We start from the raw sequence: 60948 nt of genomic DNA, 5'->3' as shown, positions 1-60948 counted from the left end.
GCCTGGGACTGACAAAGGCCCCCCAGGTGCACTGGCCCAGCTCACATCACCCTCTGGTTGACCTGTCCCCAGCGAATGATGAACAAGCAGACCTCAAGGTTACAATTGGGAGCTGCTACCTGTTCCCGCTGGGAGCTGGACTGATCACGTGGGCCTAGTGGACCGCGGTGCCCAGTTGGGTCCTCTGTCCCTGATCAGGTGGGTCTAGTGGACCGCGGTGCCCAGTTGGGTCCTCTGTCCCTGATCAGGTGGGCCTAGTGGACCGCGGTGCCCAGTTGGGTCTCTGTCCCTGATCACGTGGGCCTAGTGGACCGCGGTGCCCAGTTGGGTCTCTGTCCCTGATCACGTGGGCCTAGTGGACCGCGGTGCCCAGTTGGGTCTCTGTCCCTGATCACGTGGGCCTAGTGGACCGTGGTGCCCAGTTGGGTCTCTGTCCCTGATCACGTGGGCCTAGTGGACCGCGGTGCCCAGTTGGGTCTCTGTTCCTGCCTGCGGCCACCCCTGGAGATGTGCGGCCGCACACAGGGCTGGGCGGACCCTCCCCTTTGGGACAACCTGCATAGGTGGCTGGCCCTCTCCCGTCTGTTACCCAACATCCCGCAGAGAGAGACAACATGATGTCCAGTCCCTTCCTAGTTTCGCATGAGATTGAGCTCGAGTTTTGTAACAGGTGTGGAGGGCGCTGCAGATGAACCGACGTAGCATTGCAACCCTTTAGGTCACCTACGCAGCGATGGGGCGGCGGGCTTCTCCGGCCGCCGCGGTGGCTGCTGGGAGTGGGTGTAGAGCCGAAGCCACGGGGTTCCAGGGCGAGGGGGCCGCAGCCGCGTCTGGGTGGGGCTGACGTTGGCGCCCTGAGGCCCGGCGAGGCCAGGGACCGGGCGCACAGTCGCGGGGTCCGCAGGGCCGGGGCCGAGGGAGAGGCACCGCCAGCGGGCGCGGGGGGCGCGGGGGGCGCGGGGGGCGCGGGGGGCGCGGGGGGCGCGGGGGCGCGGGGGCGCGGGGGGCGCGGGGGGCGCGGGGGGCGCGGGGGGCGCGGGGGGCGCGGGGGGCGCGGGGCTGGCGGGGCGGGCGGAGCTACGGGGCCCACGGCGATTGGTGCTCAGCCCTCCACGTCAGCCAATGGGAAGCGAGGGCGTCCCGGGGGCGGGGCGGACGCCGCACCTTAAAGTCCGTGACGCGCCGCGCCGAGCGCTGCCGCCGAGACGTAGCCGCTGGTTCCGGAGCCGGAGGCGCCGCCAGGTATCCGCGCGGGCGGGGGGCCGGGGGCAGCGGGTCTGGGTCCCCGCGGCGGCGGGCGAGGCCGAGGGGCGCGGGCGGCTCCGGGCCGGGTCCTGGGAGCGGAGGGCGCGCTGGGCCTCCGCGGGCGGCAGGCTCCGCCTCTGCACCCGGCGCGGCGTCACGGGCCCGGCGGCCGCGGGCGAGGGGGAGGCGGGAGGCGGGGAGGCTGTGGATGTGGCACCTTCGCCTTCCAGGGCGGGCGGAGCCGGCGGCACCGAGCCCCGACGTGTCTGCGCGCCCGGGTTCCCGGAAAGGAGGCGTTGGGGCGCCGCGGGCACCTTGAGCTGCGGGCACCCAGGGCCCCGGGCACCCTGGGCGGCAGGCACCCTGGGCCGCGGGCACCCTGGGCTCCGGAGGTTGGCCTGGGGGTGCATCTGGACGCGGCGGGGAAGTGCTGGTGGCCGTGGCTTTCGTTGCGGGCGCCCTCCCTCCACCTTTGTGGGGATCAGACCCAGCGGGAGTGGAGGCGCCTGCAGGTGGGCTGGGTGGGCCGGTGCCCAAAGGGCTCCACCGAGGCCTCCTTTTCTGGCCCTTCCCCGCCGCGCCGGGCGACCTGCCCTCCCCCCCTTCCTCCGGCATCGCCGACCATCGTGGGGTTCCGTTTACCTGTTGGGTAAGTGTGATAAGTTAGGGGGTTAAGAAGGAGTGACTTTGGGGCGAAGTGGCTTTAGTTTGAGACACTCCTCCCCTCCAGGCTCTGCAGGCGCAGGGCGGGCTCCTTATCTTATCCGCTGGGAGTGACCGTTAGAAGGGAATGAAAGACTTCCTTCATCCGAACCCCCAGGCCCTGCCGAGAAGCCAGTGCCTGACCATGAACAAGATCCAAGTGTTTTTGGTGAAAAACAAGACTTCAATAAAAAAAGTTTCTTGTTTGGGGTTTACCGTTTTTCATGATGTTTGAGATGAATGATGCATCCTCTACCCTCCAAAACCCAGTGATCTTTAAGTAAAAATTCTTAATAAGGCATTTCCCCCGTACTTTGCCTTTTTTACAGCTACTTGTGTGCACAAACCCTTGACTGAGTTCGTGAGGATGGGCTGAATCTCATACATTACAAAAATATATATATTTTTTATTGATTTTTTTAGAGAGGTAGGCAGAGATAGAAACATCCATGAGAAACATCATCGTTCTGCTGCCTCCTGCACGCCCCCTACTGGGGATCCAGTGAGCAACCCGGGCATGTGCCTGGGCATTGAACCTGCGACCTCGCGGTTCCTGGGCCCACACTCTACCACTGAGCCACACAGGCTGGCTGGATCCCATCCACTCGGGATGGTGATGAAGGGCTGGGTTGGGGGGTGTGCGGAGGGAGTTGTCTGCCCGAGCCAGTCTTTTCCAATAGTTTCTGCTTCGGCTGCTGGCCAGTGACGCACTTGAGTTGAACGGCCGCCAGGTTATGTAAAAACCCAGCACTCCCACTGGCAGAGCTGGAGAAGGACTGTGTTTGTTGTGAATGGTCACCTCAAGAAAAGTAAATATTTGACAAGTGGAGTAAACCAAATTTATTCAAGTCGGATATTTTGAGGGGTTTTTTTTTTTTTGAATTTACACTGTTTTTTTCCTGAGTGAATTTTAAAAAATATTTCCTAGTGTATGCTACATTAACTTCAAAATGCAGCCTTTAATGGAAGTTCTATTTTAGGTATGTTCTAATGTGAATAGGATGGATTAGACAGGAGAGAGTAATTTAGTAGCTTGAAGAAGGTTTTGTTAATTATGTAGATTGCTGAAAACATTCGGTGTTAACATTTGCTGTCAAGAGCAATTTTTTTTCTCTTCTTCAGGACCTGAGCGTGGTTAAATGCAGGACAATAGCCTGGCATGTTCACACGTATACACATGAAGGTCCTTAAAGCTAATGGAGTGAATTTAAAAAAGAAATATATATATATATATTAATACAAATATTTTTTTAGAGAGAGGAAGGGAAAGGGGGAGAGGGAGACGGAGAAAGGCATGGATCAGCTGCCTCCTGCACGCTCCCAGGGATCCAGCCCGCAGCTCCAGCGCGTGCCCTGCCGGACCGAACTGGTGACCTTTCAGTGCATAGGATGACACCCAGCCAACTGAGCCACACCCGCCAGGGCTGAAGTGAACTCTTTAAATTTTATTTTTTTGTCTTTTTTTTTTTTTTAGTGAACTCTTGATGGAAAGAGTAGGATGCTAGTCTCCCCTTAGAGCTGCCCCAGCGTGCTCAGGGATGGCTTAGTCCCGTGGTCGGCAAACTGGGGCTCGTGAGCCACATGCGGTTCTTTGGCCCCTTGAGTGTGGCTCTTCCTCAGCCTTAGGAGTCCCCTAATGAAGTTAATAACAATGTACCTACCCGTATAGTTTAAGTTTAAAAAATTGGGCTCTCGAAAGAAATTTCAGTCGTCGCCCTGTTGATATTGGCTCTGTTGATAATGAGTTTGCCGACCACTGGCCTAGTCTCTTCAGGGCCGATCTCGCTTCCTGCTGCTGCCCGAACTCCTCGGGAGCCCCACGCCTGCGTGTGCTGGGACTGACAGTTATATTTTGTGTAACTGTTTGATACACCGTTTGACAGGCAATGCTCACGGAATGCCCAAACTAGGCTGCTTCTGGGGCTGCAGAGAGAATGTTCGGCAAGGTTATTGTCCTTTTAAGGAGCCTCGTAGGATTCATTGGGGGGGGGGGGGGGGGCAGGGCCTGTGACAGAAGTTTGTGCAAGGTGACCTGGGAGTCTCCAGGAGGGTTTAGGGGGTGAGTTCTGTGGAGAGGGTGAAAAAACTCATCTGGGTAGTATTTCTGCGTAGATAAAACTAATGGTTATCTCCAAAGAATGGAATTGCTGGTAATTGTGTTTCTAATTTTTTAATCAGTAGAGACATCGTACTCTTATTTAAAAAAAATCTCTAGTTTAAAAATAGAAGCCAAGGCACTGTTGATACTTATATTGTGGAGGTTGTGCTGGGTTTGGCACTTGATCGTTATCGCATTTAATCCTCAGCAATGACCTGAGGCTTCAGCCTCCTTCTACCCCTGAGGACAGGGAAGGCGCAGGCTCTCTACAGGGCTCCCTGGAAGAGGAGATTATTGATGCTGACTATTTTAAGTCCATCTCAATTCTGTTATAATGTTTTTTTAAAAAATATATTTTTATTGATTTTAGAGAGAGAGAGAACATTGGTGAGAGGGAAACTTTGATCCAGCTGCTTCCTGCACGCCCCCTACTGGGGATGCCGCCCACAGCTGGTTTCCGAGCCCTGACTGGGAAGGGATCTGATGACCTGTGGGTGCATGGCACGTGCTCAGCCACCTGAGCCACCGGCCGGAGCAGGCTAATGTAGGGGGGACCTTCTCCTCAGTCACGCTTACAATTCTGCATTTTATTTCAGGGATTATTGGACCCAGCAGACCGTCCCTGGATCCAGGCTGAACAATCTGCATTTCCATCTGAACCACAGGAAGAAAGGGTAGCTGGTGAGTGTGGCGGCTAATTCCTGACCTCGCTGGGTTACGGGGTGTGCCCAGTGAGAGGGGAGCGAGTCAGGGTCCACGCGTAAGTTTTGCTAATTTGGCCGCTCACTGAGGGCTGGACGGTCGTGTCCCCACATAAGCGCCTCTGAAAGGCTGCTCAGCCTGCGAGGCCGGCACCAACCCTTTCGTCTGCTGGTGCTTCCACGTGGCTGACCCGGCAGAGTGGGTTCTTGTCCCTGATGTCCTCTCAGCACCGACGACTTAAAGCGGGTGCGTGTTTATCACAGAACTGCCAGGCGGCTCAGAGGGCGTGATTGAGCAGTACCGGCCCCGCATTGCTTCTCTCACTCTTCGCACTCCAGCCCGTAGCACAGTGTGTCCATCCCACCCCTGGCGCTTGTCAGGTGTGACTCAGTATTTATATCCTGCTCCCTTGTTTACCTTCAGGCTTCCCGCCACTGAGTTTTAGAGAGAGTAGAAGGGAGGAAGTTGGTGGGGTGGGGGGAGTGGGGAGGGGGGAGAGAGAGAAACATTGATGTGAGAGAGACACATCGATCAGTTGCCCCCCGCACACTCCCTGACCAGCCGGGCATGGAACCTGCCACCCAGGTACGTGCCCTTGACTGGGAATCCCAACCTCGACCCTTTGGTGCTCAGGCCGGCGCTCTAACCATTGAGCCACGGCCAGGGCTCGCTCACTTCTTGGTTTCTCGGTAGACTGGCAGATGCTCAGTAACACTTGGTGAGTCAGCACACCCGACTCGGGGAGACTCTTACCTCGTGCCTTCTCTTCCTTCGGCAGGCCGGTGGGATCCTGCTCCACGGACACGATGCTTTCCAAGCTAGCTCGTCTGCAGACTGTGGCGGGGCTTTGCCGGGGCGCCCACACGCCAGTGGCTTCTGCTACATAAGTGGCGACTAAGAAGATGGTCCAAGGCCGTGTATCGTCTGATGACGATTTTGAACAGGAAGCCAAGTATGGCGCTCACAACTACCACCCCTTACCGGTCGCCCTGGAGAGAGGGAAAGGCACGTTTTGAATTCATCCAGAATCGCTCCTTTTTCGCTATGAAATCTTGTGTAGAAATTGCTCTTACATTTTCTCAGTGTGCATCTTCCCAGAGTCCTTTAACTTCTCGATTGCAGACGAGGTTAAAGGTTTATTGGGTGTCTCGGCGCTCGCTGGGCTAGGTGCTGTGGGACACAAAGATGAACTCGGTCGTCTTTGTGGGATGCTCTGGCCAGCAGAAGGGAAGGTACTAAGTAAAGCACTAGGACGGCTGCCGCTGTCCCTTTCCCTTGTTGCTGGGCATGATTTTACACTTAATGGAAGGAAAGTTGCCACAGTCGGAGGAAGAATTTTCTTCTGCCAAGCTTTCTGTCACTGCTGCCCTCCCCGCAGAGTACCTGGGAGTTCTGGTTTCTCTCCGTCCTTGCCAACACTGGTTCCCCTTTTTTAAAAATTATAACCATCTCACTGGTGTGAAATACTACTGTTCTGCTTGCTTAAAAAATATGTTTTTATTGATTGTTAGAGAGGGAGGGAGAGGGAGAGAGATAGAAACATCAGTGGTGAGAGAATCATCGACTGGCTGCCTCCTGCACGCCCCCTACTGGGGATTGAGCCCGCAACCCCAGCAGGTGCCGTGACTGGGAATCGAACCAGTGACCTCCTGGTTCATGGGCTGATGCTCAAGCCCTGAGCCCGCCGGCCGGCCCGCTGCTGTGGTTTGGTCCCGCTTCTCTAGCGATTTCGAAGTTGAGCATCTGTCATGAGCTCTTGGTCGCTTGCATGTGTGTGTGTCGTTGACTCTGGAGAAATGTCCAGGTTCCCTGCCCATGTTTTCATTGGGTTGTATGTCTTTTTGTTGAGTTATAAGCGTGCTGGGTACTAGCTCCTCGTAAGAGAAATGATTTGGAAATACTTTCCCCATCCTGTTGGTACAGTCAGCTAGTCAAGACTGTTTGTTATCTTCCGCCTTGAAATTCTCACTTTAAGCTGCAAGCTCCCGTTTTGTAGGAGTAAAGCGTTGAGTTTATGAAACGCCTTTATGTTACGCTGTTCTTGTTCAATGTCAACCTGAAGCTGGACAGATAAAATAGGATTTGTTATAAAGCAGCGTCTGTTACACTTGAACTAAACATGCCTTAGCCACAGTGCTGGCAGTTTTAATTTCCCGCCTCTGTGTGATTTTCTAAAATCTTTCGTGTTTTATATTCTGCGCTTTGTGATTTCTCTAAAGTGACGTCCCTGTCACCTCAGGCATCTACCTGTGGGATGTGGAAGGCAGGAAGTACTTTGATTTCCTGAGCGCGTACAGCGCCGTCAACCAAGGGCACTGCCACCCCAAGATCGTGGACGCCCTGAAGAGCCAGGCGGAGAAGCTGACGCTGACATCACGGGCCTCCTACAACAACGTGCTGGGCGAGTACGAGGAGTACGTCACGAAGCTCTTCAACTACCACAAGGTTCTCCCCATGAACACAGGTGAGGGCTCGTGTTCTGTGTTAGCCAAGAAGACAGTCGTATGTTCTGATCATCTAAACCAGTGGTTCTCAACCTTCTGGCCCTTTAAATACAGTTCCTCATGTTGTGACCCAACCATAACATTATTTTCGTTGCTACTTCATAACTGTCATGTTGCTACTGTTATGAATCATCATGTAAATATCTGATATGCAGGATGGTCTTAGGCGACCCCTGTGAAAGGGTCGTTCAACCTCCAAAGGGGTCGCGACCCACAGGTTGAGAACCGCTGGTCTAAAGCATTTACTAACGGGACGCTTTCTCTCGTAGGAGTGGAGGCCGGAGAGACCGCTTGCAAGCTCGCGCGGCGGTGGGGCTACACCGTGAAGGGCATCCCCAAGTACAAGGCCAAGATCGTGTTTGCAGGTGCGTGCCCTCCGCGTTCTGCGCTTCGCACACACACTGCTGTTTGCCATTGGACTCGCTGGTGAGAGGCTGAGATGTGTTCATACAGGACAGGATACAGTGTTTGTTGACTGTTTCATTAAAATGTTCTTTTCTTGGGTTTATTTCCAAATAGTTGTTCACATGTGATTTTTCTTTCCTGAGTAACTTCCTACTCCTCTCCCTTGGGTGAGGACTTATGATTGATTTCTCATCTGCGGGCTCGATCCCCTAGCAGCCAATCAATGATTCTCTCTCCTCATTGATGGTTCTCTCTCTCCCTCTCTCTTCCTCTTTGAAATCAATAAAAAATATAAAGTGACACATCACCATTTAAACAAAGTGGGAGACCCCCCAAGGCTCTCTCTCACTCTGCCTTGTTTTCTTCCTTCCTTGCATTTCCCCAGTGGAGGGAGCTCACGCACGCGCTGTATGTTGCGGTGTTTCTCGCCGCTAGAGCGTGAGTCACGGTCTCCATTCTGTCTCTCTAAACCCCCAGAGCAGCCACGCAGGCGGCCCCTCTCCCTTCCCCATGAGCTGCGTGAGGGCGGGATGTTCCTGTGCAGGGGCACGTGGCTGTTGCCGGGCACAGGTTCTACCAGGAAGTCACGGTGACAGTGCACCGCCTGGGGCGTGTGCCGTCCATCCTGCAGAACAGCCAGCCTGTGGCCTGGACGCCGAGAGGAAAACTGGGAACCTCGTGGAGGCTGTTCTCACACACCGTTCCCACAGACGTGCGGGGGCTGGGAAGTCGCCGAAGGCCTCCTTGGGGTGGGGTAGTTGAGGAGAGGAGGCCCGCGGGCTGCATTGCGCCGGGAGTCAGAGAAGTGCCCACAGGGCATTCGCAGGGACCCTGGTGTCCCGTGAGCCATGGGGTTCCATACCAGGTTTTGTAACAGGTGGAAGCTCTCAAAGCAAAGCCTTGGTTTTCAAAACTCCAACTTCCTAAGGCATTTTGGGGGGCTGCTCTTTAAATTGGGTGATTGACGTAATCACTGTTTCTCCTCTAGCTGGAAACTTTTGGGGCAGGGCTCTGTGTGCCATCTCCAGCTCCACGGACCCCAGCAGCGACGACGGCTTTGGCCCCTTCATGCCGGGGTTTGAGATCATTCCCTACAATGACCTGCCTGCTCTCGAGGTACCGGCCGGCGTCCGTGCTGTCTCGCACAGTAAATGGGTTTAGACTCGGGGAGTGTGTGAGTGACACATGGACACGTGACTAAGGAAACCGGTCTCATTACGCCAGGCCAGGACTCGGACTCTCTGTGATGGTCCGTAGTGTCCAGTGTGGGGACACCGAGGTCCGGGGTCTAACCGACAGCCAGCCACCCGCTTTAGGTGTGTCCTGTGTGAGCGCAGCCTGGAGAGTATCCGCTTAGTTACTAGGTAAAACCACCCAGTTTCCAGCCAGCGTTTTAAAATGACGAGTGGAGGACTTGTGAAATGAAAAGATGCACTGAAAATGGCTTTAAAAAGGCCATTTTCTCTAATTTTAGTTACATTTTACTATATATTAGAAAATGTAGGCTAGAATAGTTTAAAGCTGAAGTATTTGAGTTTTTGGTAATTGAATATCAGAAACGTTATAGTTTGAAGTCAGAATATAATTTAGTGCGAAAATGTAATTTGTATACTTCAGAGGTCCTCAAACTACGGCCTGCGGGCCACATGCAAATACAAATATTGTATTTGTTCCCGTTTTGTTTTTTTACTTCAAAATAAGATATGTGCAGTGTGCATAGGAATTTGTTCATAGTTTTTTTTTTAAACTATAGTCCGGCCCTCCAACGGTCTGAGGGACAGTGAACTGGCCCCCAGTTTAAAGAGTTTGAGGACCCCTGGCATACTTACTCTCTACAGGAAAGTGTATGTGTGCACTGTGTGATTTCCGATGTTGAAATGGGAGGAAAGGAAGTGGCTAACGTGTGCTTACATGTTGTTTGCAGCGCGCTCTTCAGGATCCAAACGTTGCTGCGTTCATGGTCGAACCCATTCAGGGCGAGGCGGGCGTCATTGTCCCCGACCCAGGCTACCTGATGGGTGTGCGCGAGCTCTGCACCAGGCACCAGGTGGGCGCCCCTGCCTCACCCCCTTTCCCACCTCCCCCTTTCTCACCTTACCTGCCTGCATCGCAGGGTTCAGCTGACGGGGGATACGTGCAGAGATTGCCTGACTTTCCCGCTAGTGGGAGACGTCCTTTCTGGAGCTTCAGAGCTCTGAGCGGCCTGCATGAGCCACTGGTACTGGCTGTGGGAACCGGCGGACCCTGGGCCGCGGAGCTGCAGCATCCCCCTCACCCCCCCGCCCTCCCCCTTCCAGCACTTGCCCCGCTTCCTCCCAACCTTTGTCCTCTGTGCCAGCATTCACATTCTCTCCGCCTCTCCCCCCAAACTAGTAAATATTTAATAGGAAGTCGATGTTTAATAAATGCTGGTGGAATAAACAAGTGAATTAATTGTTTCTAGAGATTAGTTCTATTCAGAAACCCCTGCAAAGGCCTTACCTGGCGTTAGTTCCTCTCCTGCCTGTGGGACCGAGCAGACCGGCCTCTGGGCTTGTGTCCTGACTGGGAATGGAACCGGCAACCTTTCCGCACACAGGACAGTGCCCAGCCCACTGAGCGACACTGGCCAGGGCTCATAGCACACTGTTGACATTGCATGGCTGATGACAGCATTTTCACAAAGCTCATCTGTGTGGGGAAAAGGGAAATGAAATTGATGATTAACGTCGGTGTGTGGTTTTCCGATAGGTGCTGTTTATTGCGGATGAGATCCAGACGGGACTGGCCAGGACTGGTCGATGGCTGGCGGTCGGCCATGAAAACGTCAGGCCTGACCTCGTCCTCCTGGGCAAGGCCCTTTCCGGTGGCCTGTACCCCGTAAGTGCTCCCTCGGCTCACGGATGCCATGACAGCAGCCGATGGTGACGACGGTGCTGTCTCCCTGTGGTCGGGTTCACGTGGAGCCGTCGGTCCCCTAGAATCCAGTCAGCTCCATGGGCGGCCCCCGGTTAATTTAACTGCAGAACCGGCGGCCTGGGCTTGGCTCCGGCGTCGGCTTTGGATGGACATTGTGCTGCAGAAGCGTTCCTGGCCCCGTGCTCCTCGTGGTCAGAAACAGCGTTACCGGTTGTTGAACGCCACGACCGCGTCATGTAGAGAGGAGAGAGGCCTGCTCCTGGGTGTCTGTCCCTCACAGCCCGCAGTCTCTGGGTGGGAGGGCGCGAAGGCGCACAGGGTAGTGGGAGCACTGCTTCCTAAGCAGTGAGAGAGCGCCCCCGCCCCCCAGAGTGGAAAGACTCTCACTCAGTCACTGCAGAAGCAGCTGGCGTCTTGGTCCCAGTGCTGCTGTGTTGTGCTGTGGACGTGTGCCAGGTGCAGGTTGACGTGTGCCAGGTGCTGGGTGGCGCCGAGGGCGTGCGGGCTTGTCCCACAGTGAAGGTGGTGGACGGGCAGTCAGTCCTGTTGCTGAAGCTCACATCCGCTTCCCTGTGGGCTCGGGAATGCCTGTTCCCGGCGTGCAGGCCCCCGAGTGTGCGTGGGGAGCGGTTGGGCAGCACTGGTTCTCTCTCCCAGGTGTCGGCGGTGCTGTGTGACGACGAGATCATGCTGACCATCAAGCCCGGGGAGCACGGCTCCACGTACGGGGGCAACCCCCTGGGCAGCCGCGTGGCCATCGCCGCCCTCGAGGTAAAGCCTGACGCAGCGCACGCCCAGCCCTTGGGTCGGGTCACGGTGACTGTGAGCTGTTGGTGTCATGAGAAATGTAGGAAGTCGACGCGTGTCACAGCCCGGGAGCGGGGAGCTTTCGGGGCCAGGCTCAGAGACGGCCTCCCGTGGGCATCGCCGCCCGCAGTGCCCGGGCGGTGTCCTGTGGGCACTGGGGGCCCTCCCAGAACCCGTCAGGCCTCTGGCTTCGTGCGCCTCGTGCTTTTAAGTGTGTATTTGAACACTCAGATTTATTACATAAAATTATATAATCCCTAAGGTGGACTTTTTAGAGAAAAAAAGTGAAACTCTATTGCAGTTAAAAAACTAAACTGTGTTTAGTCCATTGGTTTATTCAACGAATAAGAAAGTACGTTAGTTGTATTCAGCACATCTTAACCCGCATTTTGCCATAATATCAGGTCGGTGATGGGTGTGTGACGAAGGCCGGGGTCTGTCTGCCGCACATGTTCAGTTAGGAGGCGGCTGGGCTGGGCCGGGGACTGTCAGCCTTTACCGCCTCCTGCGTGTGCCCCGTGCCCTCCGCGGAGCGGCTGACGCCACGGGGGGGATTTCCCCGCAGGTTCTGGAAGAAGAGAACCTCGTGGAGAACGCGGACCGCATGGGCGCCTTCCTGCGGAATGAGCTCATGAAGCTGCCCTCGGACATCGTGACCGCCGTGCGCGGGAAGGGGCTGCTCAACGCCATCGTCATCCGGGAAACCAAAGGTGGGGCGTGCAGGGCGGCACTGGCTCGGGCGGGCGCTCTTCCCTTTTAGTTTTCACGAATCCTCACCCAGGGTATTAGAGTGGGAGGGAGGCGGGAGGAGGCGGGAAAGGGAGGGAGAGACATCTGTGAGAGACGTCTCCTGGCTGCAACCCAGGGACGTGCCCTTGACCAGGTCAGACCCAGGACCCTTCGGTGCGAGGGCCAACGCTCTAGCCTCTGAGCACGCGGCCGGGCGGAAGGCACTGTCTTCACAGGAAGAGCCAACACGGCATTTTATCTGGCGTCTGGGTTCCTCTGAGACGGCTGCCCGGCCGCCTGGTGCCCGGCTCTTTAGGCTGAGGGTCACCTGATTCATGCACAGGTCTTTCCTGCGCGAAGGCACATTGACGTCACCTGTCCTGCTTTTGTGCTTTAAGACACTGGTTATTCTGCCCTCGGCCAGTGGGGCGGTGCTGGGAGACTGGCGCTCTTTTCTGTTAGGTCTTCGTAGCACACTTTCCCTAAGTTGCCTCTTGCCGTCCTTTCCTGTCCGCTGTGACCTCCCCGCAGAGGCTGCCCGGACGGGCGGTGGGTGACATGAGTGAGGAGGAGGATGAAGCAGCTGGCTGCCCCTGACTGCTGTTTGTCTGATAAAGCCTGTGGCCCCGGAGCTCCTGGCTGGGTTTCCTTGTGATAACGCTTTCGGTGCTCTCAGCCTTGCCTGCCTTTCAGAACCACCTGGGGCTTTATAAACGTCAGTCCGAGCCGCGCCCCCGCCCGCAGGCTGAGGTGATGGGTCTGGGTCCCAGGCCTGAGCGAGGGGGGTTGATGCCAGGCTCTCGGATGATGAGCCTCGCCCACAAGCCTTTAGGGCGTGGTGGTCGCTGGGTTTGGGGCTTTGCTCACCCTGTGCCCGTTACAGTCGGTGTCTCACCTCGTTCTTTCTGTGCTGGTTTCTCGTGTAATTAGTACAGCCGTCCCCGCACAGGGTTTTTTTTTCTTTTTCTTCATGAAAAACCAACAAGAACCATATGTCTGGTTCGGCCACTCAAGCCTAGTTCTGCGCTGGCCGACAGGTAGCTCTTTTAAGAGCAGGACCGAGCGTGCAGCCGCGCCGTCTTGCTGGAGGGGACGGGAGCCGTTTGCGGCCGCACTTGCCCAGGCACCTGCAGCGAGGGCTGAAGCCTTTCCCACTGACCAGACGCTGTGGGCCTTTCTCCTTAGATTACGATGCTTGGAAGGTGTGCCTGCGCCTTCGAGATAATGGACTTCTGGCCAAGCCCACCCACGGCGACATCATCAGGTCCCGCCTCCGCTGGTCATCAAGGAGGACGAGGTCCAGGAGGCCGTGGAGATCATCAACAAGACCATCCTGTCTTTCTGAGGGGCCTGCTTCCCTGGGGGCGGGGCCTGCTTCCCTGGGGGCGGAGCCAGCTGGGCTGGCAGCTCGGCCGCATCCTCATAACAGCCCCTGTGTTGCTGCTCTCAGCGCGGGCACATTCCACTCCCCTGTGTCTTCAATGACCTTTTTAAATATGTTCTTTTCAGTTCATACGTGCTAGAGCGGCATTTATAATCACGCAGGTGGCTGTGTAAGAGAACGTGAGGGAGTCTGTTTGATCACCTGTGTGTGCTGAGGCGAAATGCTCTCTCTGTATGTAGGCAGCCTTTTTGGCAAGTCCCGTGTGGTTTTTACAGGTTTTTATCATTTCCTCGCTGGTGTAAATATATTGTATTTCAAAACGTTATATGGAGTTTTACATAGAAGACTGCTTTAACCTTATCAAGTTGAATCATAATCACTGAATTTTAGGAAGGATGAAATGGTTAAGCTTATATAAAGTACTAGGTTTAAAGAAACTTTACATTAGCCAACACCAAGACATGTCATTATTTTGAATTGAGAACTAATGTTCAACATTCCCAAATTACATTTTCAATGTTGGTATAATTAGTAAAAAAAAAAAAATACTCATTTTCAGTTTTTCTTTAAATTTAAAATAAAGCTGATATTTAAAGTGTCCGTTTTGTGGGCAGCGTGCAGCGTACGGTGTGTGGCCACCTGCACTCGGGTCCTTTGGGAATGTGCTCTGCTTGCTGTAACTTCCTGTCGCTAAGCAGTTCTGTTTCTGTGGTCTCTGCAAGAACAGACACTGAAAAGCGTCTCTCGTGACCCCCGCCCCTCGCGGCCATCGCCTTTTCTGTGGGTGCGCCCACGGGGGTGCTATGACTGCGTATGGGGGCACATTGGGACCAGGCCCAGCTTTTCACTCTTGAATAAAGCTGTGGCCGCTGTTCTCTGCGTCTGTGCCGCGGTTGGGTGCGTCTGTGGACAGGGTCCTCGAGGTGGGCTGCTGTGTCAGGGGGACTTGCTCCCTGCCACCCTTGGGTCCTGAGTCACCTCGGCAGCACGGAGCTCCTGGCTAAATGTGTGAGCCGGTGGTGGCAGGAGGGTCTGGGTGAGGGTTTCTGGTTGGATGTCTGCCGGGGCTAGACATTTTATAAGACACATGACACGGAATGTCAGGTACCATTTCACAGATGAGGAAACCGAGGCTCAGAGAGAAAGAAACTTGCCTTAGGTCATTGAAACGGTAAGTAGTGAGCCGGTTTGGCATGGCTCAGTGGTTGAGCATCATCCCATGAACCAGGAGGTTAGGGTTTTATTCCCAGTCAGGGCATATGCCCGGATTGTGGGCTGGATCCCCAGTAAGAGGCGTGCAGGAGGCAGCTGGTCCGGTGAACTAGAAAGTGGTGGGGCCCTGGGCCACAGTGAGCTGGACAAGGCTTGCCGGGCGGGGGGAGAGGGAGGCCGGAGGCAGCCCAGGGGTGGGGCTGGGGGGCTGCTCCTTTGTCTTGAACTTGGCTGAGAAGCTCGGGTGTGTAAAGCTTTACAGTTCTGTTCTAACTTGGGGCTGGATTCTTGACGACACCACCAGGAGCCATTCACATGAAGGATGTGACACGCGGAGGAGCCGCTTAGTCGGTTCAGGGGCACTTTACAATGTATTTCAGTGCTTGGCCGTCTGAGGCAGGTGCAATGGCTCGGGAGTTGTACTAGCTCCCAGCCTTCCTTTGATTAACTTGCAAATAAGATTTCTCCCCCGCAACCCCCTGTGCCTGGTCCAGTCCCTCAAATCGTTCACGAAACAGCTGGGCTTTATGATTTGCATCACGATACTGGGCGCAGAGCAGAGGTGGGGGCAAGGCCGAGCTGGGCAAAGCCGCCTGCTCGGTGGGACCCCAGCTCCGGCTCCCGCGTAAATGCAGTGGAGGCCCTGGTGGCTCCTGGTCTTGGCCTTTCCCAAGGCGGGTGGGGAAGACCTTCCTCCCTGAGATGGAAAGGGAGCCCCCAATCTCTTCTACCTCCTTAAAAAATTATTTTAAAATACTGGAATTATTGATTCAATATTTAAATTATTAATTTCAGAGAGGAAGGGAGAGGGAGACAGAAACCTCAATGATGAGAGAGAATCACTGATCAGCTGCCTCCTGCACCCCCCCACCCCCCTTCCTGCATGGAGCCCACAACCCGGGCCTGTGTCCTGACTGGGAATGGAACCCTGACCTCCTGGTTCATAGGTCGATGCCCAACCCCTGAGCCACGCCGGCCACTATCTCTTAAAGAGTGGCCCCCAGCGGCTGATTTGGTCTCTGGAGGGGGGGGGGGGGTCTCTGTCTGACTCCGGTGAGCCTGGCCCCAGGCAGGGAGCACGGAGCTCCGGGGGCTCAGCATCCTGGGAGCCCTTACAGGAGCGGCCCAGGGCCCCGAGGAGGCTTCCCAGAGAGACAGCGGGAAAGCCGCCATCGGTGCCGGAGGTTCCCCTTCCCCACTCGGGCTTTCAGATCCTCTTGTGACTCAGTTTCCCCTAAAATCCGCTCCTCACAACTGGGAGGCCCCATTTCTGTGGAGGGGCTCTGGGTGAATGGCAGGGCTGTGGCCAGTTGTCCCTCACCCCTAAGATCCAGCACCCGGGGTAACCCAGCCAACCCTGGGCCAGAACCCCTGGCAGGCGCAGAGCCCAGCACTTTGGGACGGCAGGGGGCGCTGTCCGCAAAGCTTTGCTCCGGGACCCAGCGCGGCAGCGCCTGCGCCAGGGCTGTCGGTGCAGGAGGTGCAGGAGGTGCAGGGTCCCGGCGGCCCGCCCAGCCTGGCACTGCCCCGGGAATGTGTTTTGTACAAGGTGCTGCTGCTGATGATAATAAACAACTCATAAATGTGCTCCTTGCAGGAAACTGGGAAATGTCAAAGCAAACGCCCACGGCCGCTCCCGCAGCCCTGCACCCGCCTGCAGCCCACAGTCGGTGCTGGCAGACCCAGGCCCCGCAGGGCAGACAGAGCGCTCTGTCTCCAGGTGGGAGCTGAGGTTGGCCCGCAGAGCCCACTGCCCAGACAGCCCAGTCTGTGGGGTGGAGGCAACAGCAGTGACCGGAGGCCTCCAGCCCGAGTGGTCGCTGGGGTGGTAAGCAGGCCCCCAGCCCGTTCCGGGGGGGGGGGGGGGAGGTGGTGTCCCCCTGGCCCGTGCCCTGCCTGTGCCCCAGCCCCAGCCCACCCGGGGGTCGCCCTCTCTGGAGAGCACCAGCTGGCTGGCCCTTTGGCACAGCCTGGGCTCTGGCGGTGGGAAGGGCCTTGGCCGGCCGGGTCTGGCGGAGCAGCCCTGGAGCCTTCTTTAGCTCCTCTGTCTCAGGCTGGGGAGCACTGGGTCCTTGGGGAGCACTGGGGTGTGGGCAGCGCTGGGCTGCAGGAGCGAGGCCCATTGGTCAGCAGGCTCCCTCCGGCCCGGCTGGCTGGCTGCCCTCCCACCTCCAGAGCAGGCGGTTTGGTGGGCACACCCCCTGCGGGCAGCCAGCCCGGACCCTCTGCGGCCTGGCCCCGCCCTTTTCCAGCCACTTTTCCCAGGAAAACGCAGGCCCACACCCTCCTGGGCTCTGATGGCGGCTTTGAAGGTGGGCGCTGGGGCCGAGTCAGAACTGCCCGCGAGTAAACAGCTGAGGACCCAGCTCTGCCGGGCGGGCGGGCGGGAGGCTGACGCTACAAAGGGACACTGTGAGGCCCCAGCAGAAGGGACCATTCAGCTCTCCCGGGCGGGACTCGCCTGCTAATTAGGTGGGGAGGACCCTAGTGGGTGGGCTGCTGGGGGGTCGGGTTGGCCAGGGGCGCTGTGCCCCGTGGGGAGGAGCCGCTGGTCCGACCAGCTAGACCCAGGGCCCAAGGCCAGCCCCGCCGACCCGCTAGCTGCTCCAGACCGTGAGGGAGCCGGTGAGGACGGCCTGTCCCTCCTGGGTGCCCCCTGAGTGGACAGAGCCTGGCACTGGGTGGGGCTTTGCCTCTGCCAGACCCTGCCTGTGTCTCCAGCTGGCTGCCCCTCTGCATCCTGCTGCCCGGGATTGGGGTGCAGGCACTGAGAAGGGGACCCCTCAGCTCTGGGGTGGCTGGGGGCCCAGGGGCGGGGCACACCCCACAAGCAGGCTGTGCCTTTCCTCAGGGCACTGGGCCCCGTGGTGAGAAAGGGCGTGAAAAGGCGGATCTGTCATTTCCCCTCACCGCTGTCATTGTCCCCATTCGCAGGTGAGAGAAACGGAGGCTCCTAGAGGGTACCTGGCTCAGCGGAGGCCACACTCCCCACCCGCGGGGTGGTCGGCCCTGGGCACGCGATGCTGTGGGAACCTCCCAGGGGTTCGATGGCGCGTCCCTGTTCCAGCCCTGGGCCAGTGTCCCCGCACAGAGGGGGCCCCTTTCCCGGAAGTGCCGGGCCCACCCAGGGCCTGTCCATCAGCACCTCTGGGGGACTGTCCCTGGCCAGTGATGGGCCGACCACTGGCCCCGGTGCAGCCCAGCCCCCCTGTCCCCCCCCTCGCTGCACTGCCCATTGCGGGTCCCTCAGGGAGGCTCCCCTCCCCTGCACAGGGACTCCTGGGGAATCACCGCGGAGGAAGGGAGCCCATTGTCTCTCTCAGGGGCCGGAAGCGTGTGCGGCGACAGCGGAGAGCGAGAGGCCCGCTTAGCGAGGGGAGGGTCCCCGAGCAAGTCCGTTTGGAGGGAAAGCGGGCCGTGTGTCCCTGGAGGCCGGCAGGCTTCTCCCGCTCCGGCTGTGGACAGAGAAGCTGGCTGGGGTGAGGCGGCTGAGCCAGGAAGGCCCCGGGTGTCCGGGTGTCCGAGGGGCCGGGGCGGTGGAGTCAGACGAGAGGCCATGGAGAGGAAGGTGACGGCCTCACCGTCGGAGCCCTTACCCTGGAAACCAGGCTGCACTTCAGAGCGGGGAGACTGAAGAGCAGCAGGGCCGCGACCTTGAGCTGTGCGCCCCTCATCAGGCCTGCGGGGTCTCAGAGACCCCTGGGCTGGCTGGGGGTGAGCTGCGGGCACCGGGTTGCAGGCTCGATTCCGGCCATGGTCGGGGCTCATGTGGGAGGCAACCTGTCCATGTCCCTCTCACATCGATGTCTCTCTCTCTCCCCCTCCCTTCCACTTTCTCTAAAAATCAATAAAATATATCCTCAGGTGGGGATTAACAAAAAAAGATAATAATAAAAATAGTGAACAGATATGTTTTACTGATTTCAGAGAGAAGAAAGGAGAGGGAGAGAGGGATAGACACATCAATGATGAGAGAGAATCATGGATCAGCTGCGGCTCCCTCATTTCCTCAGCACCCCGGCCCCTCCTGCCCGCATCTTGGACCATCCACAGGCCCCTGCAAGGAAAGGTGAGGGTCCATTTCAGAAACTGACCAGCACGGCCAATTCCCGCAGAGTGTGTAGCACCCCGCGCCCCGCACTCGCCAGCCTGGGGCCTGGGCTGTGCGGGACCTGACCCAGTTCCTGTGACCCGGGGGGAGGTTGAGGGTGAGAAGCAGCCCAGGGCGTGGGGCGGCCTCCTGAGACCCCACGAGGCCCTGGGACAGGTTATGCTCCTAGTGGACGGTGGCTGCGTACAAATGAAACAGGAACCTCTCAGCTTCGTGAGACGGAACAAAGCACCACGTGTCTGCCCGGCCAGGATCGCTCCCACGTGTGCTTGGCTCACGCCCCGTGGACCTGCGTGGCCATCCTCGTGGGCAGGAGCCACACCTCCAACCCATCACCAGGAAGCACACAGGCCGTTGGAGACAACTGGGTGGCCTGTGGGAGCCAGAGATATTCCCAGGGTCCTTTGCTGCTGGGGCAGTCCTCAGAGGCCTGGCCCATGGTTCTGTGCCCACTGGGCTCCGTGCAGACGCTGATGCTGAGGACCTTGTGGGCCCAGGATGCTTGTCGCGATGCTGTGTGGCCCCCTGGGTCCGTGGGGGGGGGGGGGTCCTTCCTGGGCTGAGCTGCATGGTAAGGAGGTGGGGGAGGGCCCAGCTCGGCACCGGGGGGAGGAGTGAGTGCGGCCCTCAGTTCTGCCCGCCCTGTGCCCGTCATCACGGGGCCCTTGTCCTAACTGCCCACCTCTTTGCCCCATTGTCTGGGCAGCGTCCCCCGAAGCTGAGTGCTGTCCAGAGGTTGGCCCGGCCCATGAACACTTGTAAACTCACTGGGGACAAGAGGACTTTATGTTGGTGGCGACTCCAGCCCAGGCCATTAGGTCGGTCCCGACAGAGGCGGGCCCGGGTGGCTGAGCTCACAGGCTTTGTGCAAGTCCCCACTTAGGGTGCCGGCAGGCCTGAGCTCCCGAGGCTGAGCTGGGCTCCCGCTGTGCGCTGCTTACTACCTGCTGCCCTTTCCCACGTTCCCCTGTGCCTCTTCGTGCTGGTGTTTGGAGTGACCTTCTCCCACGGGGCCTGCTTTCTCTCCGCTCCGTGAACTGCTTGGGATATGTCTGGGTTTGTATATTGTGTCATTAGATTACTAGAGGCCCAGTGCACGGAATTCGTGCAAGAGTAGGCCTTCCTTCCCCCGGCTGCCGGCACCAACTTTCCTCTGGCACCCGGGACCCGGGCTTCCCTCGGCCCTGGCTTCGTCCGGAAGGATGTCTGGTCTAATTAGCATATTACCCTTTTATTATTATAGATATTATATTATACTAGTGGCCTGGACCGGTCCACGAAATTCGTGCACATTAAAAGGGAATTAATTAGAGGAAATATTTTAATATTGTTATTTGCCCTTTCTCTATAATAGAAGTGTCAGAGATGAAAGAAAATTAGTAAAAATGTATATGAAAATCTCCCTCCTATCAGAATCTGGGGCATACCGCAGGACCCAGAGTCAAGTCCCCGCCCACCCGCATGTGCCTCAAAATCGTACGAGACCCAGACCCGGCCGGCCCCACCCCCGTCAAGCCCCGCTGGGTGGGGGACACAGCCTCAGGTCCCCTGGCCCCGGTGCGAGGGTGCGAGGGTGTGAGGGCGTGAGGCTGTGACGACCATTTGCATATTAGCTCTTTATTATATAGGATTACATCACATTATATTGTATTTTATATATCATATATAGTAACATCATGTGATAGCATATACATTATTTTTCATTTTTGTGTTCTTATCTTTATGGACAATCTGAAGACTTTCCAAATACCATTGATAGTTGCATTTAAAGAGTGTAACATAGATTGGCTCCCCTACCGGGGACTGAGCCGGAAACCCAGCCTCAATCAAACCAGCAACCTTTGGGTGCGAGGGGCGATGCCCACCCACGGAGCCACGCCAGCCAGCCCCGGCTTTCCCTGTTTCTGTTTGCTGTCTTCACAACCTGGACTGAGAGCCTGCATTGCTTTTGTTGTGAAAGGAAGTGAAAATCCAGGGCACGTGCTTGCCTTCCCCTTCGCCTTGTTCCTTCCTCTCCGGGTGACGCGTGGCCTGGAGGCGCTGCCGCCTGGCAGCTCCCGTCTGCGTCTGCGCAGAGAAGCCGGACGCTCGGGGCTCCCCTCCCCTCGGGGCTCCCCTCCCCTCGGGAGCAGCCTGTCCTCGGCTGGAGGAGCTCAGTGTTAGGATTTCAGGAACCTGTTTTTTTTTTAACTTTCTTTTTATTTTCTCTCTATATTTGTATTGATTTCAGAGAGGAAGGGAGATGGGGGAGAGAGAAACATCAACGATGAGAGAGAATCATGGACCGGCTGCCTCCTGCATGCTCCCTACTGGGGGTAGAGCCTGCAACCCGGGCCTGTGCCCTGATCGGGAATCGAACCCTGACCTTCTGGTTCATAGGTCAGCTACTGAGCCACCCGGCTGGGCTCAGGACCTGTGTGGCAGGTAGACCCGGCTCTCTCCACTGCTCCCCCCCCTCCCAGGGGAACTCCGGGTCGCTGAGCGTGCTCTCTGCGTGGGACCCTGGATAGCACCTCGGAGGCTGGGGCTGTGATGAGACGCCACGGCGCCGGCCTGACAGGCAGACAGGCAGCGGGATGGTAGGGGGGCAGACGAGGAAGAAGGTCAAGGACAGATCTTGAGGGAGCCCCAATATTTAAGGGCACGGGGGAGGCTGAGAAGGATGGGGAGGAGCAGCTGGTGGGGGAAGGAGATGCAGGAGGCGCAGGCCCTGGGGGTCTTGCGGGCGAGCTCCCAGCTCAGGGTGAGCGCCAGGGCTCTGACCCCCTTTCAAGGAGGTGCGTGCTCCCCACCTCTGGGCTCTGCAGCCGCCCTGAGCCCTGAGCCCTCGCATCTCTGCTCAGCCCCAGAGGCCCAGGCCCGAGCACAGGTCTCCCGTCTCTCCCGTCCCGCATGGCTCTGAGCAGTCAGAACGGACAGGCGACGATGATGCATTTGTCTCCCCCACATGCATCGCCTGTAGGGACCCTGGGGCGGGCAGGCTTTCTTGATATTTTGGGGGACACTTAGGGTCAAGAGGAGGGCGGGAGAGTGGCGGGGTCAGCTGGGGCGGGGTGGCAGGTAATGACAGAGCAGGGGGAGCTGGTGGGCGGGGCTGTGGGGTGCAGTCAGCTTGGCCACAGCTGCTGACAGCTGTGTGGGCTGCACTGGCCACAGGCCGACGGGCCTGGGACACGGGGCCAGCTGTGCATGGCCTGGCCTCTTTCCTTGCCGAGGTGGTGGTGTCCTTGCCGGTGACCCGGGTCATCACCTGGGCCTCCTCCCTGCCCTGGGTCGCCGGGGCCCAGGGCCATTTTACCGTGGCCTGGCTGCACGCAGCTGCCAGCGACCCCCGTGCCGCCTGAGCCCCGAGGGGGCCTTCGGGGATGCATGTGGGCACGTGGGTGTGGCCCGAGCCGCCGGGGGCGCCCGCAGCAGCTGTGGCCTGCAGCACGCCGCTCTCGGGAACCTGCCGCCCAGAGGTGCTGGCTGAGCGTGCCCAGAGAAACATACATGTTGGGAAAGTAAACAATTCGATGGGGACGGAACCCCCGGCCAAGCCTGGGAGAGCGGCCGTTCCCGGCCCAGGAATGTCAGCGTCTGGAGGCCGTCCAAGGTCAGGGCCACATGCAAATGCCAAGCGAGCTGCAGGCACAGCCTTGACCCGCACTCCCACGGGAACGGCGGCGTGTGGTCACGGAGGCGTTTCGTGGCGGGGCGGGAATGACACTGCAGAGAGCGCTGCCTTCGGTCCCCAGGCCCCGGCGTTGGGACTGGAGGCTTTTAAGATGTTTCTCTTCATCTTGGTTCTGGCAGTTTGATTGTTTTGTCCGGGTTTGGTGGCTTCACGTTTATCCTGCTCGGAGTCAGCTAGGCATGTTGGGCCTGTGAGTTTGTAATTTCCATTCGACTTGGGAAATTCAGTCATTACTTCTCTAAACGGTCCTGTTTCCTCTCCCCGCGACTCCGGTCACACGCGTTAGGCTCCTGGGTCTGATTTCCCACCCTTTTCTCTTGGCGCTTCATTTTAGATCGTTTCTCCGGTTGTGTCTTCAAGGGGATGAATTGGTTTTTCCTGCAGTGTTTAGTCGGTGCCGCTCTTCCCATTTATTTACACGTGTGTGTGTGTGTGTGTGTGTGTGTGTGTGTCTCTGGGAGTTTGTTTCCTTTTTACATCTTCCATGTCTCTCTTTGTCATGTTCTTATTTTCCTTTGCATACTCAAGTACACCAAGCATATTTATGACAGTTTTTTAAAAATCTTATTTTAAAATGAATGTGCAGCGAGATAAACGATTGTGTGGTGTACAGTGTAGGAATTTAACGCGGGGACAGATCTGTGCAACCAGCACCTTGATCAGAATGCAGGCGTTTCATCGCCCCCTGCACCCCAACGCCTTCCCAACATTGCACTCGGGGCTCTGACCCCACCCACGCCTGCCCCCCCCCCCCCGCGCCTGGCCCCGCCCCACGCCTGGCCCCGCCCCGCGCCTGGCTCTGCCTGGGGGGCAGCACGACCTCTAGTCACACCCGCGGGCACCGCTGCGGGCCGGTCACGTGCGGGACCGTGAGCGATGGCAGTTTGCACAGGTTGCCGCTCGGACAAGCCGGGGCCCATCACGTCCCGGGAGCAGCTGCCCGGCCTGTGTGGGTGATTACAGGGCGTCTGGGGCCCCAGCAGCTGCGAAGGCTCTGGCTGGGAGCTTCCCAGCTGGCCTGTCTCTCCAGCCGCCATCACTCAGCCGGCACTGGGGAACCCTCGCCAGCTTCCGGGGCCGCATGCAGCGAGCCAGGCACCCGCCATGTCTCCTCCTCCTGCGGCCCTAACAGGTGGACGTCCGCTCTCCTGTGAAAGATGAGGACGTTAAGGATGAGCAGGAGGCCTCCCAGGACCCGGCAGGAGCGAAACCTGCGCGTCCCGCTGGCAAACCCTGTGACCCCAAGGAATCAGGGGTGAAAGCCCTTCACACCAGCCCCCGCCTCTCCCCCAGCCTCAGGCAGCCGCTCCTCGCACACCTGAGCTCCGGGGGCAGCGCTGAGGCCCCGGGAGCGCAGGGCAATGCCTGTTGCCAGGGCCCCTGCCGTGGGGGCAGAGGACAGGAGCGGCCACGATCCCCCTCCTCCCCACGTTCAGCCTCTGCCCCGTTCCTGTGGGAGCCCTCACGCTCCCGACTTCTAATTGCAGGAAGCGCTTGGCCTGTTTTCCAATATATCCGTGGACCACCCCGCGTGCATTCTCTCCTGTCTTCTGCTCACCCCACCTCGGCGAGATCACCCCCGCGGCTGTGCTCAGCAATCGTGCATTATGGGTAACCTTGCTACGGTTCAGGACATGCCTGTCCTAAAAAATTATTGGCTGTTTATTGGAAATCCCAGTCCCCCGGGATGTCCTGTATTGTATCTGGCAGCCCCATTGCCTTCTCCTGCTAGTGGCCATTAGTAGTGTCCCTCGTGGGGCGATTACAGTGAAGCTACTGTGAATATTGGAGTGAGTGTCCTCTGGTGGACATATGGACTAATTTCTTTTGGGCGTTTACCTGGCAGTGGGGTTTCTGGGTCAGAGGAAGTGGTGTGTCCGGGTGGTCTGTCTGCCAAATGGCGCTCCAAGTGGTGTCCATCTCCCCTCCAGCCAGTCGCTGCGCGCCCGGTGCCGGGAATGCCCTGCCTTTCCCACTGCAGGCATCCGAGTGGGCGTGTTGTGCTTCAGTCTCACTGTGTTTTTGGTTTTGTTTTTTAAAATATATTTTAATTGATTTCAGAGAGAGAATGGGAGAGGGGGAGAGAGATAGAAGCATCCATGATGAGAGGGAATCACGGATCGGCTGCCTCCTGCACGTCCCCCATTGGGGATCGAGCCCACAACACGGGCCTGTGCCCTTGACTGGAATCGAACCTGGGACGTTTCAGTTGGCAGGCTGATGCTCTATCCACTGAGCACACCAGGCAGGTAGTCTCACTGTGGTTTCAATTTACAAATCCCCGAGGACCTGTGAAGCTAGGCACCTTCTCTCCTGCACGGCGCCTGCCGTGTCTCTGCCTTGGAGTTGCCTTTTCTCGCCTGCCGCCCTCTGTGAAGTTGGGGTGTCTGCCCTTCCTTATCACACAGCAGGTACTTCTCATACGGTTGGGACACAAGTGGCGTGTTGGATACATGTCAGCTGTCGTCCGGGGAGTTTTGGGGAGCAGCTGAGAGGCGTTCTGGCTGGTGTGGGTCTTGCGGCGACGTAGGAGTGGGTGGAGGAGGAGTTAGTGAGAACTGCTTGGATAGGGCACTGGACTTCCCAAAAGGCCTTGGAGGGCCCAGGGGAAGACCAGACTGGGCTTTTCTGAACGTCTCACTCGTCCTGAGACGGGCCACTTGGGGCCTTCGGTGAATTCCGACCTGGCCATGAGGCTGCAGGTGGATGTCCCTGTGTGGAGTTTATCATGGGCCGTGGGAATTTAGCCCCGGAAGGTGGGAAGCACTTTCAAGGAATTTGCAAATGTTCCCGCACAGACTCTGTCCGGCGATGGCACACCGAGGGCAGAGTCATCCCTACGAGAACAGAGCCTTATTTTTCATCGAGGGAGGAATCCCCCAGAACACACACCTGCGGAGAATGGGGTGTTCTCGGCTTGGACCCCGTGGCATTGCGAAGGTGCGCTGAACTCGGAAACAAAGGCTGCGCGCTGATGCCGTGTTGGGCAGTTCCCGCTGGAGGAGCCGAGAAAAGGCGCTGGCATCGTCAGTGCCGCCACAGAGCGCTACGGTCCCAGGCGCAATTGATGACTTCCTCTCTCTCGGATGCAGCGAATACATTAATTTGATTGCTATGCAGATGACGTTCGTTAATTTGCTTTTATAATTAATTTAGTGCTGAGAGCTGCTTCGGGTGGGATTTCATGGGAGGAGAGAACGACTCCAGGCAGAAGGTGACACTTGAAGGATTTTAAAGCGAAGAAAGTCTGATGGGAACAGCGGTTTCTGGAGGAAAGTGTGATGGGAACAGCGGTTTCTGGAGGAAAGTCTGATGGGAACAGCGGTTTCTGGAGGAAAGTGTGATGGGAACAGCGGTTTTCTGGAGGAAAGTCTGATGGGAACAGCGGTTTCTGGAGGAAAGTCTGGTGGGAACAGCGGTTTCTGGAGGAAAGTCTGGTGGGAACAGCGGTTTTCTGGAGGAAAGTCTGGTGGGAACAGCGGTTTCTGGAGGAAAGTCTGGTGGGAACAGCGGTTTCTGGAGGAAAGTGTGATGGGAACAGTGGTTTCTGGAGGAAAGTCTGGTGGGAACAGCGGTTTCTGGAGGAAAGTCTGGTGGGAACAGCGGTTTCTGGAGGAAATTCTGGGTGGGTAACAGCGGTTTCTGGAGGAAAGTCTGGTGGGAACAGCGGTTTTCTGGAGGAAAGTCTGGTGGGAACAGCGGGTTTCTGGAGGAAAGTCTGATGGGAACAGCGGTTTCTGGAGGAAAGTCTGATGGGAACGGCGGTTTCTGGAGGAAAGTCTGGTGGGAACAGCGGTTTCTGGAGGAAAGTGTGATGGGAACAGCGGTTTCTGGAGGAAAGTCTGGTGGGAACGGCGGTTTCTGGAGGAAAGTCTGGTGGGAACGGCGGTTTCTGGAGGAAAGTCTGGTGGGAACGGCGGTTTCTGGAGGAAAGTCTGGTGGGAACAGCGGTTTCTGGAGGACCGTGTGGTGACCGTGAGCACAGCCGGGGCCGGGGGCCGGGTCTGGACGCGCGTCTCCGGTGCGGCTGCATTTCCCCGGGTGCCTGGTGCGTGGCCCACGCCCGTGGTGTAGGGATGGAGGTTCAGTGGTTCGGTGGGGCCCGCGGGGCTCCCTTGAGGAGAAGCAGGCGGACGCCAGGCTCAGATGAGGGAGCGCGAGTCTAGAGACCGAGAACCCGGAGCGAGGCGGCTCCAAGGTCCCAGGAAGGCTGGGCACCTGCGGGGAGGCGGGACCACAGGGGCGGCTGCACACCTGACCCACATGCCCGGAGGGAGGGGGGCCCACACTCCTGCCTGGGGAGGAGCCAGCCTGGCCGCTTCTACCGGGAATTGGGCCAGTAGCTCCCCCCTCCGCCCTCCACAAGCAATAAAAACGTATTTTAAAAATAGGAGCTCCATCGGAAGATTCTCACCCAAGAAGACATTCGGAAGCCCCTGGAGGCTTTCAGTAGCGGCTTTGTTATATAACGGGCTCTGTTCCTCCTTATCCTTTAGGGGTAAATTCCAGTCTTTGTAACCGGCAGCTTTGTTTTCAATGACTGTGATTCTTTCAAAGCTTCAAACCGGAAAGCCGGGTGTCGGACAGTTTGCTCCAGGACCGCCAATATTTTGAACAACATCCATGCGAAATGTAGAGGACTCGTCTACAAAGAAGCTCAGCGTCGTCGTGGTGGGACTCTGACTTCAAAAGCTCAGCCTCTGCTGAAACCTGGCAGAGGCCGGGCAGCAGGGAGGAAGCGAAGCGTGCTGCTTGTTTTTTGTTTCCGTTTTTCGTCAGCTCTGCCACAAAATGTTGGCAACGACAGCTTTCAGTGGTTCTCAACCTTCCTAAGGCCGCCACCCTTTAATACAGTTCCTCATGCTGTGACCCAACCATAACATTATTTTCGTTGCTACTTCCTGTCATGTTGTTACTGTTATGAATCGTCATGTAAATATCTGATCTGCAGGATGGTCTTAGGCGACCCCTGTGAAAGGGTCGTTCGACCGCCAGCCACAGGGGTCGCGACCCACAGGTTGAGAACCGCTGACTTAGCTGGTAGAGGCTGGCCGCTTTGCAGGGCCTGGTCATGAATTACATGCGCTCCATCACCGTCCCAAGTACATTGACGCGTCAGAGGCTTCTTCGCTCAGGAAGCGTGCTGTCCTCCCGGGCGCTGTGTTTGTGTTCGGTTTCGCTTCAATGTCACTTCACAGGAGAAGTCAGGCCGCTCTCAGGCAACGCACAGCGAAGGAGAAAGCCCCCCAGAGCTCTATTCCCGGCCAGTGGCTTGGCTTGCAGTGATGGAAATCTTTGGAATGAACTGACTTTCTATTTGAAGAATCTGATGACACCGAAATAAAACACATTTTTAATTAATTGTATAGTTTTCTAGCGGAGCCAACATGTGAGCAGTAATAGCTTCATTTTTTGTGCATGAACATGACAGTTTGGAATTGAAAATGAATAAAATGCGAGTCTCACTTGTAATTAGGATGTAGAAAGTGATAAAAGACTGTCTTTCCTGAGGAAATACTGAGAATACACTGGATAAAAATGATTTTTAAAAAACATGTTGTTATTGATTTTTATATAGAGAGGAAGGGAGAGGGAGAGAGAGAAACACAGAGACACAATGACCGGCTGCCTCCTGCACACCCCCTCCTGGGGATCGAGCCTGCAACCTGGGCGTGTGTCCTGACTGGGAATCGAACTTGGGACTTCTTGGTCTGTGGGATGAGGCTCAATCCACTGAGTTATACCAGCTGGGCAGAAATGGGTTTTTAATATAATATTTATAAATATTTTTAAAAAGCCATTGAAGAGCTGTGGATGCAAAAAAAAAAAAATTATATTCCAGGGAGAGAGACCACGCCTTCGTAGATGAGCAAGGTCAATGGCTGATTTTATACCTGTGAGATGTTCAAATAGCATATGGGCGGGCAGAGGAGTTAGTTTGCCATAGAGAAAGGCTTTTTGCTGGGATAAAATAGCAAAACTTAAAAAATATGTAACAAAATGTAAATTACAGTTGACATTCAACGTTAGTTTCAGGCGTACGGCATAGTGGTTAGACACTTATATAACTTACAAATCGGCTATAAGTTAAAATAGCCAAACTTTCACTACTGTGTGGGCTGGCATGAGGGTGGAATGTTGAGAGCGCCAGATACAAAGTGAATCTCCTCTGCCTCCTAATGAGCTGAGGAGGCGACGGCTGAGGGTGCGGCTGGGGAGCAGATTCATGGCCGCCTGATGCCTGGCCCCAGAGCTGTGCTGGCAGGCGAGGCCTGATTTCAATCTTGTTCACTTTGAAACCAGAAGTAAACAGGAACGAATTACACGTCAGCGCAAACCCAACTCAAACCTAACTGCATCCGAGTAATCAACTCTTTCTTAGGTCCTTAACAGAGGAAAGAACATCAGTTATCGGACCTCATCTCTACCTTTCTTTAATACGCAATGTCCAGAATTGAATTTAAAAATACAGAACATGGAACGAAGCAGGAAAACAAGACTCAGAATCAAGAGAAAAAATAGTAAATTGAAGCAGACCCACAAATGATCCAGATGTTGGAATTAACAGACGAGGCCTTTCAAATGAATACCTACTATCAACGTTTTAAAAAATAGAGGGGGAAAAATGGGCAATGTGGTTGAACAGATGGAGAATTTTGTTAGAGAAGTGGAAACTCTAAAATACAATCACATGGAAATTGTAGAACTGGAAAAAACAACAACACAATGTGTGAAATAATAAAAAAAAAATGCTTGGCCGTAAGAGACTTGACAGGGCAGAAGAAAGGATTCGCAAACTCAAGCTCAGTCAGCAGAAAAAGGTCCCGGCAGAAGCAGAGAGAAAACATAATAAACAAAGAGGACAGAGTTTTCGGAGCTGTATCATTTGGTGAACATACTTCACATACATGTTACCTATTATCTCTCGCATAACCCTGACCCCCTGGACGGAGGGTGGGGGGGTGGGGGGGGGGCCTTGCCTGGTGGCTTTGTGCCTGGCAAAGGCTGTGGCATGGCCCCAGCACCCGGGCTGGTGTAGTGAGCGGCCGGCAAGAAGAGCAGACCTGGAGACCCACCACCATCTGCGATGGCCCCTGGCTCATCCTGTATTTACACCTCTGTGGGCACACTGTTCACGCTTTGTCGTTATTTCAGAGAGAGACGAAGATGTGAGTGTGACCCGAAGCCTTCCCGGCGTGTGTCTGATGAAGATAGAGAGGATGGATGCTAGGAGTTGAGAGGAGTAAGAGAAACTTTCTGGCTTTTCTGAGAGAGATGGAGAAGGAGGGAAGGAGAGGGGGAGGGAAAGGGAAAGGGGGAGAGAGAGGGGGAGAGAAGGAGAGGGAGGGGGGAGAGGGGGAGGGAGAAAGGGGGAGGGAGTGGGGGAGGAAGAGGGGGAGAGGGGGAGAGGGAGAGAGAAAGGGGGAGGGGAGGAAGAAGGAGAGGGAGAGAGGGAGGGGGGGAGAAAAGGGGAGGGAGAGGGGGAGGGAGGGAGAGAGGGAGGGGAGGGAGAGGCCTGTAGACTAGGAGGGAGATGGGTGCAACCAGAGCCATTGATGGTGGGTGGTGGGCACAGGAACTGAACTCTGGGGGGTGCCCTCCTCCTGCTCTCCGTCCTGGCCTGTCTCCCCACGATGCAGCCAGAGCACCTGGAGGAAGCTGCTTGATCCCCGCCAGTCAGCCACCCGCAGCGGAGCCTGGGTGATCCTGGGGTTTAGCGCATCCGGCCCTGGGTGGGGTGCCCAGGCAGGTGGTGGCACAATGCCAGCTCCTCCAGCCCAGACCAAAGGCTCGGTCCCGGGGCTGCCTCTCCCCGGGCCGGAGCTGTCGGGGTCGGCCGCTCCTCTCCTGTCAGAATCGGACACGCTCCATCCCGACGCTGAAATCCACAGGAACAGCCATTCTTTGCAGCCAGACACGGTGGGTAATTTGGGGGAACGTATTTCAACGTCCAGGTGGATTGCGATCGTGCTAATGATGGGAGAGCTTTGTTTTGCCTCTTATCGGGGATTAAAGAGGGAAGCTGGTCGCCAGGGAGTGTGTCTCAGCCGCTGACAGCAGCGGGCAGCCACGTGTTCCCTCGGCCCAGTGACTGGGCCAGGCCCTGGGACAGACGGGCTGACAGGTGCCTCCCCGAGGCCTCGGGTCCAGTCAAGGCGCATCGCTGGGAAGATCCCCACAGCCATGCCACAGCCACGGCTAGGGCCACGGCTAGGGCCACGCCAGGGCTGCTCTCTGGTGCTCTGATGCAGTTGGAGATGGGGGCCTCCTGAGGAAGTAACTCAGGCTCAGAGCTCAGCCCCAGGCTGGGTATCTCCTCTCTCCCCCAGGAAAGGGTTAAGAAATCGCGACCAAAAGCCTGGATTCAGCCCAGCCTGGGTTGCCCAGTGATTGAGTATTGACCTAGGAACCAGGAGGTCACGGTTCCATTCCTGGTCAGGGCACATGCCCGGGTTGTGGGCTCGATCCCCAGTGGGGGGCGTGCGGGAGGCAGCCCATCCATGATTGTCTCTCATCATTGATGTTTCTCCCTCCTTCTCCCTTCCTCTCTGACATCAATAAAAACATTAAAAAAAAAAAATCTTGGGAGCAGGAGGGGGAGCAGGAGGGGGAGCAGGAGGGGGAGCAGCAGGGGGAGCAGGAGGGGGAGCAGGTAGGGAGCAGGAGGGAGGGAGCTAGGTGAGGGAGCAGGAGGGGGAGCAGGTGAGGGAGAGTAGGTGGGAGCAGGAGGGGGAGTAGGTGAGGGAGCAGGAGGGGAGCAGGAGGGGGAGCAGGAGGGGGAGCAGGAGGAGGGAGCAGGCGGGGGAGGAGGAGGGGGGAGGGAGTAGGGGGGAGCAGGAGGGGGAGTAGGTGGGGGAGCAGGAGGGGGAGCAGGAGGGGGAGCAGGAGGGGGAGCAGGAGGAGGGGGAGTAGGTGAGGGAGCAGGAGGGGGAGCAGGAGCGGGAGCAGCAGGGGGAGCAGGAGGGGGAGCAGGAGGGGGAGTAGGAGGGAGCGGAGGGGGAGTAGGTGAGGAGCAGGAGGGGGAGCAGGAGGGGAGTAGGTGAGGGAGCAGGAGGGGGAGTAGGGGGGCGGGAGGGAGGAGGGGAGTAGGTGAGGGAGCAGGAGGGGGAGCAGGAGGGGAGTAGGTGAGGGAGCAGGAGGGGGGAGCAGGAGGGGGAGCAGGTGGGGGAGCAGGAGGGGAGTAGGTGAGGGAAGAGGAGGGGGGGAGTAATTGAGGGAGCAGGAGGGGGAGGCAGGGGGGGAGCAGGAGGGGGAGTAGGTGAGGGAGCAGGAGGGGGGAGTAGGTGAGGGAGCAGGAGGGGGAGCAGGAGGGGGAGTAGGTGAGGGAGCAGGAGGGGGAGTAGGTGAGGGACAGGGGAAGGAGGGGTATCAAAAGGGAGAGAGGGGGAGTAGGTGAGGGAGCAGGAGGGGGAGTAGGTGAGGGAGCAGGAGGGGGAGCAGGAGGGGGAGTAGGTGGGGGAGCAGGAGGGGGAGTAGGTGAGGGAGCAGGAGGGGGAGTAGGTGAGGGAGCAGGAGGGGGAGTAGGTGAGGGAGCAGGAGGGGGAGCAGGAGGGGGAGTAGGTGGGGGAGCAGGAGGGGGAGTAGGTGAGGGAGCAGGAGGGGGAGTAGGTGAGGGAGCAGGAGGGGGAGCAGGTGAGGGAGCAGGAGGGGGAGCAGTAGGGAGGAGCAGGAGGGGGAGCAGGAGGGGGAGTAGGTGGGGAGCAGGAGGGGGGAGTAGGTGAGGGAGCAGGAGGGGGAGGAGCAGGGGGAGCAGGAGGGGGAGCAGGTGAGGGAGCGGAGGGGGAGCAGGAGGGGGCGTAGGTGAGGGAGCAGGAGGGGGAGCGGAGGGGGAGCAGGAGGGGGAGCAGGTGGGGGAGCAGGAGGGGGAGCAGGAGGGGAGCAGGGAGGGGAGCAGGAGGGGGAGTAGGTGAGGGAGGACAGGAGGAGGAGCAGGAGGGGGGAGTAGGTGAGGGAAGCAGGAGGGGGCGGGGAGCAGGAGGGGGAGTAGGTGAGGGAGCAGGAGGGGGAGAAGGAGGGGGAGTAGGTGAGGGAGCAGGAGGGGAGCAGGAGGGGGGTAGGTGAGGGCAGGGGAGGGGGAGTAGGTGAGGGAGCAGGAGGGGGAGCAGGTGAGGGAGCAGGAGGGGGAGCAGGAGGGGGGAGTAGGTGAGGGAGCAGGAGGGGGAGCAGGAGGGGGAGTAGGTGAGGGAGCAGGAGGGGGAGTAGGTGAGGGAGCAGGAGGGGGAGCAGGAGGGGGAGCAGGTGAGGGAGCAGGAGGGGGAGCAGGTGAGGGAGCAGGAGGGGGAGCAGGAGGGGGAGTAGGTGAGGGAGCAGGCGGGGGAGTAGGTGAGGGAGCAGGAGGGGGAGAAGGTGAGGGAGCAGGAGGGGGAGCAGGGAGGGGGAGTAGGTGAGGGAGCAGGAGGGGGAGTAGGTGAGGGAGCAGGAGGGGAGTAGGTGGGGAGCAGGAGGGGGGGCAGGAGGGGGAGCAGGTGAGGGAGCAGGAGGGGGAGTAGGTGAGGGAGCAGGAGGGGAGTAGGTGAGGGAGCAGGAGGGGGAGTAGGTGAGGGAGCAGGAGGGGAGAGGCAGAGGGGGAGGAGGTGAGGGAGCAGGAGGGGGAGGCAGGAGGGGGAGTAGGTGAGGGAGCAGGAGGGGGAGTAGGTGAGGGAGCAGGAGGGGGAGCAGGAGGGGGAGTAGGTGGGGAGCAGAGGGGGAGTAGGTGAGGAGCAGGAGGGGAGTAGGTGAGGGAGCAGGAGGGGAGCAGGTGAGGGAGCAGGAGGGGAGCAGGAGGGGGAGTAGGTGAGGGAGCAGGAGGGGGAGCAGGAGGGGGAGTAGGTGGGGGAGCAGGAGGGGAGTAGGTGAGGAGCAGGAGGGGGAGTAGGGAGGGAGCAGGAGGGGAGCAGGTGAGGGAGAAGGTGAGGAGCAGGAGGGGGAGTAGGTGAGGGAGCAGGAGGGGGAGCAGGGAGGGGAGTAGGTGAGGGAGCAGGAGGGGGAGTAGGTGAGGGAGCAGGAGGGGGAGCAGGAGGGGGAGCAGGAGGGGGAGGAGGAGAGGGAGCAGGAGGGAGAGCAGGTGAGGGAGCAGGGGGGGAGCAGGAGGGATGTGCAGTTCGGGACCCTCAGAACCGCTCTTTCCATCCCCAGACTCAGGGCTCATCGCACCGTCCCCTCTGCCGGGGCGCCCTGTCGGACCCAGCACCCCAGGGATGGGAGGACGGGCCATGGAAGGAGTTTGGGGAGCCCCTGATGGCCAATAAGATCCCCACTGTCCAATAGGAACACTTAAAGGCCCCTGAGAAAAAAAGAGAAAAGAATAAAAGAAAGAAAGAAAAATAAAGGCCCTGAGGGTCGCATGGTAGAGAAACTGGCCTGTCTCTGTGACCAGGCTGCGTGAACTCTCCTCAGAAGGACCAGGTCCCGCCCGGCTGGACTGGCTCAGTGGTTAGAGCGTCAGCCTGTGGGCCAAAGGGTCACGGGTTGGAGTCCAGTCAAGGGCACAGGCCTCGGTTGCAAGTTCAATCCCCGGGCCCCGGTTGGGGCTCCTGTGGGAGGCAGCCAATCAATGTGTCTCTCTCTCCTCTTTCTCCCTCTCCCTTCCCTCCTCCCTTCCACTCTCTCTAAAAATCAAAGGAAAAAATATCTTCACTCCTTGGGTGAGGATTAAAAAAAAGAAACAATAAAAGGCCAGACAGCATATCGGGGCCAGCGTAGCCCACAGGCGCACGTGCCTGGTTTTGAGTGAATGAAGCTGTTGTGTCCATCAGAACCTGCAGGTCCTTTTCCGCGGGAACAAGGCCCACCCCCTCCCCGCCCCGCGTGCGTGAGGCCATGTTCCCTCGTATCTGTCCTGTCCGAGCAGCCGATGCCTAATCAATGTTCTAATCGTGCTTCATCCACAGACAGAGGCGGGCGGCACTGGGCTGGGAGCTACAGTTTAGGGATCTCTTATTTAAGCTGCCCTCTCCCTCCGCTCCTCCCCTCTCCTCCCTCTCCCTCCCCTCCCTTCCTCTCCCTCCCTCCCGGATGGTTTACGGAGGCCGCTATGAGCTGAGGGTGCGCGCACAGCCTCTTGTTTTCGAGTCGGGCTGTTTATGTCTCACGCACAGGACCTGCCCCTGAGCTGCTGTGTCACGGCGACATGAATAATTCAGGACCTCCGCCGCGGGCAGAGGGCTGCCCATTGGCACTCGCCCAGCCAGCAGCCCTGTCTCCGCGCCATCCTCGCCATGTGCTGAACATCTGAGAGCAGAGATTTGCATTATTTTAAATTCTGCACCAGGGGAGTTTTTAACATTCTGATGCCAGGTTTCCTGTAGACTCACCCGGAACGCCCCGCACACCTGTTAGCTCCCCGAGGTCTCTGCTGCGGGTCCCGTGGCGCCCGCTTTGGGAACTGCCCACGCGGTGGTCACAGGGACGGGCACCCACGGGCAGGGACGGCCGAGCGGGACCCCTGCGCCCTGGGGAGCTCCCCGCCAGGCGAGCCCAGCCAAGGGCGCTGGGTCGGAGGAGCCCTGAGCTCCTGAGCGCGAGGCGGGCACGGCTTCCTCCGCCCTGCGGTCCCCCTGACGGTGGCCGGCGTCTCGGCCCCCACTGGCCTGGGGGGACGGCCCTCCGGCGTCTTCCCCACGACCGAGCCGGGGCCTCAGGAAAGTTCTGAAACGGTGGGCTGCCCTGTCCGCTGGGCTCAGCGCACAGAGCGGCGCCTCGAGCACTGAGGGCCGCAGGCCGCTCTGGTCCAGGGCACGCGCCCGGGTGGCGGGCTCCATCCCAGCCCCGTCGGGACGCCTGCAGGAGGCAGCCAGGTGGTGTGTCTCCTCATGGAGGCTTCTCCCGCTCTCTCCCCTCCCTCCCGCTCTCTCTAAAACTCAATGGGAAATGCTGCCAGGTGAGGATGAACAGCAGCAGCAGCGAAAGGAGAGCAGGAGAGCGTCCCTCCTCTCGGCGGGGGGAAGAGGAAGGGAACCCGCACAGGGAGGGCTCAGTGCAGCGCGTGTGCAATGAATATGAGCTGTTATTAGAAATCAGCTTTTAAAATTAATTTATTTAAACATATATCTTTATTGATGTCAGAGAGGAAGGGAGAGGGAGAGACATCCATGATGAGAGAGAATCACGGATCGGCTGCCTCCTGCACGCTCCCCACTGGGGACCGAGCCCACAACCCGGGCCTGTGCCCTGACCGGGAATCGAACCCTGACCTCCTGGTTCCTAGGTCGATGCTCAGCCCCTGGGCCAAGTGTGCAGTTTCTAACACACAGCCTGTTGCTCCCCCCCTTCCCCTGTGAACAAACGTGAAGAGGCACCATGGCTCACACGGCCGGGGCTCAGCCCCAGCTCTCCCCTTCAGGGCTGTGGACCCCACAACCCATTGCCTTTGTGGAGCCACGGGATCCTCATCCAGGTCAGGGCCGCGGCACCTGCTGAGTGAGGCTGGGAAACGCGGCAGCTGCAGCGAATATGGGGGCTCGAGGCCCTCGAGGCCCAGCAGCTGCCCCGCAGCCCGGCCCGCTCTCGCCTGGCCTCCGGGGGGAGGAGGGAAACGGGGAGAGGCCACCGGGCCGGGGCGGAGTCCGAGTCCTGCGGACAGAGGGCCACGCTCTGAAGCTGGGACACGCTCCGAAGCCGGGACAGGCACGCAGGTGAGGGGCGCAGGGCGTGGCGGGCACAGCTGTCTAGAAAATGAGTCTGTGCCCAGCTGGCGTGGCTCAGAGGTTGAGCGTCGACCTATGAACCAGGAGGTCAGGGTTCGATTCCCGGTCAGGGCACAGGCCCGGGTTGCAGGCTCCGTCCCCAGTGGGGAGCGTGCAGGAGGCAGCCGATATGTGATTCTCTCTCATCATTGATGCTTCTATCTCTCTCTCCCTCTCCCTTCCTCTCTCTGAAATCAATAAAAACATATTTTAAAAAGGAACAGAAAAGAGAGGGGAGCGCAGTGGACACTGGCGCGGGGTCCTTCCCAGAAAGCCGGTGAGCACTTCTCCCTGGAAGGGACCCGTCACTGGGCCTGGAGAGGCCGGTGGGGGGCCTCCCGTTTCTGGGGCAGCTTTCCGTGATTACCCCGTAATTACCCGCGGAGACTGGTGACCAGCAGCCCCGTCAGGCGTCCTGGAAGAATTAAACATTCCGGCCACTGCTCTGCCCGCTTGCTACCAGCCTCCTCGGAGCTTTCCCCCTCGGAACCCGGGTGCTCCTCTGATGAACCGAAGGGGAGCAGGCGGCTGGGAGGCCGGGGGCGAGAGGTCACGCCTGGGCTGCAGGTCAGCGTGGTGGCGGCAGCACCCAGCCGGGCCGGCGGCTGGCACCCCGACACTGGCACCTGCTTCTCGGGGTGGAAGCGTGTCCCAGGGCATGCATCACGGGGAGCAAAGCCGGCGGGAGGGGGGGGGGGCAGGGCCCGGAATGTTCTGGGCAGACACAGGGCGGGCGCTCCTTCCAGGGAGGCAGGGAGGGAGGGATGTGGTGGGGCTGCCGGGTCCACGGGGCCAGCGGGGCCATAGAGCCCTCCTCTCTCGGGTGAAGGTCAGAGAAAGGTCAGGAACGTGGAGTCAGTGAGGAGCGTCCGCCTTTCCCTTTGGGCCTGGCTGCCGTTTCCCCGAAGATTGCAGGGATGGTCCCAACCAGGGCCATGAAGACGAGCCCCCCCCATGGGTGTGGCCTCTGGTCCTGCAGGGCTGGGGCACTCCTGGGGGGAGGTGAGCTGGAGACCCCACTGTCCTGGTGGGGTGTCTGCTAGGGGAGGAGGCTTGGGGGAGTGGTGGTGGCTAATGGGGCACGTGGACTGTGCTCTCGGGGGCAGGGGGTGGCGCACGGGCGGACAGAGCCCAGCTCCCAGGCTCCCTGGGGGTGGGGCTGTGCCCCGCTCTTCCTTCTGAGGGCGTCTGAGTCGGGGAGAGCGAGGCATTGCCCTGTCACACTGTGGGGTGAGGGGCCGTGGCATGCAGGGAGGGTCACGGGACTTCCGAGTGCAGGCTCTGGGCCAAGCAGGAGGTGCACCCTGTAAGGCACCCAGACGTGCCCAGCTCTCCCGCGGAGACGGCAGAGCGGCCGTTCCAGGCCTCTCAACACGACCGGCCACTGGGCGCTGGGTGTGGGCAGGCCTCGGGCTCGCCCACGGGGTCTAACCGGGGCAGACACCAGGCCTTCGTCCCCAGCTGTGCCTTAGCCCCAAAGCCCTTACCCAGAGGGAAGTGAAGGAAGGGTCAGCGTAAGCCTATTTGAAGGGCCAGGATCATGGCTCATCGTAAAACCCTTGGAAGGCGACCTTCCCCACCTCCCTTCATAGTCAGGAGGCCGCCGGTGCCGGGAGGGCGCGGGCACAACCCCCAGGCTGGTCAGCGGCTGCTGTTCTCCCTGTTCCTCCCACGGGAGGCGGCTCCCCGCTGTCCTCGGGGAACCCTGAGCCGCCCTGAGACCAGAGCGCAGTGAGCAGGGACGTGTGCCCGGCTCGGCTCTGCCCCTCGCACCTCTGTGACCTTTAACGACAGTGACAAGACCCCCTGAGCTCCAGGCCCCAGCGGAGAGGGGAGCTGGCCTGGCCTGCCCAGCCTGCGGGCCGGAGGGGTGGCCTGAGGGCCAGGGAGCGCGGGACACAGCACGGGCTCTGTGGGAGCTCGACCCCGAGCTGCTGGGGTCCTGGGGACTCTGCCTTCCTCCCAGCCCTGCCGCCATGGCCCGGGAGGAGGACAGCTGTTGCCACTGGTCTCGGCCGTGCTGGGACGTCCACGGACCGGCCCCCACCAAGTCCCGGAGGCCAGGGAGTCCGGGGAGCCCTGCAGGGCGTCCGGCCTGGCGCCCGGAGCCTCCGCTCCCTGCCTCCGCCGCGGGCCGCCGTGCTTGGCTGTTAATTTTGCCGCAGGAAGCGACGATTTAATTCTTGGCTGGGATGTCATTCAGCCCAAGTTCATGCTCACGTGGAGCATGTTCCAGCAGCCACCCATTTCCATATAGACGACAGGGAGAGAGAAAAAACACGTCTCCCAGCGCATCTCCCCCGAGCGCCGGAACCCACTGTGGGCCGATGGCTCCGCCGCGGCCAAGAGCGCTTTCTTGACTTGTCAACAGTGCGTCCGCCCTACCCCCCCCTTGGTTATAAATTATTCATATTCCAGTTGGTGCTTAAACAAATAGACGGCTGGGCTGAGGCATTTTCTTGATTCTGCTTCTGCGTTTCACATCCAAGTTGTTTTTTTCCTCCTGCTCCCGGGGAAGCAGGAACCGTCTGCTGGGGGGCGGGGGCTGCAGCCGCGGGGAGGTGGCGGGGCCGTGGGGAGGCTGCTGGTGAGGACTCCAGGCAGGGAAGGCGGACGCTGAGGTGGCCACAGAGACATGGGGTGGGGATAGGTGTGTTTGGGGCTTTCTTCTTCGTTTCCTTTTCTGTTGGCAGGAATCCGAGGGTTTTCAACACACAGAGAGGGGGCTTGCTTCTATTCTGGTCCCAGCTTTTCCGAGTCCACCGTGAGGAGGGATCTGAGATGCCCTCCACCCTCATCCTACTCTCCTGGGGCCCTCCCCAGGGGGGCTCTGTCAGAAGACAGCACCCCCTTGTCCTCCTCCCCGCCCCCCTCTTGTCCCGCGCTGCCCTCACAAGCTGCTGCTCCTGCAGCGTGGAGCCTCCGGCCCCCACGAGGGCTTGAACCAGCTGCACGGCCTGTGCCTGGCCCGGCCCTGTCTGGACCCCGCTTGGCGTCTTCCATGTCGCCCGTGTCCCCGCCAGCTGTGGCGTAGTCACCCCTGGGATCTCACGGAGCGGACAGCGAATCCCAGCCGCGGGGGGAGCATGGACGACGTGTCAGCTGCTAACACGGATGGAAGTAAACGGCATCTGAGACCCCCCCCTCGGTGTCCCCCCTTACACTTCAGGAAGCTGTGCCAACATCTGGGAACCAGCCTGGCCAAGGTCACCACCTCTGGAGACAGAAGAGCAAACGTCAGCAGAGAAGGCGTGTCTGTCTGCGGGAGGACCACGAGGGCAGGTCTGGCGCTTGCTTGAGGCGGGGCCCAGTGGGTCAGGGTGACCTTGACCTGAACCGCCGGCACCTGTAGGAAGTCATAATGCCTCCCGCTTAAAGCCGGGAGAGCCGGTGCGGGGCCTTTGCCAGGGCTGGAGGGAGAGAGGCTGGCTCCCAGGGGAGAGGCCGCACCAGGATTGAGGTCACCAGAGAGGAGGCCCCGAAGGGGGCGGGGGACGTCGCCAAATGCCGCCCCAGCCGAACAAACTGTCCCTTAAGCCATCCATTTCCATGCTCACCTAGCAACCCTCGTATTATCCTAAAACTTGTATCATGAAGCAGTGCATGCTTCTAAGAGAAAAAACGAAAAATACATAAAGTAGCAGGAGGGATCCAGATCACCCTGGTGTCACCCCTCACGGTCGCGTTTGGGAGCCGTTCATTCATGACTAACAGTCACGTTGTAGCCGCTTTCAGTCGTGTGTTTCACCCAAAGGCGTCTCCCCATTACAAACCCTTTGCAGCCGTCGTTTTTAATGCATGTATTTGAGTGGAGTCTATCTGTCCACCTATTATCTACCTATCCATCACCTACCCATCTCTCACCCATCTCTCCTTCTGCCTATGTGTCCATCGGTCCATCCTCCATCGCACCGTCACTTGATAGAATATGCATCACCTACATCGTGCATAATACGTAATCCCAGTCACGTTCTCCAATGGCTACCATCTTGGCTATTTCTAGGTTTTCACTATTATAAGCAATCATGCCAGGAATATCTTTTTCAGTATTCAACTCATTTCCTTGGAAGAGAGTCCCAGAAGTGGAATTATTAGATCAAAGGGTTTGAATATATTTGAGGCTCATGATACTTAACTGCCAGATTGCTTTCTATGCGTCCAGCCCCATCCACCCTCCCGCAGGCAGCCCGCGGTCAGGCCGTGCCCACGCCCGGCCCCTCCAGGGCGGCGGGCGGCCTGATTGTGAGGCTCTGGCGATGCCCGAGCACCAGTTGGTGGTGGTCAGGGTGTCGCAGGAGAGAGCGGAGCTGCCCGGAGCAGCAGGCCTTCGGTATGAATATTGTGCTGCTACGGGCTGGCTATTCGCGGCTATCACTTCATCCGAGTGGGCCAGCCCCGGGGCAGGATGATAAAGCCGGACTCTGGGTGGGCTGAGCTGAGGCCAAAGGGTCCAACCAGCATGTCTTTTTCTTTTCATTAGTCCTCACCCGAGGACATTTCCCACTGATTTTTGGAGAGAGTGGAAGCGAGGGGGGAGACAGAAACATCGCTGTGAGAGAGACACATGATTGGTTGCCTCCCGCACACGCCTCAACCTGGGCCGGGGAATGAGCCTGCAACAGAGATATGTGCCCTTGCCTGGAATCGAACCCGGGACCCTTCAGTCCGTGGGCCGACACTATCCACTGAGCCACACCAGCTGGGCAGCCAGCACGTCTTTGGTCTCTCAGACCTGCAGCCCTGCCTGGGGGAGGGAGGTGACGGGAGGAAGGACCCGAGGGCCACTGTTGACCAACCAGCATCTGCTTCACTCCCGTCTCCCCAGCAACAGAGACGCCGTCTGTTCAGGCAGCGGTGTGGCCCCTGCTCTCAGTGGGTCTAGCTCAGGAGCCGAGTCCTGGTTGGACTGAAGCCGGCTTCACAATCCCACCGTCCCTGGCGTCGCTGGTCACGTGGCAGCGGAAATGTCACAGTGAAGTGGGCTGGGAAGCGCGGGTTTGACTGGCGTGGCCTGTAGCCTTGGCCTTCGTCTCCCTTTTCCTGCCTGGGATGCCAGTGGAATGCCGGAGGCACAGCAGCCACGGTGTGACCACGAGTGGACAAGCAAGAGGACGAAGCCGGCACACCAGAGAGGGCTGAGCGGAAAGGGAGCCGGAGCCGGAGCCTGGCCCCCGGTGGCTGACCACGCTGGGGCGGCTACTCCAGGAGCTCTTGTTACGAGGAAACAGCCTCATCGTCGTCCTGCTGCTTTGGTTGGCTGTTCGGCGACTTGCACTGGAATGGTTTCCGTGGGGAGAGAGGCTAGCGTTCTGGGGGAGTCAGGATAAGTGATGCGAGCTGCTGTAACAACATGCCCGCATCGCAGGCGCTGCACACAGCGTCGTTTCTCTCATCACAGCGGGAGGCAGGTCGACGCTGCTCCTCCCAGCGGAGACTCAGGGAGCGAGGCTCCTCCCATCCTATGACGTTACCTGGTCAATGCGTGGCCACGGGGTTGCCATGGACGGAGGGGGAGCCGGAGAACCACACCCGTGGACTGGGCTCCCCCTGGGCCCGGATCCTTGAATTTACTCTCTCAAAGGGATCTGATCCTGTTGAAGGGTGCCCAGCCTGGATGGAATCCCTTTTGATAAAGGTCTTTGTTCCTGATCATAGCGACACATGGGACGTCTGTCACTATGTGTTTGTAAGTCCGTGTGCAGTTGGTGTTCACGCCAGTGAAACCAGTCCGGGCAGCGGCTGCTCAGGACAGGCCTGGCATGGAGGGCAGGAGGGAATGCGTGTCTGTTCCCTGCAGGCAGGTCTGGTGCTCAGACCCATAGATTCATTGTAAGTTGCCACTGCAGAGGCAACATCACAGTGTGTGACTTGTCAACGTGCAGGTGACATCACTCAAGACTGAGGCTACTGGTAGCCTTGGGTCTTCCCCGGGCGCCTGGGAGAGCAGCCTGGTCCCAGTTCTGCTAAACTGCCTGGAAGCTGCAAGGCCCCAGCATCCTGTCAAGGAGATTAGGAGCAACAAGGACCTGGGAGCAGGGAGGGGAGGGGAGAGGGGAGCTGGGGTGGGGGGAGTAGAGCACAGGAACTCCCTCTGGCCAGCTTCCTCTCCCTCTCACCCTCTGCCCCTGGTCTGAGCTGCCATAATTAGCCGTCTCTAGCTCCCCAGGGGCGCGGGCTGCGCTGAGGTTCCAGAGCCTGGAGCGTTTCTCGCCGCTGGCCGGCGGATCTATTTCTGTTGGTCTAATTTTGGATGCTCTGCTCCTGGCGTGGGAAGGAAGACAGGAAGGACACGGAGGGAGCAGTACCAGAGGTGACCATGGCCGTCTGACTTCTCAAACCAGGTCTCCTAGGACAGGCTGCTCTCGCAGTAAAGCGTGCCCCCTCCCCCCGTCCCCCTTCTCCACCCCCCCCCTGCCCCGCCTGCTGGTGGGCCGCCAGGAGGGAGGGTCTGGATAGAGCAGGCGGGGAGCCCGCTTCTTGCATTGAAGGGACCGGAGCGCATTCGCAGAGCTACCGTCTCGGGCTCCAGCCTTCTGGGTCCTGGGAGGGTTCATGGGACGACAGCACCTTTGGGGGCCGCTCAGGGTGGGGCACAGGGCGGTGACCGTCCTGATCGGCTGCCTCCTCTGTTTCCTCCTTCCACACCAAAGGCTTCTCAGGGCCCACAGGGTCGGCAGGACAGCTCGTGTTGGGGGTGGCAGGCAGCGAGGGACCCAGCGAGGACACCTGGGTGGGATGGTCTTTAAACCTGTCGGACAGGGGGCGCGGCTCCTGATGCTCAGGGCAGGCCGGGCAGGCTCCCAGCCTCAGGCTGTGGCTGCGTCCTCGGCGGGAGCCCCAGGGCACCTCTCACTCAGGACAGAGGGGCCATCACCAGGGGCCTGGCTGCCGGCCAACACTCTGCTTATCGCCTTGTTGTGTCTGACAGTGACGACGGCAGCTCCGAGGGCGGCAACCCCTTTGGCCAGGAGGGCGCCGTGGGTGTTGCGGGACGAGGTGCTGCGGATGGCGGCTTGAGAATTTGGGGGGGCATGCGAGTCCCTCGTGACACCTCCGTGAACCGCGGAGGGAAATAGGACCTGGGCGCCGGCCAGGGAAGGCAGGACCGAGTTTGGCTGTTCAGCCAGCGTGAGCCCCGTCAACCTGCCCCACTGGACCGTGTGACCCGTGCGGATGGTTTTCATACGGGTCACCGGCCGCTTATTGGGCTGGGGACCGGCCCAGATCCCTTCTCACACGGCTCTTCATTGCTAAGCATCGGCGTGTCCAAGGGAACCAGAGCGTCTGCACCGCAGGGCAGGCTGCTAACAGCTCTGCTTCTGGGGCCAGATGGCCCTGGGTTCAAATCCTGACCCGGTGCTCCCGGGTTCACGGAGAGGCGTCTGTGGAGTGCACGGCCCAGTGCCGTGGTGCTGGTCGCCTGCCAGGAGGCTGGGGAAACTCGCCCGCGTCCCCTCCCGGGTCTGCAGAATGGCTGGGGGTGGATGGTTCTCCGTGGCTGAAGCCATCACGGGCCTGCTGAGAGGCGGGAGAGGACGGAGCCTGTTGGGCTCAGTGGATAGAGCATCGTCCTGTGGACTGAAGGGTCCTGGGTTCGATCCGGGTCAAGGGCATGTGCCTCGGTCGCAGGCTCCTCCCTGGCCAGGGCCCTGCTCAGGGTGCATGCAGGAGGCAACCAGTGGCTGTGTTTCTCTCACATGGATGTTTCTCTGTCTCTCCCTCCCTCTTCCGCTCTCTCTGAAATCAATGGGAAAATATCCTCAGGTGAGGATTAACAACAACAGCAAAAAGAAGTGGGAGAGGATGGGGCCGAGCTGCTTGTCAGGGTTCCCTCCGCCGTGAGCACCGCCCCGTGCTGGCCGCCGGCCCTGGCGGTGTTCGGGAAGGGGGCGAACTCCTCATTTCCCTGTCACCGTGGACACCTTTGCAACGGCCGCCCGCTGCTCGCAGCCAGGGTCTGGCTGGAATGGATGGCGCTGCCGGGCCAGCGCGGCCGGGACCCTCCGGAGCTTTCCGGGTCGCCCTGCCGGCCACCGCTCGGAATGACCGTGCAGAACCGTGTCTGGGAGCCGGGAGCAGGGACGTGTGTTCCTGAGGAACTTGGCGGTGCCGTGCCCGCGGCTATGGGAGGCCTGCGTGCGGGGAAGTAGCTCCAATCAGTATTCGGCGAGGCCGGGGTGGGGCGGGCGGCGCTGTCTGCTCCGGGTCTGCCCCTGGTGAGGCAGATGCCTTAATGAGCGCGCTGCTCGTTTGCACACATCGCTAATTTGATGAGGGGGAAGCGCTGGGAAGAGGGTGAGGGTGCACCAGGCGGCCTTGACCTACTTTCCGAGCCACGTGTCTGCACGGTCTGCACGTTGTTGTCCTTGATGCTGGGCTTCAGCAGACGCCAGGGCCTCGGCCACGCGGGGACCAGCCAGCGCCCCAGGGAAGGATCCGGTGACCGTGACCTTGTAGGACGCACACCCCGTGCTTCTGGCAGCGTCCGACTCGGGAGTGACCTTGGGAAGGTGGCTCGGCCTGGAAACTCAGCCCTGCAGCTCCTCTAAGTTCTCACCCGCGGGAGGCTGGGACCCCGGGGAGGGGGGGTGCACCCTGCGGCCTCGCCCAGGCTCTGGGTCCCGGCTGTGCTCACCTCCTCTCCCGAGGGCAGGTCAGCCCCAGGCCCAGGGAGTGCGAAAGGGGGAGGTGACCCCACACGCGCCGGGTTCGCCGACCAGGGGTGCAGCGTGGTGCACGGGAGTGGAGGTGCCCACAGCCACGTGGAAGGAGCAGAGCCGTGGCTGCTTCCTGGGGGGCACTGAGCCTCGCTCCCGGGGGCAGCCAGCGCCGGGGCCTTCGCGGATGCGCCTCATTCTGGGTGTGAAGTCTACAGCGGGGGTTGGGGGGGGGGTGGGACCTCAGACCCCAGCATGGCCCCAGCGCACAGGCCGCCAGCAGGTCTGGGTGGATAGAAACCCGCCCTGTGCTGGTGCCACGTGCTGATCCGAGTGTCCTGGGCCCTGGCTTCCCTGTGCCTTTGGCAGGAAGCAGAGGCTCGGAGGCGCGGGGACAGTGGCCCCCAGACAGTTTGGGGACCTGGAGGTGTGGGAGGAGGGGCGCCGCCTGGAGGAACAGAGCCGGAACAGCTTCTCCGCCCGCCCCGTAGGATAGGATGTGTGTCAGCTCCTCCCGCACCGGAGCCAGGAGCCAGGGGCTTCGGCCAACTTCCCGGGGAGAGCGGAGGTCCTGCCAGAGCGACACGCTCCAAACAGCGCTGCTCCTCGCTTCCTCCCGGGGCGGAGGCGGAGGCGGGCGCTTCCTGCGCTGGGCAGCTGGGGTGGGAGGCGGGGTGGGGGAGGGGAGGGGCTGGGAGGGAGGGAGCACCCCACCTGCACCTCCCCTGGGAGTCCTGGAGGGCCCTGTGCGGGCGCTGGGTGCCCCTCCTCCCACACCCAAAGGGGAGAAGGCGTGGCTCTGGGGTTGAGCATCGACCTAGGAACCAGGAGGTTCCGGTTCGATTCTGTTCGATTCCCGGTCAGGGCAGAGGCCCGGGTTGGGGACTTGATCCCCAGTGGAGGGCGTGCAGGAGGCAGCAGGTCCATGCTTCTCTCTCATCACTGATGTTTCTCTCTCTCTCTCCCTCTCCCTTCCTCTCTGACATCAGTAAAAACATAATTTTTTTTTTAAAGGAGGAAAGCTGACATGTCAGCCTTGCAGGACAGTGGAAGGGGGCAGTGGCCAGTCACACATGGACCCTTCTCCACGAATCTGACCCATCCCTTCCCTCCCCTTCCCCACTGCTCCCTCTGTCCCTCGGGGTGTGACCATGTGGTTCAGGGAGCGCAGAGCCTCCCGGACGGAAGGAGTGTGAGCCCAGCTCCGTCATTTCCTTCCTATGAAACGCTGAGCCAGTAACCGACCCCCTGGGGACCCACAGTGACCACAGAGGAAGGTCCGAGAGGAGCCTTTTCCGCTGAGAGTGGCTCCTGCGCAGTCCTGTCCTCGGCTGTGTCTTTCCCTGACAAAGGCCCGTCCCACCTTCACTGAGCCTGTCTAGTGTCTTTTTTTAAATTGATTTTATTTTTCCATCACCACGTACCCCCTCTTGCCCTCTTCCACCCCCGCCTGCACCCCTTCCCCTCGCAGTCACCGCACTGGTGTCCGCATCCATGAGCTCTCACCCTCTCTCTCTTCTCTCTCTCTCTGAAATGTTTTGCTCAGTCCCTCCAGTGCCCCTCCTCGGCCCCCAGCTGCCTGCCTGCCGTCTGTCTGTCTGCATCCACCATAACGTACCCCATAAACATGCCTTTGGGATAACAAAGGGGCCCTCAAGGCCCAGCCACCCCCCAGAGCAGAGCCCACAAGCCCCCTCTTGTTACTGAGTTAATTGTTGCCCGTTAACTCCTGCCCTCACCTCAGAAGTGTGTGTCCATCATTTGACTTTCCATCCAGTCCCTGAGGCCCCCCCTTGCTTCCTCCGCCTCCCAGCCTGTCACCAGGGGAGTCATGGCCCCCACCCTCCTCGGACGGAAACGCGAGGGGGACGCTGCCCTCCTCCCAGCGCTCGCCCCGTCCCTGGGGCTTCTTCCCGGCAGTCGTCGTCGGCTTGGGCTCGGACAATCTCGTGAAAGGTCCCCACAGTCTCGGGCGCTTCTTCCGTGGACACAGCATTTGAGTGAGAACTGCCACGGGAATGCATTTCCCCGAGAACGTACCAGAATTCCACGGGGACGCCATTAAGCCGACAAGGCCCCTCATCCGTCTTCCAGCCGCGCAGCTAACCCGCGCCCCTGGTTCCGGGCCCATGTTGCTGAAATGACCCTCCTGGAGATCAATCCCTTTGCATTTGGAGCTCCGCCGGGCAGGCTGGCTTCATAAATCAGGGTTCTATCCATCTCAGGCCACTAATTGCAGCTCCCGCCTCGCAGCGGCCTCGGTTTCCATCCCAGCTTCCTCCCGGGCTGTGTGGATCCTGAATCCACCCAGGAGGAAGCAGCCGGGGAGTCCATGAGACAGGGAGCTGGGGGAGGGGAGGGAGGGGGCAGGGAGGGAGAGGGGCCACGCAGCTGCCGCAGGCCTGGTGGGTGGAGTGGGAGGGGGCAAGGTCAGGGCGTCTGCTTGGCCACAGGATCGCCAGGTGGCCGAGCCCTGGCCGGGGAGTGCCCTCCTCCCTCTACGCCAGGGCTGGGAGCCTTCTTCCGGCCACGGGCCCTATGGAGGTTTAGAGCATCATTCTCGGGCCATACAAAATGATCAACGTAAACTCTCGCCTGCTCTATTTGGTCCGACATTTAATTGACACCCCAATGCCTTGCCAGGGCCAGACCACATGGTTTCATGGGCCTCACATGGCCCTCGGGCCAGACAGTCCCACCCGGCTCTATGCCAATCTGAAGGCTCCCCTGGAGTGCCCGGCTGGCACCGCTGAGGGTCAGCCAGGAGAGGCCAAGTACGGGTCAGGAGGCAGCCGGAGGCCCGGGGCTCAGTCACTTCCGACCCTGGAGCCACCTGTGCCTGAGCCCAGCGCCCAACCTGCCCCCTCACCTGTGCTATGTCAGTCCCCTTATCTTTTGGTTCAAGGTCATTGATTTGGGGTTTGTCACTTGCAACTGGACACCTCCTCCCAGAAGCCCTCCAGCCCTACGCTCTCAAGGCCACTTGTCTGCCCCCTCGCACATGTGGCTTCCATGTCCCAGAACGTCTTGCAGGCACTCTGCTCGGGGCTGACACACCAGGGGTCGGTCCACGTACGATCAGTCCTTCTTCGGTGTCTCCTGGGAGCCAGCACGTTCGAGACGGCGACGGGGAACGGGGACGGGTGCGGAGCATTGTGACAACCTTCTTATCCAGCCTCACTGAGCCTCGGTTTCCTCCCCTGTGTGGTGGGGGCGATCGCAGAGGCTGCAGGTGACTGTGCCGGGACAGCCCAGCACCCCGATCGGAGTCCCTCTGGGGGCCTCTTCCTGTCGCATTTGAGTGCAGGCAGAAGGATGCCGGCCAGGAAGGAGCTCAGGAGGGCTTGACGGTCCCATTGCGCTTGGCGGGTGAGGCAGGGAGGCAGTGACAGGAGACCCGGCCCCTGAGGGGGAACCTCCGCGTGGAGAAGCCGAGGGGAGAGCTCCGAGAGGGCAGGCTGAGCCCCAGCCATGCCCGTGGCAGTGAGCAGGCAGCAGGGCAGCCCTGTGGGAGGGGTGCTCCTGGCTGCCTGAGACCTGGCGTGGTCCCCATTTGCCATTCCACATGCTGTGTCTCCATCGCTGGATGCGTGGCAGAAGCCAAATCCTCAGAAATGAGTTGGCGCCCGCATCTCGCTTGGCACCTCCAACCACCCACTCATCAATCTTTGTTGTTTACTGGAGTCAAAAATGGCATCTTCCCTGGCATCCTGGGCCCTGGTTCTGGCCGAGATATTTATTGGAATCAGGGTGGGCTCTCAGCAAGTTTGGCCTCGGCACCGAGCCCGCCCCTGGCACCTCTGTCCTGGCAGCATTACCTCACCCGTGGGTGCTGCCCTATATTTGGGGACATCTGCTCGTCGGTGGTTAGCTAACCTTGGGGTGCATGTCAAAGTCTGGAAGGGGAAAGGCTGTGACAGGTGCTTTTTGGACCCGCATGTTCAATACTTGAACATTATTTTATACTAGAGGCCCAGTGCATGAAATTTGTGCACTGGTTGGGTCCCTAGCGGCTGCTGGCTGCTGGCCAGGTACTCCCTCCCTTCCCCCGGCTGCCTGCTGCTGCCGCCAGCCGGGGCCTCCCTCCCATCCCCCTGCCGGCCCCACCCCTTGGTTGAACTCCCAGACAAACCCCCAGTTGAGGGGACAATTTGCATGCTACACTTTTATTATATAGGATTTGGGAAACTAAAAAGAAATTCCTCTCTATACTAATAAAAGGGTAATATGCTAATTAGACCAGATAGACCAGACATCTTCCAGATGTCCTTCCAGCAGTGGCAGCAGCATCAGGGTGATGGGGGCGGTGCCTTCCCCTGATCGGCCCGGTTGCCTCCTTTAGAGGGAGGTCAGACTGAGGCTTAGGGAGCAGGCCTGCAGGGAGTGGGTCTAAGCCATCAGTAGGACATCCCCTGAGGGCTCCCAGACTGTGAGAGGGGGAAGGCTGGGCTGAGGGACCCCCCCACCCCCAGTGCACGCATTTTTGTGCACCGGGCCTCTAGTTGTTTTCATAAAAGAGAAGAAGTAAAGCTTGGAAAACAGCCCTGGCTGAGGAGACATACATGGAGGGGCTTCCCACAGGCCAAGGAGGGGGCGGATCCACACCTGGGAGCCCCTGTCAAAGGCTGTCATTCTGCACTGCTCCCCTGGATCAGCCTCGACCTGTTGCAGGCTCAGCTGTCCTGCCCCACAGCCTCAGGCAGGAGATGGAACCTGTGTCAGAAATGTTTCTCCTTATCACCAAGCACATGCATCATGCCATAGTGGGGGTGGCAAGGGTTGTGTGGCCCGCATCTATTTCCAGGTCACCAAGGAACATCAGGGAGGGCGGGGCTAGCTGCGGGTCAGGGCAGGGGCCAGTGAGAGGCAGAGGAGCCCACCGCGGTGCCCTGGGAAGGTCGGTCCTCCTTCCTCGAGTCCTGGACTGAGCCCTGGGGACCTGCAGCCTGGTCCTCAGCTCTGCTCACGCATGGAATGGAGGACGGGAGACTCGGTCCAATGGCCCCTGAGCGGCACTGGGCCTGTGGAGACTTCTCCCTTCCTCTTCTCAGCATCTGAGTGCCTGCTGCCTGGCCAGTGTGGCTCTCTGGGTTGAGCCATCTCATGCACGAGAGGGCACGGGTTCGATTCTCCACCAGGGCACAGGCCCAGGTTGCGAGCTCAATCCCCAGTAGGGGGCGTGCAGGAGGCAGATGATGGATGTTTCTCTCTCATCTATGTTTCTCTCTTTCTCCCTCTCCCTCCCTTTCTCTCTCTCCCTCTCCCTCCTTCTCTCTCTAAAATGAATGAAAACATATTTGAGGGGAAAGGTGCCTGCTTCTCTCCCCTGTGAGGTTGTAAGAGCTTCTGTATCTCAGAGACCCTCCACTGACACGGACACACAGCGACCACCCCTGTGGGGCCTGCCCCGAGTCTGAGCTGGTGGGCGCCGCACTGCCCTGTCCCCCGTCAGTGGGCGAGTGGTGGTGACACCCGGCTGAGGAGGGGAAGGGACCCCCTGAGCCCCGCATCCCGGGCCTCTCGGCGGGCACAGAGCCACGCAGCCTCCTCCTGGGCCCGCCGTGCCCTCCGGCGCAGACTCCCGCACTGGCTCCTGACCGGTTTGCTTTCTGTTCCACAGAGAGAAGCTTCTGGTTGCACGGATGGCGCCGAGAGGGACTCGTCCACGGTCACGGTCACGGCTGCCCGGAGGAGCTAGAGGCGATGGCGGATGGCGGAAGGTGGCGGGTCCTCTCCAGCCGTAAGTCGCGGCTTCCTGTCCTGCAGAGGCAGTGAAGCCCGGTTACTAACACGTCACGGGTGGGGCGGGCAGAGGGGAGAGGCGGCTGCGTGTCTCCGCTTCAGCTGCGGTGCCCGCCGACGCGGCAGGGCCTGGCGGGCAGCTGCCCCTGAGGATGAGTCCCGAGTCCGGACAGAAGAGGGAGGCGCCGGGTGGCGGCCCCGGGAGAGAGTTAGCCGTGGGCCTGCGGGTCAACGGGGCTCCCGCTCCCCGCCCTCCGACAGGGGGCAGCGGTCCGCCTGGCAGAACCCTGCCGGCCCAGTAGGGTGCAGGGAGGGGGTTCTGTGCGGGAGGTCAGGGGGCTCCGTGACTGAGGTGCGGGGACGTGCACCCGCGCTGCTGCGATGCGCTCCTGCCTGCACCGCAGTGGTTGGCACGTGTGCTCAGCCGGGCTCGGGAGCCAGGCTTGGCCGTCCCCGGGGGGCTGTGGGGTCGTGGGCAGGTCCCTTACCCAGGCGTCTCAGCTTCCTCACGGGAAAGGGGGTGACTATGCCAGTGGCCGCCTCAGCAGGCTGCAGTCGGGTAAGCGAGACGGGCAGGAGCAGTGTGTGGGCAGCTCTGTTCTTCTTAGCCATCACCGGAAGGGATACGTCATTCGCTTTGATGGCAGCTGCCCGTTACACGCCTGGTTGCTGGGGACTTATTCCTCGGGTAATGCCTTCGAGAGATGGAGTTTTATTTCTTGAATCACCACCCCAGGGTTTTCTGCGGACTCCACACATTTAATTCCTCGCTCTGTGGGGAGGCCCGAGTGACCAGCTGCAGTAAGTCGCGGTAAATCCCGGCTCCACTACTTATTCTTTGGGACCTCAGTTTCTTTATCTGTAGAATGGGCTCTACTGGTTAAGAATGCTTTCCATCCCGGCTGGAGTGGCTCAGGGGGTTGAGCATCGTCCTGTGTGCTGAAAGGTTGTCGGTTCGATTCCTGGTCAGGCCACACACCGGGGTTGCAGGTTCGATCCCTGGTTGGGGCACTGACAGAGGCAACTGATGTTCTCTCTCTCCTTTCCCTCCTCTAAGCATGTCCTCGGGTGAGGATTTAAAAAAAATAATGCTTTTCACGGGGATAAGAAGACTCAACCAATAGCTCAGACGAGGAGGGACGGCTTTAAACTCGCCCACCGGAAGTGCAGCGTGGACGGTCCAGGGTATGGCGATGCTCCCGCCAGGCCCAGACGCGCTCCATTTCCTGTGTTTCCTGTTCTCATGTTGGCTCTGTCCTCCCGCTGCTGCCTCCAGCCTCTGGTCTGTGTTCCGGTCAGAACAGAGTAAGGGCTTCTGTGCGCAGGGGGGTCCGGCCCCGACTCCGGGCGGGCATCAGGGTGAGTGGTGCCCCCTGACGTCAGCAGGGGCTGGAAACGGACGGACCGTTTCCCTCGCTGGAGGCAGGCAAGTGGCGGGCGGCGGCGGCCTGTAGGCAGCAGGTCCGCGGGTCTGGCCGGGCCTTGGGGGGTCGGGGCGGGGGGTGATGCCGGTAAGGTGCTCAGCCAGGGACCAGATGAAGTCCCTGAGGAAGGAACACTGTCCTCATCGCTACACGGGAGGGCGCATTCGAAGGGGGGAGGGGGGTTCGTCTCCAGGTGCCAATTGGGTCTTGATCAGTGAATTTCCTTCAGTTCTTCTCTTGGCTTCCACTGGCCTGGGGCGGGGTGAGGGTGTCCCGTGCCCTCCACCTCCCACAGAGCTCCCACGGAGGTCGCTGGCGTGGGGGCTGCTCTGAGGCCCCCTCCCCTTCACGGAATCTCTCGTTCACCTCGGGGCCTGTCCTGCCCAAGAAGCGTGGCTGCGCCCACCAGTGACATACAGCCGGCGGCTGGCGTGGCCGGAGGAAGCCTGTTGCCCTGATCCCAGCAGCCACCTGCCCCCGGGCTGCGTCAGTCGTTGAGGCCGAGGCCCGAAGAGGCTCGCTCAGCCTCCGCCGTCCGCGGGGAGACACAGCCCCGCCGTGTGCTTTGTGGGAAGATGTTTGTAAACGTGCGTTCACCCAGGTAGCGCAGAGCCCGCGCCGACACCCGCTGTTGACGGCGCGGCGTTTCCTCCGGCTCCTGGCGGCTCACCGCCCGTGATGGATGGTGCCGGCGCGGGAGGTGGAGGAGGAAGACGCGTTCGTTTCTCAGCAACCACAGGCCCCGTCGCACAGGTCGCACAGCCAGCAGCTCCCTCCAGCCGGTCAGCAGTGACCTCGGCCAGGAGGTCATTCCTCCGGGACTTGAAAGGATGAGCTCAGCATGGCTGGGAGCTGGGGGGCGGGGGAAGGATGGGTTGTTTTGGGGAACAACCTCGGGGTCTATCAAACGGACCCGCTGAGTCCCAGGCGCAATGGCCATGGCGGCACCGGGGGGGACATGGGCAGCGCCGCTCTGAGTCCCTGTGAATGGAAACTGGTTACGGCAGCTTGCGGTTTGCTCTTGGACTCAGGGGAGCTGAGTACCCCCCCATGGAGGGTGGGGATGAAGCAGGCCCTCTGCCCGGCTCCCCTGCTCAGAAGCTCACGATGGGCTCTCAGCCACCAGCACCCGTGACAGTCGGGCCGGATGTGCTCTGACGGCCGATGCGGTTGCTGCTTCCACTGAGGGCGCGTCAGACACAGGTTGTGAGGGTTTGTCAGGGAGACCGGCTACGTTGGTGGGTGGAAGGTTATGAATGAAAAGCATGGCTCCTGGTAGGTCCTGAAGTTCTTGGTGGCATTTTGCATCCATCCTTTTTTTTAAAATAAAATATATTTTTATTGATTCCAGAGAGGAAGGGAGAGGGAGAGAGAGAGAGAGAGAGACATCCGTGATGAGAGAGAATCCTGGATCGGCTGCCTCCTGCACGCCCCACACTGGGGACGGAGCCCACAACCCAGGCATGTGCCCTGACCAGAATCGAACCCTGACCTCCTGGCTCATAGGTTGACGCTCAACCACTGAACCGTGCCGGCCGGCTACATCCCTCCTTAAACAACGCCTCGCCTTAGCTGGAGCACTTCCTGCGTGCGGGGCCCTTGCGGAGGCCTTTCGTGACTGCGCCCCGTGCGGATCCCTGCTGCGACGCTGGGGGTGTTGGGGGCAGGACCGGTTTTGTCCTCGCCTGAAGGTGAGGACATCCAGCTGCCGAGAGGTCAGGCCGCCCTGGGCTGCATCGCGTGATGGCCCAGAGGCCGGAACCTGTTGTGCTGAGTTCGCGCTGGAATACATGCCAGGCAGGCGAGACCCACCCGTGCCAGCCAGGGAGCCAGCACATGGGGCTCAGGGGCTCGGGTGCCCCTCTCCAGCCGCCAGGCCCTCCCCTGTGAGATGAGAGAAGATAAGGAAGGAAATGCCCCGAGCTCTGTAAAGAGAGAAGGGGCCGGTCCTGCGAGGTCTGTGACCTTCTGGTTCACCTGTGAGATTTAGGGGGACGATGCCACCTGCCCGTGGGGATGGCGGACCCCCTGGTTTTGTTGGTGACGTGATGTTGCTGTCGAGGACGGTCATAAAGAGATCTCGCTTTAAAGGCGGTCGGCACCCGGGGAGGAGGCAGGACCGGCCGCGGGTGATGGCGACGTGGACGAGGAGGCGCCATCCGCGATGGACGCTGGGAGGAAGTGGGCCCTTGACGGTGGGTCTCGGTCGTTAGCGAGATCTCGCAGTTACATTCGTCAGGGGGGTGATTGGTGTCAAGGAGCCGCCGCAGGCTGTCTTCCCGCCGGTGCTGGCGCGGCTCCTGCGGGGGAGGGAGGGGCCGTTCGGCCGGAGCCAGGCAGGGCCGGTTGGTGGTCAGCAGGCGGTCTGCGCATCGGCCACCGGGACGGTCAATGGCCGATCATTTCTAGTTAAAGCCTGGGATCCGCAGCGGCTTGAGCGGAAGCGAGCCTGACGGAGGGGGCTTGGCAGCCGCACAATCTGCGTCCTGTCTCCGTCCCGGGCGTCCGCGTCCGCCCGGCGGAGCAAACAGGAAAGCCGTGGGAGGGTCGCTTCCCATGTCATCGGGGCTGCGAAGCCACACGCTCTGGCCCGGGGCCTCGGATTAAGGGGTTAAACCTGATTCCACTTTGCAATTCACCTCCCGTGATCAGAAACTCCCGCCATTCCGTGACCCCCACATTCCACGTCAGTCACTGGGAGCCCCCTCGCTGGAGGGTCAGAGCCCAAGGGCGTCTGAAGGACACTCGGCTAACACGTGACAGGGTCAGAGCCCCGGCCTGGCTTGTGTCATGTCCCTTCAGCGGGAATAATACTGACGACAACATAACCGTAACACAGCTGCTGGTCCCCAAGAGCTCAGTGCGCCTGGAGCTTGCTGTGCGTTTGCACAGGTTATTGCCTCCCTTTCATTTTATTTCCTTTTATTTATTTCATTTTATTTCATTTCATCTCCTTATCGAATGTATTGGGGTGACAGCCGTGAACAGGCTTCAGGTGTGGAATTCTATGTTACAAGGTCTGTATACGGCACGGTGTGCCCACCCCCTGCAGGGCATTTCATGTGACCTTCACCGATGGAGGCTCAGGGTCCCAAGGTCACACTGCGAGCCGCAACAGGCCGAGCCGCGCACCAGGTCCTGCTCCTCAGCGCCGGGCTATTTTGAGCTGCTGGATGCAGGAAGCTGAAGCTGAACCCTGGCGACCACAGCCATCTCATCTATAAAATATGAGTCATATTGTGCTCCGTCCACAGTTTCAGGAAGAGATCGCGGGGCGAGCCGTTGTGTGGGTGCCCAGAGCCTGAAGGTAGCGACAGCGGTCACCCCCGGCCCCTGTGCGCCGTCGGGTGGAATGAAGCACCCCCCCCCCCCCCGCCATCCACGGAGGCATGGGGCCTTGCCCAGTCGTTCCGTCCATCTCGCGCGTCCACTCCATTTCACGCTCATGTCACATCTGGCCCGTGGATGCTGCCAGATGAGATTCCTACCACTGTGCCTGTGAGCCCCTCCTTCCCAGACTTCCAGGGCGCCCCACTTCCGTCAGAGCAGCACGAGAGGCCCCTCCCCACCTCCTGTCCCAGCCTCTTCCTCCGTTACCTGCTTCTCCTCTCCTTCTCCCTCATCCTCATCCTCATCCTCATCCTCATCCTCATCCTCATCGTCACAGTGCTGTCTCCTCAGGACAGGACGGAGGCCCCAGCTCCCCGTGACCCCCAGCCCCCAGCCCGGGGGCCCCAGGACAGACTCCGTCCCTGCCCGTCCCTGCCCCGTCCCTGCCCCGTCCCTGCCCGTCCCTGCCCGTCCCTGCCCCGTCCCTGCCCGTCCCTGCCCCGTCCCTGCCCCGTCCCTGCCCCGTCCCTGCCCCGTCCCTGCCCATCCCTGCCCCATCCCTGCCCGTCCCTGCCCCGTCCCTGCCCCGTCCCTGCCCATCCCTGCCCATCCCTGCCCCGTCCCTGCCCGTCCCTGCCCCGTCCCTGCCCGTCCCTGCCCGTCCTTGCCCCGTCCCTGCCCGTCCCTGCCCCGTCCCTGCCCCGTCCCTGCCCCGTCCCTGCCCGTCCCTGCCCGTCCCTGCCCCGTCCCTGCCCCGTCCCTGCCCCGTCCCTGCCCCGTCCCTGCCCGTCCCTGCCCCGTCCCTGCCCGTCCCTGCCCGTCCCTGCCCGTCCCTGCCCGTCCCTGCCCCGTCCCTGCCCGTCCCTGCCCCGTCCCTGCCCCGTCCCTGCCCGTCCCTGCCCCGTCCCTGCCCCGTCCCTGCCCGTCCCTGCCCCGTCCCTGCCCCGTCCCTGCCCGTCCCTGCCCCGTCCCTGCCCGTCCCTGCCCCGTCCCTGCCCGTCCCTGCCCCGTCCCTGCCCCGTCCCTGCCCGTCCCTGCCCCGTCCCTGCCCGTCCCTGCCCGTCCCTGCCCCGTCCCTGCCCGTCCCTGCCCGTCCCTGCCCCGAGCAGAGGCCCACGTGGTTGTTTTTTTTTAAAAAGAACATTTTTATTGATTTCAGAGAGGAAGGGAGAGGGAGAGGGAGAAACAATGATGAGAGAGAAGCACTGATCGGCTGCCTCCTGCACGGCCCCACCGGGGATGGAGCCTGCACCCCGGGCCTGTGCCCTGACCGGGAATCGAACCCGAGACCTTCCGGTGTGCAGGCCGACGCTCTGACCATTGAGCCACCGACAGGCTGTCTTTTCACTGTTTGAAACGGTGGTTTTGTTGCATGTGCTCAGGTGTGGCGGTCTCCTCCCTCCCCTTCTGTTCGAGACCCGGTTCTCCGTGCCCGGGACCCCCAGGCCTCAGCGTGATGCGTCTGGTCCCTGCAGGTTCCAGGTTTTATGCGGAAGCAGCGGACCAGGTTGGCTCTTGCCCGGCGCTGGCGTGAGCCCCAGGCGCGCTTTGCCCGCACGGCCGCCGGTCTCACAGCCCGTCTGTTGGAAACGCATCTCTACAGCAGCTTGGAAAGCCTTTCTCACACGGTCACCTCCCAGGCCCAGTTGGGTCTATTTCCGGATCTTCTCCAGGTCCCCTCGGTCCGTCTGTTTGTTCCTGTGCCAGTGCCAGGCCCCTGATTGCAGCCTGCGGGTGTGTGAATGGCGCCCCCCCCCCCCCCCATGGCTCTTCTTATTCGGGTTCTGCTGGCCAGCTTTGCTTTTGGTTCTCAAGTGTAAACGTCTTCATCGCCTTGCCCGGCCTCAGCACACACACCCGCGAGGCGTCTGCGAGTGGAAGGGCGTTCAGCCTGTAAATGGCTCGGGCAGCACTGACGTCCTCATGGCGACGCGTCTCTTCATGAAAAGTAACATTTTGAGGGAAAAATAAGTCCCAGGGGAAACACACAGAACAATGACTATTGACCTGAGCTTAACCCTGCAAACGCCAGTCTGTGCGGTCAGCGGGGTCTCATCTGCAGCAAACAGACTGAGATCAGGACTGAAACAGACGCCTGCCACTCAGGCGGGGCCCCTTCCAGGGAGGGGTGACACGCGGGGCTCCGGCGAATCGTCAGCCATTTCAGAGCGAGAGTGAGAGGGAGAGAGCGAGCGATTATGGCAGGTGTTTGCTGTCGGTGGAGGGTAGGGCTATATTATTTCTAGAACCTTCTGTATGTCCTCCTGCTTCATCATTGAAAACAAAAGGAAAAGGGTTTCCACCGAGGAGCGGACGCCCGGAAAACAGCGCATTTCAGTCCCTGTCGGTGGCCTGGAGCCGTGCCCGGTGGCAGCCCTGGGCCTCGGGGGAGGGGTCCGTTACCGCTGCTGGGCCCGCAGCGGGAGAGGTGGGGGTTTCCTTCCTGTGACCGAGTGTCCTTGGGCCTGGGCCTGAGGGGGCGCGGGTGGCGTGAGATCTGGGCGAAGGCAGCCTTCCTGCCGCCGGCGCCGGGGCGTGTGACGGGCTGGGTGTCCCAGCACTGAAACCCTGTCCCCAGCGTGTGTGCACGTCTCATGCGCTTCCTGTCCATCCAGCCACAAGCTTTAAAAGCACCAGAAACACACACATGCACGCACACACATGCATACGCACACACATGCACACGCGTGCACGCACACACATGCACGCACACACACATGCACTTCCAATGGAAGTGGGAGCCGTGTCCGCCCGCGCTGGACGATGGTGTGACAGGACCCGCATTTGACCAGCGACAGGAAGTGGCACTTCCCTAAGCTGGTTACGGCGCAGCCCCACAGCCGAGGTTCCGACAGGGCTTTAGAAACAGCTTCCCGCTCGGCTCCCCGAGCTGATACCGGACGGCAGTCCCCAGAGACTGCCTGTCTCCGGAGGGCGCTTAGCTCTGGGCGGCAGCTGGAGGGTGTGGGGTGGCCTCCTGGGAGCCGCTGAGGGGCATGTTGGCAGGACCGGCAGGAAGAGGACCGGCCCCGAGCTTTCCTGGCAGCCGCCTGGTAACGTCACTGCCATCTGCTTTTTCGTTCGTTATCCTCACCTGAGGACATTTTCCCAATGACTTTTAGAGAGAGTGGAAAGGGAGGGGGAGACAGAGAGAAACATTGATGTGAGAGAGACACGTCGATTGGTTGTCTCCTGTAGGTGCCCCGACCAGGGCGGAGGATTGAGCCTAAAACTGAGGTATGTGCTCTTGACTATAATCGAACCCAGGACCCTTCAGTCCTCGGCTGGCACTGTCACCACTGAGTCAAACAGGCTAGGCCACAACTGTACTGTCTTTTTCTTTTTTTTTTCTTAAATATATTTTTATTGATGTCAGAGATGAAGGGAGAGGGAAAGAGAGAGAGAGACAGAGACATCCATGATGAGAGAGAATCCTGGATCGGCTGCCTCCTGCACACCCCACACTGGGGATGGAGCCTGCAACCTGGGCCTGTGCCCTGACCGGGAATCAAACCCTGACCTCCTGGTTCATAGGTTGACGCTCAACCCCTGAGCCACAGCTGTACTGTCTTGACCACCATTTTGCTGCCCCGCAATTTATTTACCTGGAAGGCTGGGCTGGGAGAGGCCGGAAAGGAAGGAGTTAACGGTGGCCGCCACAGGAGCGATTCTTCATTCTGCCTTCGCTGTCGCAGGCCATTAAAACCCACTGCGCTGTGTTTCACGGCCCATTTACTCGTGTGCGGCGTGTGGCGGCGGCGCTGGGACTGCGGCGTTTGCGTGCTGCGCTCTGTCCCCAGCCCGTGGGTCACGCTGGGACGGGGAGGGGAGACGCTGGCAGGAGGGCTGTCTCGCTGGGGTTGGAGCCATGCGGCTCTGCCCTCGGGCCCGGACCACCTGGGGAACCATGCGGGCCCAGTGGGGCAGGGCCACAGGGACCTGGGAGCCACTGTGTTTTCCCTGAGATGAGGGCTGGGGGTCGTTCACTTGGGAAGGGATGCTGGAGACCTCCTTGTAGAGATGAGGAGACTGAGGTTCAGAGAGAGCAGTGGGCGCAGACCAGAGCCCCCAGTGCAGCCCTGCCCCGTTCTGTGGACTCCTGGTCTAGGGGGCGAGGCATCTGGTCTGCAGGCAGAAAACACTGGAAACCTGTTAGTCACTAGGCCGGGGTCCGCGGCTCCTTTTCCAAAGGGAAGCAGAATGCCAGCAGCACCCAGGCTGTCTGCGCACCAGGCTCACGAGCGCAATCCAGAATCCTCCCAATTAAGATCGCCTCCTCCATCCTGGAATGTCTGGAAAGCAATGTTGGAGTCGGGAAACGGAGAGAGAGAACTCCATCTCATCTCCATCTCCACCTCCACCTCCACCTCCACCTCCACCTCCACCACCGTCTCCGTCTCCATCTCTATCTCCATCTCCATCTCCATCTCCATCTCCATCTCCATCTCCATCTCCATCTCCATCTCCATCTCCATCTCCATCTCCATCTCCATCACCATCACCATCACCATCACCATCACCATCTCCACCTCCACCTCCACCTCCATCACCATCTCCATCACCATCACCATCTCCATCTCCATCACCATCTCCATCTCCATCTCCATCTCCAACACCATCACCATCACCATTATCATCATCATTACCATCTCCATCATCACCACCATCTCTATCATCATCTCTAACTCCATCTCCATCTCCAACACCATCACCATCACCATCACCATCCCCATCATCATCACCACCTCCACCTCCACCTCCATCACCATCACCATTACCATCTCTAACTCTATCACCATCACCATTTCTAACTCCATCACCATCACCATCACCATCACCATCACCATCACCATCACCATCGCCTTGGCCCAAAGCGTAGCTCCCTAACTAGATCCAAGAAGGAAAAGAATAGCCTCCCCCAAGGCCTGCTCCAAAGGTGCTCTCAGTAAGAGTGTATGATGCGCAATGAGCCCTGGCACCGCGTGTGCCCGTTCCAGGCATGAGCTTTGCGTGCAGCGTCTCACCTAACTCACATCATCCCACGAGGCAGTCCCCACCTCCTTACTTTGTGATCCCCAATTTACAGATGACAACATTGAGGCCAACAGGTAAGGCCTGCGTGGTGCTACACCGGAGAGTCAGAGCCAGGACTCAACCCGGGTCCATTCGATGGGTCCCAAACTCACGCGCCTCACCCCTTCTAGGCTGCCTTCCGGCACCAGGCTGTCAGCCACTAAGCGGCCCTCACGTGAGCCGCGTGACCAACTCAGGGCCGGGCGGACACCGCTCACTGCCCCCACGCAGTGACCGTCCTCCTCTGTCACACACCGTCCGGAGGCAGCCGCTCGGAAAACTGAAAAATGATGCCGGCCCAGGGCGGGAGCTGGTGGGTGTCAGTCATGGTTTTACATGGGCGGAGCCCGAGCAACAGCAGAGAGGCCTTTGGGCAGAGGTGTCCGACGGAAGGTGGCCCCGCCACAGGCAGGGAGCGCGAGGAGGGTCGGGCTGGGCCATGACCCGCGTGGGAGCCACTCAGCGGAGCAGCCCCGGCCCTCGCTGGGGCTCCCTCCTGGATGCGGGCTTCCGTGGGGCTCCCGGCCCCGCAGCCTCCCCTGGGGCCTAGGCCGAGCCAGGGAAGGAGGAACTTGCCCTTCAACC

General features: G+C 59.8%; 1 protein-coding gene and 1 pseudogene across 1 annotated transcript; one reads left to right on the top strand and one right to left on the bottom strand.

Annotated features, from left to right (window-relative positions):
* Window positions 1–1154: 1154 nt before the first annotated feature.
* OAT (ornithine aminotransferase) lies at window positions 1155–13928 on the top strand. Its single transcript, XM_036335604.1, has 11 exons — window positions 1155–1242; window positions 4642–4726; window positions 5526–5752; window positions 6987–7211; window positions 7521–7616; window positions 8645–8772; window positions 9581–9703; window positions 10387–10515; window positions 11212–11325; window positions 11927–12071; window positions 13276–13928. Exons 3-11 carry the CDS (start codon window positions 5650–5652, stop codon window positions 13611–13613), a joined length of 1401 nt encoding a protein of 466 aa, XP_036191497.1. The 5' UTR covers window positions 1155–1242; window positions 4642–4726; window positions 5526–5649; the 3' UTR covers window positions 13614–13928.
* Window positions 13929–30517: 16589 nt separating this feature from the next.
* Window positions 30518–32937, bottom strand: LOC118670288 (annotated as a pseudogene).
* Window positions 32938–60948: the final 28011 nt, after the last annotated feature.

The sequence above is a fragment of the Myotis myotis genome, unplaced genomic scaffold (genome assembly GCF_014108235.1).
Source record: "Myotis myotis isolate mMyoMyo1 unplaced genomic scaffold, mMyoMyo1.p scaffold_m19_p_15, whole genome shotgun sequence".
Taxonomy (NCBI): Eukaryota; Metazoa; Chordata; class Mammalia; order Chiroptera; family Vespertilionidae; genus Myotis; species Myotis myotis.
Note: the sequence above shows the minus strand (reverse complement) of the source record. Positions and strands in the feature narration are given on the sequence as shown.

Bases quoted from the DNA above. Each gene is read 5' to 3' on its own strand.
- OAT (XM_036335604.1), top strand. From the start codon at position 5,650: ATGGTCCAAGGCCGTGTATCGTCTGATGACGATTTTGAACAGGAAGCC. The intron at 8,773-9,580 runs GTACCGGCCGGC...TGTTGTTTGCAG, and splicing joins ATGACCTGCCTGCTCTCGAG to CGCGCTCTTCAGGATCCAAA. The intron at 9,704-10,386 runs GTGGGCGCCCCT...GTTTTCCGATAG, and splicing joins AGCTCTGCACCAGGCACCAG to GTGCTGTTTATTGCGGATGA.